Genomic DNA, 72,089 nt, shown 5'->3' with positions numbered 1-72,089 from the left:
CCCTAGTCTCGTTCAACCAGACTCTTATGACTGCGCATGTTACGCCACACAAAGAGTTGTGGCCAAAGTCTCCATATCGTTTTGCTAAGTTAGAACGAGGCGTACCAAAATTTTGGTAAAGCATTTGATTGGTCAATGATTCTCACACCCATTTCAAAATGGCCGCTTCCATTGATGAAATTCTCTCGTCATTTGACTTTTCCCCCCGTCGAAACCACTACAGAAGGAATACATGACACTACTATAAGATGAGTTAGATGTTTTTGGAATGTAGTACATATGGAATTTTCAGGGCTGTTACTAAATATTTGTTCCTGACTTAGCTGTTATAGATATGTGCATAATTTTAACTTAGATTTATATTGCAATATTTATTCTAGTTATAGAATTTTGTTTTGACACCACATGTTCATGTTTGTTTGTGTGGCAGAGTATTAATATTTGGAAATTTTCTTGATTTTCCCACAATATAGTACAGTGGTTACACTTAAATATAAATATCTTTCTTAAATGCAGGCCATGAGGTGTTTTTTTTCAGCTCACTGTAGGTTCAGCTTGAATATTTCTACAAGGTGAACACCAGATTTTTTTTTACAAAATTCTGAAATATTTTAATTTTGATTTTTCTTTTGTAGAATAAAGTGGGAAATTAATTGAGGTCTGAGGCCATGTTATTTTTAAATTTTTGGTTCCATTCATTTTTCATATATAAACTATGATGCAGTAAAAATAATATGTGAATTAAAGATGAAAATCATTTTTAAAAATTGAATAATAAAGGACGTCATTGTGGAACTATATTCAGTTTAGTTTCTGTACTTGACAATCTTTCTCGACAAATTGGTTTGATTGACCTGTATTTTATAATTTTTGTTTCGCTCAGTAATAGTCAGAATTTGTTCTCCGCCATTTTGTATGCATGAATTGGTATATATATATATGTGTATCTTGGAATCCTATATGCTATGTAGCATTTGGAAATAAATTGAATTGAATAAGTTTTCGCTGTTATTGTTGACTGATGTGTAAACAGCATTTTTGCAGATATTTCAACATTATGCGGTAAGGGTGTCATATAAAATATCTATACATATGCAGTTTACATAAACAATATTAAACAATATAATATTTGCTTTTCCAGTAGTTCCCTGATCATTAATGTTTTTAATAAACTGTTCTACCATACCTTGAATTCCAATTTGTCGCATATCGGTAATACGCAAGGCAATGCATACTCTTATCCTTTCCCACGTGTTTCGGAATGCTAATTTCATTCAATTTATCACAAAATGGTTTGTATGCGGTCTCCTTATTATACCATAGAGAAAACCTGTATAATTATTTCATATATATATAAGGCACGGTGTGAAGAAGTAAACAATGACTATTGTTGATTGTCTTAGAATAAGATTAACAGAATATATAATATTTGTTGAAAAGATCAATCAGGTTAAGGAAATGCTGTCAACATTTCCAGTCTGGAAAGCAATGAATTCCTTAGCGAAATAATCTGCGTAATAGTTAAGTTTTGATTTACAACATCTGAAAGTGAAGTTTATAGTTTTCCATTGACCTTTCCTTACCAATTAGCTACTACTGAAGTCGGCTTCAATTACACTTGACTGTTTATGGTCATTTAAGGCTTTCCGAATAATTCACAATGGAGATGATGTCTGTAGAAATTATGGTCGTTTAAGCAAATAAGGGTAAAATGAAAACCCAGCAGAAATGGTGAGAGTCGTCAATGTTAAGAAGAAACTCATCAATAAGAAATGTAGGTTCTGAAGAAGACATTATCACTGTTTAATTCTCTCTAATAATATGATTACAAAATATCAGTTAACTGCTTCCTGCAATAAACACCAAACATATTAGATAACTAATGACGTCATAATTTCTAATGACAAATGATGAGGTGCAGACAAAGTGACAAACATCGTTTGCTTCATGCTTCATTGGCGACGCTTGTCTTGTATATGACTTGAAATTGAACGTTTTTAGTAGTTAAACTCATAATCATTCGGAGACGTTCATGTAAGGGGACACTAATCAAAGAGTAGAGAATACAGAAAAACAAACAGACAGTGAACAGAGGGAAGACAGACCCCAGAGACTGCAATTACGGCAGCTGATCGACCAGCAGGGTTCTTCACTTTCAGTTACATGTATTGATTGTAGCGTTTGTTTGTTGCTGAAAGGCTTGAAAGCAATAGGTTTAGAAATTTGTTTGGCTTTATTTAAGGGTAAACGTTCAACCAACGCTGAACGCCGCTTACAGAAGGTTTCCCAGAGATGATCAACAGAATGGAAAGTACATAAGGATGAAAATAAACGACTACAGTGCCAGTGGGATGGCATGTCAAATTTGAATTAATAAATGTCCGCTTAACAGAAGACGTAAAGTTCAGTCACCGATTTTTCAAGACGTTCCACACTGGCCGTACCACATAAAAAGCTGCCGGATGATTTGCTATGGGGAACTGCTATGGCGGAAATATGAAAGTATTGCGTAGGACGGGTTATCAAGAATGTAGATACACCATTGAACATCATTCATTTTTGTAACCTCAGTTTTTAATTTAAAGAAAATGGCGGCAATTTCCTGGCCTCTGATTGGTCAAAATTTGAATATCGTCCGATTTTGATGAATTTGGTATATAGGTACACCATAGGACAACGGTCAATCCGTAACATCAGTTTCACATTGTAACAAAATGGCCATCATTTATTTAGGATGCAAGCACGTTTGTTGATATAGATAAACAAACACTTGTTATCTGCTAAAAAAAAACGATGATTTCTAATGTGATGGTGATCTTATTCAGTGACAATTCCTATTAATTACCCTTGACTATGTTAGAACACGAAAACGCGGTAATGATACCTACATCATTCCGTCGACTTGATATGACATATTTACACCTGTTTCATATTTGTTGACATTGCATTTCATAAACGGCATTTTACGGTCAAGCAAGTACATGTTCGTTATAAAAATGAAGTGCACGGAAGGAGAGTTCAAAGTAGACAATTTCTGGTTTGCATTCAAATTATAATGCTTCACTTCCTACGAAAATTTAAGAAACGTCCCCAAAAACCCACTTGTCGGTTTAATTTCCCTTTTTATTTGTTTTCTGTCATAGGTAATATTTAACACGGATCACATTTTTTTCGTAGACGCCTACTCATACCGGAAACGGACACGCTACCCTGTCTTGTCATAACCGAAGGCTAGAGCTGGTTGATAGGTGGCCGTGGCTATATACCACCGTCCTCATATTGAGACGAGTCTCTTCTGAACACTGAAGTTTGGGGCAACATGGCTGATATTCACGGGCAGCATAATTCAAATAAAATGCGTATTGAAATATACATTGTATATGTATATATATTGTTTTTTGTTGTTTTTTTCGATTGAAGGCGTCGTAATCAACTGGAAGGTAGTTGTTGTTTTAAGATAACCTGGGTTGTAGTTGTTAATTTAAGGTAACCTGGGTAATAGTTGTTGGTTTAAGGTTACCTGGATGGTAGTTGTTGTTTTAAGGTAGCCATGGTTGTATTTGTTATTTAAGGTAACCTGGGTTGTAGTTGTTGTTTTAAGGTTATCTGGGTTGTAATTGTTGTTTTAAGGTAACCTGGGTTGTAGTTGTTGATCTCAGGTTATCTTGGTTGTAGTTGTTTATTTAAGGTAACATGGGCTGTAATTGTTGTTTTAAGATTACATGGGTTGTATTTGTTGTTTTAGGTAACCTGGGTTGTAGTTGTTGTTTTAAGGTTACCTGGCTTGTAGTTGTTGTTTTAAGGTAACCTGGGTTGTAGTTGTTGTTTTAAGGTAACTTGGGTTGTAGTTGTTGATTTTAAGGTAACCTGGGTTGTAGTTGTTGTTTTAAGGTTACCTAGGTTGTAGTTGTTGATTTAAGGTAACCTGGGTTGTAGTTGTTGTTTTAAGGTAACCTTGGTTGTAGTTGTTGTTTTAAGGTACCTGGGTTGTAGTTGTTGATTTAAAGGTTAACCTAGGGTTGTAGTTTGTTGATTTTAAGGTAACCTATGTGTATGTAGTTGTTGATTTAAAGGTTACCTAGGTTGTAGTTGTTGTTTTAAGGTAACCTAGGTTTGTAGTTGTTGATTTTAAAGGTAACCTTGGTATGTAGTTGTTGTTTTAAGGTACCTTGGGTTGTAGTTGTTGATTTTAAGGTAACCTGGGTTGTAGTTGTTGTTTTAAGGTAACCTAGGTTGTAGTTGTTGTTTTAAGGTTACCTAGGTTGTAGTTGTTGTTTTAAGGTAACCTGGGTTGTAGTTGTTGTTTTAAGGTAACCTTGGGTTGTAGTTGTTGTTTTAAGGTAACCTTGGTTGTAGTTGTTGTTTTAAGGTTACCTGGCTTGTAGTTGTTGTTTTAAGGTTACCTGGGTTGTAGTTGTTGTTTTAAGGTTACCTGGGTTGTAGTTGTTGATTTAAGGTACCTTAGGTTGTAGTTGTTGTTTTAAGGTAACCTAGGTTGTAGTTGTTGATTTAAGGTAACCTGGGTTGTAGTTGTTGTTTTAAGGTAACCTGGGTTGTAGTTGTTGTTTTAAGGTTACCTAGGGTTGTAGTTGTTGTTTTAAGGTTACCTGGGTTGTAGATGTTGATTTAAGGTAACCTAGGTTGTAGTTGTTGTTTTAAGGTACCTTGGTTGTAGTTGTTGTTTTAAGGTAACCTGGGTTGTAGTTGTTGTTTTAAGGTAACCTAGGTTGTAGTTGTTGTTTTAAGGTAACCTGGGTTGTAGTTGTTGTTTTAAGGTAACCTGGGTTGTAGTTGTTGTTTTAAGGTAACCTAGGTTGTAGTTGTTGTTTTAAGGTAACCTGGGTTGTAGTTGTTGATTTAAGGTAACCTGGGTTGTAGTTGTTGTTTTAAGGTAACCTGGGTTGTAGTTGTTGATTTAAGGTAACCTAGGTTGTAGTTGTTAATTTAAGGTAACCTGGGTTGTAGTTGTTGATTTAAGGTACCTTGGTTGTAGTTGTTTATTTTAGTTTATGTTTGTGCTATCAAATACATTCGGGCTGATTATTATACTCCGGTTGATTTATAGACATAATGAAGCTATTTTAAGAAAATCAATTTCATTAAATCAACTTCAATGTTAGGAACTGTGCTTCTTTTGAAATAAATAACGTGATATTATGTTTGAACCTAATTGTAAACAATCGCATGTATCATTAATATGTTGTTAGATAATGAAAAAAACACTTTTTGGCGATATGAAATCTGTCAACTACACGCACAAATGTCAAGATTAGTTTTTAATTGCCCGCATGTTTCATAAATTGTGTTCATTTTTGTATGGGAGGGTGTTCAATCAACAGGAATCCTTCCTCAATAATTCACCTCTCTGCCTCGTCACGGAATCCCGTGTCGTCGCCTCATACAATATTAATAACTTTGGAGTATTTGATTATTAGATTCCAACCTGGACTTCATAAGTCATCAGTTTAAAAACGAGAGTTCAAACTGATAGTAGGGCATGATAACAATCGATTTTGTAGTTATTATTTATTCTTATTGTAAAGTGCGTTTTAATTTCCTCAATGTTAATTCGGTTCATAGTAAGTGATCGTTGGTACTCTGCGGTCTAGACGCTCACGGACATAGATCACGTGGACGAGTGGTACACTTTTCATAGTTTCCAGAAAAATATTTCTTATGGAATTTTGACCAATCAGAAGACCGCTTTCTTCAGTGTTTCGGTTCAACTATATACAATGACGACGGCCTCCATGAGGGATTATCTTGCGATAAGGGAACTGTTTCAAATGCATAAGTCTTAAGACTTACAAAAATCGGACATTCACATGGACATTCATGAATAAATAAGATGTGTATTTGTCTATTAAAAATGGCCATTGACTATTTGTAGTACACGTATTGCATGTTTTGGTGGCGGCTGCAATGATTCCTACGATATTTTTCACACAAAAGAGGTCCGAAGTTTAATATGTCTGGTGGTATTTGATTGGTTGCTATTTTTGCGCCGAAACGAGATCCTCTGCACCAATCGCCCCCACGGTCTCTGTCCGTGAGCCTCAGGACCATTGGTTAACAACGATGCTAAATGTATTAATCCCATTGTTAGCTGTAACAAAACACACCAGGGACGGAAGGTTTTTTGGTGGTAATTGCGTTACGTGTTAACCTTGGGATTAGGTGTCTTCAAGTCCAACCAATTTTGGGATTATTGGTAAAATAAAAGGAAAACACATATACTTGCTATAACAACACTGACAGCTCAAGCAGACACATGCAAACTAACTGTTTCATATGATAAGGGGCAGCTAGGAGACAACTATTGATTAAGCAATACAAGTTCTGTGTTTTTGCATATATATCAAAATGTACATATCGTATCAAATCATTATCTTATAAAAGAGATAATTTACATCTGCGCAGTGGACATTATGGTAGTGTAAACTGATAGTTTTGAAACCTAGAAAATGTAACTTATTCTGGAATTTACCTGGTGCCCAATCAGGTATGACAAAATCTGACATAGGTATGAAAATCGAAATGTTAGCTGAACTGGAATAGTGCTTGAACCTGGAATTCAAACTACTGATAGCTGATCCTATAATACAATGGTTCATTACGAAAGACCTTTTTGTGGATAAGGATATATATCGTCATATGACATAAATCGGCTTCATAAATGTAATCTAACTCAACCCTTCTTTGATAACTTGAAACATTTGCATGTAACGGGATAATTGATTATTTTCATTGACTTCTGGCATACACTGCAACCACTTGTGGGTATTTTTGTACAATTTTATAGTTCTAGGATAATTTTTCGTCCTGTTACAATACAATAAAATTTAAGGATTTGTACATTCTAAGCTCTTAATGTTAACATATCCGTCAAGTATATTTCATTGACTTTTTTTTTCATCTTCTCGTTCATTAACTAGTCAACAAATAGGAAAGGAAAATAAAGAGGAAGTGAATCAAGAATTTTATCTTGTAAACGTGACATGCCATACATAATATAAGTTATTGTCTGTCCGGGACATCTTTGGGTTTATCATATTCTTTAAGTTTAAGTTATATTTTATTATTAGTAAAAATTAGTGATATAATTTGTAACAGTTCAAACCAGAATGAAAATTGTCAATATTTCGAATTTAATCCGTGTTATCATTAATGTTGAACGAATATCGCGATTTCATAACTTAGTTAATAGCTTGTCGCTTTCTATGGCGAGAGATAAGACATGGAATGCTTGATAAAGTATTCGACCATAGGGACGCATAATGTTCATAACAGAACTTATATAATCAATGTAACAAAGAAAATTGTGTCAATAGCCCATCATATCGTTCTACATAACACGATGGTTTCCGTCAATTCGTCTCAATTGTTTTACGCCGCATCGCAGCACACAACGAAGTTTTTAACATGGACAGGTGGTATGATTTGATCTTACAGATTTTATCATACTGACCTCATTCAAATCATTGTAAGATAAGAAAGGGCTCAACCTGTGTGTTTGTGCTAGCAGAATAGCGCTATTTGAAGTAGCACAATGATGTTAATGGCATTCGTTCTCATTTCTGTGCTCACAACAGCATTCACATCCGATATTGCTCTCACACCAGAAATACAGGCTGCTATCGACAAATCTATATCTACAAAAATCAAGGATCTAGCGGAAGAAAGGGCGAGAGATGTCAAACAACTGATGGATCGTGTTAAGGAAGTAGAACAGTTGCATACCAAAGACGTGGAGATACTTGTCAAGCGTTTACAGGAAGTAGAAGATAAACGCGCTAATGATGCACGATTGTTCAACAACCGTATACAGGAAATGAACAAGCATCGTACAAAAGATATACAAGTATTGTCTCAAACACTTCAGGAAATGGCGGATAGGTGCACCAGCAGAGACAATGGGGTAACTTCAAAACGTGTAACACAAGATGTTGATAAATATGCTAAAGATATCGCGATCCTATCGAATCGGTTAACGGAAATGCTCTCCAAAGGCGACGCCGACATTATTACCAACCGCAAAGCAGAAGGTCGGTATAACACTGCAGAGGGATCACGGAAAATCGCAATATCTAATCACAGTTGGAAGCTTAAAAGTGAACACGATGGTATCACACTTGAAGAAATCTCGAAAAGACTGAAAAAAGAAGACAATGAATTCACTAATGATGTGCTTTATGATTCAGATAAAAGTCAAATAGCTATTGACGTCGGTGTCGGTCGACCAAAGCTTGCTTCTCCTGATAGACATCAACGTGTAGGTAAGAAAAGGCTTTCTTCCCAATGTCTGTAGTTTCAACTTTTTTTCAATTTCTGTCTGAACTAAATCCTAGATTGTCACAAACAATGAGGCAATTTCCACGCCTCGAGATGTTCCTTCTACAAATATCGTTGAACATATGTTAAGAAAATATGTTAGAAAATCCTACGTTGCTCAACATAAAAGCCAGCAAATGAATTCCATACACCAGTTCTATATTGTTTAAAGACGTTTTATGGAATTTGTCTTGTAAATGTGAGGATCATTTCTTTTATAATTATGAGTGATGACACGAAAATCGTGGTTACGTACTCTTTAATGATGTGCATGTTGATTGATGTCTCAAAAGCTGCATGATTAAAGAAAGAAGTTTATTTTAATTGGCATATATTCAGTAAAAAAATGTATATAGAAAAGACGGTCGTCTGTTTCAACACAGGAAATTCATGGGCTAATGTTTGGTGTTAAAATTCCTTTTTTTATTGAAAATGAAATGTTTTGAAGAGCATGATCAACTTGTTCAGCCCCTGGTGTCATTGACGTGTACTAAAAAGACGAAACAACTTACTGATGCAATCCAATGTCAGTTCAATCAAGGCTCTATTCTATCTTAATCTTACGAATTTGTATTAAATGGCGATAGTATATCTTTTGCACAATCCTTTAAATTAATTAAGGATAGTATATTTAATATACATATATGATATTTCTCATGATAATAATTATCATGTTTCTATAATGAATTGTCATCTTGTACAAGGTGGCCTTTCAATTCAATCATTGGTTTTAGCTTTATGTGGAGCATGCATAATATATATATTTGTGACATTGATTTCTTTACAGTTCCTCCAGAAAGTGGCGTTGCCTTCCATGCAATTTTAAACAAAGAAGTGGTCAATCCTACCCAGGGACATATCATACAATTCCAGGACATCAAAACAAACATCGGTAACAACTACCATCCTACAACCGGGGTGTTTACGTGTTCACGACCAGGGATTTACGTGTTTTCCTGGAGTTTAAGAGTCAACTACGGTCCTGCACATGGAATTAACTCAGAAATCGTCCGTAATGGAGTCGGATTCGGGAGAAGTTCAGTTGGAAGCGGGGGCAGTGACGATAAGTTTTCTCAGGGCTCATCCACTGCCGCGATTCAGCTAGATCAGGGGGATGAGGTATGGGTCAGAGTTCATTCCCTTTTTTCGGGAACAAACATAGAGCCTACCTACTCGATGTTCACCGGCTTTCTCGTACACGAAGCGAGTAACTAATAAATAAATGTTGTACATTGTGATGTAATAAAGATATTCCAATTAAAGTCCAAATATATCATACTTTGTTAATCCTTAATACCGAGAATAAATGTCTAGAGTACATGAAAAAGTAACATGTTTAAGTAGCATTCAATTAAGAATGAAGTTTAAAATGTCTCGTTAAGCATCAAAGAAGATGGTGTGAGATATTTCTTTTGTGATTTTTAAACCATGAATATAATGATAATGGTAATATTCTACAAAAATAACAAAATTAATAATTTTGAATTTCGAAAGGCGCCTGATCTGAAATTCAGAAATGACCATTTACCAATATACCCGAAAGAGATCATTATCGATGAAACTGGATAAAAACTTTTGTGTCATGCTTTTCATCCTTATTTTGAATTGATCGCTTTTTTGAGAACTGGCATATTTTTCTCCAACAAGTCTAGATATCAAGAAAATTAGCATGGAAAGGCAAAGTGAGTTTGGCAACCAAGCTAATGGTTGTGCAAAGATCACTTCTGTCAATTTTACTAACAATAGGTTCGTTTTGTCCTGTTTCCCATTATAGGAAAAAGGGTGTTTTTTGAAAAGGTCAATGTGTTTCAGTTTATCTCTTACCAAATCCACGGTTAAAAACGATATTTTCTGGACAAAACCGGTATCTCCCTCGGACTTGGTTTTAGGTATAATCATCCGACATGGAAAAATTTCGATGGATAGCCGACTGCGCTGTCTTTTAAGTACATCATACATGATATTCATCGCCATTTTCATTAATGATGGTTTAATGATGCCCCCAACCATCTTTAAATATCGGTGATTTAAGTAAGCTTTAATGAGCCGCTAATCATTGATTAGCGTTAATGAACGTTTGCGCAACGTCATAAATTTGCCAATGACGTCATGACATTTAATGAAGGTTTAATGAAGGTTTAATCCATCATTATCTTTTAATGAACGTTCGAACAACCGGCCCCAGGTAATTAGAAGGCTTAAAAGATCACTTATATTTCGCGTAGGATTTTTTGGCGTTTATACGTGAGGAGATTCAATCGCGAATTAAATTCGTTCGCGATCATTTGTACGTGAATAACACCTTATGATTGCGGCCAAGCTATAGGTTTTCGATATAGTAGTCTTGTCCATGACCCAAATAGCTCGTCATCCGCGAATTTAATGTAAATTTCGCGAATACGTCTGAAGAGGTAAGTTCTTGAAATTAAGTATTCGCGAAATCTATATGATTTGCAGTATCTTTTTATTTGACCAATGCAAATAATATGACAGATTGTGTTATCATGTTATTCATTTTAATGTTTCTATTATTTTTTTTATTATTCTAAGCCAGCTCATCCTTGGTGATATATATGGCTACCAATTATGAATAACATTCTAAGATGTCCGCATGCACATTTTTATGTTCACCTGTACTTGTGTACCATTGTACTCTTCAATATCTAAAATAGGAAATAAAGAAAAGAATTAATCGCCTTTCATTAAATACGAGGGTTATTCCAAAAAGTAAATGGTGACAGAACTACTTTTGTATCTTTGGATTTTCTATTACAATCTATATAAACGTATTACCCTTGGAAATGAAATACATATCCATGACACAGGCTCCGCGTTAGTTTGCATTCTGGGACCTGTTCTGAAGATTTCTTGTCATTTTTTAAACGTTTGATAATCGTTGTTTTCTCTACAGCAGCAGTTTATTGTTATGTCTAGAGCTAACGAAATATAATTGTTTTGCATTCTGGGTTAGGGGAAATAACTCGAACAGTTATGTTTAGTTCATTTCTTTAATTATCCCTGTCGTGTGATGTTTAAGCTGTTTTTTTATGAAAGAAGTTATCAAATATCTACAAAATGAATCAAAATACTGGTTGATACGTCATCCATGACAAAGCCACACACAACGTTTTATCATCTATAATAGTGTATCAGTTAATTAACTGGCTATTAACAACGATTAACAACTTAATTGTCTCCAGATTATTCTAATAAAAAAACGTCATTCTCATAAAGTGTACACCCCATATGTTTACAGCTTCTATACACTATACAGCAAAACACGTAGGATTTCATTGTATCCTACGGTCTTATTTATTTGACAGGAAAACGCATACAATGTAGCTCTAAAATCTGAAACCAACATTTCATAGAAATCGTCATCTGATTTTATATCAACGGAGGTAATAGTTAATATAGACGTTGTGTTTAATACAGGTACATTGTATTTGATACACGTACATTGTATTTGATACACAAACATTGTATTTGGTACAAAAACACTGTATTGCATACACATACATTGTATTTGATACACATACATTGTATTTGATACACAAACATTGTATTTCATACACATACATTGTATTTTCTACACAAGCATTTATTTTATACACCAACATTGTAGTTGGTACAAAGACATTGTATTTGATACACAAACATCGTATTTGATACACAAACATCGTATTTGATACACAAACACTGTAGTTGGTACAAAGACATTGTATTTCATACACAAACATTGTATTTGATACACAAACATTGTATTTCATACACATACATTGCATTTGATACACAAACATTGTATTTGATACACAAACATTGTATTTGATACACAAACATTGTATTTGAAACACAAACACTGTATTTGATACACAAACACTGTAGTTGGTACAAAGATATTGTATTTCATACACAAACATTGTATTTGGTACAAAGACATTGTATTTCATACACATACATTATATTTGATACACAAACATTGTATTTGATACACATACATTGTATTTGATACACATTGTGTTCGATATCGGAAAATAATACGTATATAATACGATCATACCTTTTAAAGGGAAATGATCGATGCAATTATGTGACAAGAGTCAAACCTTTTCATACACTATATTTAAACAAAACCGTTCTTTTGTGTATTTTTCCAACTCTGATATTATATGTAGGTCCTGTAAGACAATTGGTGTAGCTGTTCAGGAATTCATATTATTTTAAGTTGTATTTTTACACAAGCAGAGAATCGTTATGCAACATTCAAATAGTTAATCATTATTTAGTGTCAAATCATACAAGTTATATCAGAAATCTTGCCACACACACATTCAGATAAATCAATCAAAAGGACAAAAACGACAACGTCCATGTCTCTACAATGTAGCATTACACTCAAGAGATAGTTATTTCCAATACATCTTATCGTTGTTACTCCCAAGTAAAAACCTGCTACGTTATGGAATCCCCTTCGGGTTCCCCGCGATCCTCAAACAAAACTAAACTGTTGAAACAGACATCCGGTTCCCGTGTTCCTGAACTGAATAGAAGTTCACTTTCAATAGAACTATATGGATCATCATCCAAAACAGGAGAGCATACCAGATAATTTCTTTCAATATCATGTCCTCTCTCTGTATCAGCTGTTACCACAAATTGTTCACCTCCTATTACTAATATTTAAATCAGGTTCAGTTTGCTTTACAGACGTGTGATGAAATAAATAAACACTCCAGTCTTCCTTGTGATGCAAGTAACTGCAGGTAAACATGGTCCCATTTGAATCACTGTTGTAAGGGGAGATACCCTCTGGACTAGACATTTCTTTGACGGTACGGAAGTTATGAGGTGGACTGCTGAGTATACTGGGAAAGCACATACTCTGTACAACGTGTTCATGGTTTCTGAGTTGATATAGTGATTTGCCATGTATCCCTTCAGTCTCGGTGTCCATGTGTACACTTCTTCCTCGAAATCGGTCATCATCTGTTATTTGTTCCAACAGAATACTTCTTTCATCAAAGCTCTGTCCATTCCATTTCCCAGATAAACAGTTTTGGTATACGTAGCTTTCGAGACCGCCATAGTCCTCGGTACTGTTTCTATCGTCCCTAAAATCAAAAGGAAGTTCATGAAAGATATCGTTGGCAAGATATGGCTGAACCTCTGTGTCAGAGCCAAGGTGCTGGTGCATATTCAGTGTTCGATCATTTGCGTAATATCGAGGAGGACACATACTCCAATTCCTCCGAAAAGCTTTTGATGAAAGTAAGTTCTTTAAACTTCCCGGCAAATGCAAGCTCCTGTGCAGTAATAATATTTGATTTGGCTTCAGAAATGTTCCCCATCAGGGCGTTCAATCTTGACATAGCCACCCAATAGAACATCTCTCGTCTTGTCTCTATCCCTTTCCAAATCCCTTCCCATTTCAGTTTCTCTAATAATTGCAATGCCTGCATCATGTCTTCGCGACTTGGAATGAAACCTTGAAGAATGTTGGCACGGTTTCCTATACCAAGTAAACAGAATATCATTCTAAGGAGGAACATCCTTGTCCACAATATTCTAATCGTATCGTCTTCCTCTTGTAAACTTGCTATGCCTTTCGCTGCCATTTCCAGAAGAGAGTACTTCAATTGTTGAGAGCGGGAAACTTCAAACTCCCATAGCAGAACATAAACTTGTATATAGTACATGTTTGCTACCTCCAAGCAGGATGTGAAGTTTGATGCCGAACATTGTGCTTTCACAAGCATGTTCCTTCCTTCAGAAAAACGACCACCAATTGCATTAGCATTGGCAAGTCTGCCGTAATAACTCAAGTCGGTCATCATAGTGTTACTGCTAGCAGGCGCGAGAGCCTGGAGCTCGTTAAACAGCTCATGGCGTGAAAGATTGTCATCGAATGTGATCGCGTGCGCGTCTATTTCAACTCCCAAAATGGCGACTAACTTGTCAGCTAAGTAGTGTCTTCTGGACGCATTACTTTCACATCTGAATTGTTTGTGATACCTTTCTGCCAAAGAGCGTAGGGCTTCTCTTGGGTTTTTCAATGTTGCGTCATGCACCTGTGATTTCAAATTCTTGAAAAATATTCGGATCGATTTTTGCTTGTCTGTTTGTATCCTGCAAACGCGTGCGATTCCGTGTCCACAACTTCTCCCTTTCACAAGATCTAACAGTATCTGTGCCAATCCAGCTTGTCCTGTCTGCATTAGTACGTCTATCAGGGTTAGAAATGAACAGTATTTTTGAAGATGTTCAAAGAGTGAATACCATAGCATGGTGTCCCCATTTGCACAAGCTGCGTCTGAAGAAACGCTGCATATTGTTCAATGTCAATAATATCCCGATCTAGCAATTCCTTTAAAATGGGGAATGGGTCAAGCTTAGCGCTCGTCTGCACCTTTATCACTTCAAGTGCGTGTTTTTCTCTTCCATCCATATTTCCTGAGTATTCTCTTTAAGGGGACATTGTTACACGTTCATCAGAGTCCACATGATTCTACCAATGAAGTGGTTTCCATTTTGTTCAGTTTATCACTGACTGGAATTCTGTAGGCGACACTGAAACATTTAAATTAACAGTTTTGATATTTTAGTACATTGAAAATATATCTTTCAAAAAAACATTTTCACGTTATAGCATTGAATTAGATATAAATTATTTGATTAGTTCATGTATCCTACTTCCCATGGGCTTGACATGAGTTTCCAAATGATGTTCCATATATATATGTGTGTATTATAGTGTCTCATACATATATATAGACCATCATTTGGTAAATTGTGCCAAGCCCCTGTGTCCTACTTCTATATAAAATCATCCCGATGGTAATCTACGTTCTAATCTGTTGAAATTTTATATGGCGCTAAATCCGAATACGTATGACAAAATAAATGAATTAACAGTACCTGGACAAACCGTGGCAGTTTTAGCTATTGACATACAACAATATCTTCTATTGGAGAGTAATTGTAGATAATATCGTTACAAGATCGTAAAAGGCCACTAAATTAATTTGGGGTCAGTTTTGTTTGTTTGTTTGTTTGTTTTTGTTTCTTAACAACGTTCTTCTTCCTAATGTCTCCTTTGACATTGTCTCACTTTTTGGGCCTTTAGTTCAGCGTTCTCCCCTTTGAGGAAGGTTTTGGATTGTGTACCCTGGCGTACCAGGGGCGTACCCCACTGAGACATACCAGACTATAAAAATGGTAGCTTCAAATCCTACATCCTACATCTGCTTTTACGTCACGGTCTCAAACACTTAAATAGCAAGGGCATATCCGGGAGAGGGCTGGATCCGCCTATCCTACTTAATTACAACGGTACTCGGGCGTAATTCATACTGTTTGCCTATTAGATAATCTATAGAACAGTTACCGGATCCACCTAGATTAAAGCTGTAGCATTCGTTGTATATTTTCTATTGATCTGTTAATTACTACTTTTAAGATATTGGGTCGAATGACGTGTCCCGCTCCGGATAAAATAACTTTTTTTATCGGGATGAAGCCTTACATATGCTATACGTCACTATCTACGACGGTAGAATCTCGTTTTGAATTCTCTGATTACAGTCATATTACCACTTAACTACATGGCAGCCGAAAATAGACGCACATGCATGTAAAGTGTTTGTTTATTGTTGTTGTTTTTTTGGTTTTTTTTATATTTATTTATTTATTTATCTATTTATATTTATCTATTTATATTTATCTATTCATTTATATATTTTTGTTTCTTGGTAAACATGTACATATATTACCCGATAAACGCACTCGGGAGGATAAAAAAGACAGCCACAGCCATGTTTATATACTAACATGATTCTAGAACCATAATTATACTTATAGTTAACAAGCTGTGCTTTGGTCGGTTAGTCCATTTCCCCTGCTCTATTGAAGTAATTATTGTATTTCAATTCGCTGTTGAAGTCATTTATTTTTCAGATTTATCTATATTTCCCTCTATAAAGAATATAAGCCTTCAGCTAACTTTTATTACATAGTAAGTAGGTCTTCTCTGGTTCGTTATCATAACACTAAACTGTAGACTCTCGTCAGCATCATTATCATGAGATAACTAGTAGAAATACATAACATGCTTTTCAACTGAAGCTGGGTAATTATTAAGGAAATATCGGTCTTCGGTGTCGCTGAATGGTTGTTATCTCTATATATATGCTGGCTCTTTATAGTTATGACTTGTCGTGTTACTGCATGTAGGGTGTGTGCATTGTATCTGCTGTCCCCATTGTATTAACGACCGTCAACAATTTAAGTCCGTCAACATGTCCGTCTAAATGCCTTGTGGACTTCACAATGTGTAAAAAGGCGATTCAAACCGATACTAACGTATTAAAGACTGTCGACAGATTCGTCAAAATGCGGTGGTAGCATTTTTTTGTTATTTTTTTAATGATCTTTTTTTCAGTTTTTACTTCATTGTGATTTATTTTTAGACTATGACACATTTTATTCAACTCTGGTGTTGACACTTTGAATCTGTCACTGCGTTCTCAAATCCATTCGATACACTCGTTTATCACTGATACGTGTACAGATTTGTAAATAACAACCAACTGTATCTAGACGCTGTAACCTAGTTTACTACCTGCCTCAGTTCAAGATTCCTTCTCTATAGAAATACAGTGGAACTTCGTTAACTCGAACTCGGATAACTCGATTACCCCGCTTAACTCGAAGTACCTCGCCGGTCCCGGCCGAATTCTCTCTTTATCTTAGTAAAAAAAACTCGGAAAATTCGAATTCGGATAACTCGAAAAACTCGGATAATACGAAGTAAAAATTTGGTCCCAACAATAAAAATCCTACTTGAAATGTTCGAATAACTCGAAGTATAATTTTCGTCGATCGGTGGCAAACGCCGACATTTTTTAAGAGCTAAATTCCGTTTGTAATACTGAACATATCGGCACTACTAACCTACATGCTATTATAAGTGTTTCATAAATTCATAAAAGAAATTGTCGGTTGAATCTTATAACAACAAGTCTTGGTGATAAAAAGTACTGCTTTACTTACATCAGGTAATTTCCCAAGGCGGTCGCCGATATCAGTACACACAATAGTCAACAACTCATCTACCCGTTCGCTCAAGCGGAACTAATCTCTGACACACCGGTAGATCTACCCGGCTGATGTTTTTACAGGTGTAGAAATGACACGGTCACCGGCGCCTATTAAATCTTTAAACTGCTGAAACAATAGCGTAATTACTGCCGTGGTGTTCAGAGTACAACTTTAACGGTCAGTGCTGTCTATTAAATCGGATAAAACGCCAACTCAGTTACAGTAACATTTTATACGCACATGCGCAGCCCAACTTCCGGTGCTAATACACATGGAAATGGCGTGGTTATCAATAAAAAGTAAGTAGGCCGATCAAACAGTATTTTATATATGTCCAATAAGAGGTAATGGTTCTGTTACGTTTTGTATGCAATCTGTGTTAAACTTAAACGGTTATTTGTTTTGACATTAATAACTTGTTATTTTGTCGAATTCCGTTTTATCGTTTACCTTTTGCAAACATGACTTGCACATCAGATCGTTATTGAAGTGACTAAGTGAAAGAAACTTTATCGTGACTGTATATCGGCAAAACTACACCAAATTACAAGTGACATAACGAAACATTACATATATATTTACATGTATTGACCAGTCTTCACACTAAACTGATGAGCGACAGAGCGAAGTTATAATGATTATATAATGTTGACAAATATTGACCAAACTTTTCACCAAAACCGATAACTCGCTTAATTCGAACACTCGGATAACTCGAAGTTTTTTCGTGGTCCCGTCGACTTCGAGTTAACGAAGTTCCACTGTACATGTACATACGTATATATCTATATACTTAGCAACTGGCAGTCTACTATCATATACACTAATGTCGAGAGTGTGTAGTATATGTTTTAAATTTGTAACTAGAGTCATTGCATTAATAAACATCAGCTTGGTTAATACATACCAACTGATCCACTTCATTGTCGATTTTCGGAGACTGGTGTAAACAATGATATGTTTTAAATCCACAGCACTATGTTATGCACCACGTTTAAATGGCGCAATCCAAACCGAAAGAAGATTTTTTATTGTTCCGGTTGAGCGAGTGTGCCATTACTAGTCTGCAACAATAGCGTAATCAATATCCAGAACTTGGTTTGGATTTCCAGGTTATATATAGAGACACCTTTCCTGTTTAAATACATACTATATGTTTTGTGTTTGTTCCTTGATGAAGTAACATTGATACAATGTACGTTTGATACATTTCACCGATTTACCAACCCATACTTCCGGTATGCATAAGGGTATACCAGTAATGAGGATGCATGTACAACAATCTATGACGGACTCCTTCATTTTATTTTATTTTACTTTTTATTATTTTTCTTTTTTTTTTATGTTTGGTAAAATACAAATGATGCAATATGATAGATGACCTGCTGGGCTCCATGTATTTCTCTTGGTTTTATGTATTTCTCTCGGTTTTATGTATTTCTCTTGGTTTGATATTTTTGTGGGTTTTATGTACATCACTTAGTTGAAAGTATAGCTCTGGGTTTTGTGTATTCCTCTGGGCTTGATGTATTTCTCTATGCTTTATGTATTCCTCTAGGCTTTATGTATTCCTCTATGCTTTATGTATTCCTCTATGCTTTATGTATTCATCTAGATTTTATGTATTCCTCTATGCTTTATGTATTTCTCTAGACTTTTTGTATTCCTCTGGATTTTATGTATATCTCTATGCTTTATGTATTTCTCTATGCTTTATGTATTCCTCTATGCGTTATGTATTCCTCTATGCGTTATGTATTTCTCTATGCTTTATGTATTTCTCTATGATTTATGTATTTCTCTGGGCTTGATGTATTTCTCTATGCTTGATGTATTTCTCTGGGCTTTATGTATTCCTCTATGATTTATGTATTTCTCTGGGCTTGATGTATTTCTCTGGGCTTGATGTATTTCTCTATGCTTTATGTATTCCTCTGGGCTTTATGTATTCCTCTATGATTTATGTATTTCTCTGGGCTTGATGTATTTCTCTGGGCTTGATGTATTTCTCTATGCTTTATGTATTCCTCTGGGCTTTATGTATTCCTCTGGGCTTTATGTATTTTTCTCGGCTTTATGTATTCTTCTATGCTTGATATTTTTCTCTTGACTTTATGTATTCCATTCGGTTTTGTGTATTTCTCTGGACTTTATGTATTTCTCTATGTTTTATATATTTCTCTATGCTTTATGTATTCCTTTAGGCTCTATGTATTCCTCTATGCTTTATGAATTTCTCTGGGCTTTGTCTTTCTTTATGCTTTATATATTCCTCTATGCTTTCTGTATTCCTCTATGCTTTATGTGTTCCTCTATGCTTTCTGTATTCCTCTATGCTTTATGTGTTCCTCTAGACTTTCTGTATTCCTCTATGCTTTATGTATTCCTCTATGCTTTATGTATTCCTCTATGCTTTCTGTATTCCTCTATGCTTTCTGTATTCATCTATGCTTTATGTGTTCCTCTAGACTTTATGTATTCCTCTATGCTCTCTGTATTCCTCTATGTTTTCCTCTGGGATTTATGTATTTTTCTGGGCTTTATGTACATTTGTGTATTCCTCTTTGCTTTATGTATTCCTCTATGCTTTATGTATTCCTCTATGCTCTATGTATTCCTCTATGCTTTATGTATTCCTTTAGGCTCTATGTATTCCTCTATGCTTTATGATTTTATCTGGGCTTTGTCTTTCTTTATGCTTTATGTATTCCTCTATGCTTTATATATTCCTCTATGCTTTATGTATTTCTCTGTGCTTTATGTATTCCTCTATGCTTTATGTATTCCTCTATGCTTTATGTATTTTTCTGTGCTTTATGTATTCCTCTAGACTTTATGTATTCCTCTGTGCTTTGTGTATTCCTCTATGCTTTATGTAATCCTCTCAGTTTTACGTATTTCTCTGGACTTTATGTATTCCTCTATGCTTTATATTTTTCTCTGGACTTTATGTATCCCATTCGGTTTTGTTTATTTCTCTGGACTTTATGTATTCCTCTCAGTTTTATGTATTTCTCTGGACTTTATGTATTCCTCTATGCTTTATGCATTCCTCTATGCTTGGTGTATTTCTCTGGGCTTTATTTACTATTCCTGTAGGTAATATAGATTTCTCTATGTTTTTATTTCTCTGGGTTGATGTATTTCTCAAGGTTCGATTTATTACTCTGGATTTTATTATTTCTCTATTTTGATATTTTGTTTCAATTTAATTTAAGAACTATCGGACGTCTACTGAGACAAACAAAATATCTGTGACTATAAGATGTATTTATTTCAATTTCCAAATTCTCGTTTTGAATTTTATTACATAACCGTCCTGTCATCCAGAGGATTCGCCCTCGTAATATTTTTGCATGTCACTAGAGTATGTTTTTCCCTTTGGCTGTGCCAGTCAAAAATCAATCATGATTATGTGGACAATGATGTGACGTCATGAGTTGTGAATGACGCAACAAAATGGTTGACTCCGTTTGATTAAAACCTGTCAAAATGGAAGCTTTCTAATTTGTTTTGATAAGACCCGCTTTATCAAATCTCATGTAAAATGATAATTAATTTAAGATCCTACATATAAAGCCTTCATTGAATTTTGATATCATTTAACATTATTATTATTATAAATAATAATCATGTAAATGAGTCACAATTAATAGTTGTGACACCCGCCAACAAAAACTCTCCATTAGATGTTGTACGTGCCTAAACTGGTGGAAGGGAGATAACTTCAACTGAAACTGTACCGGTGGTCACAACATAGCATGTGTTCTAGAGTTAAGTTAAAAGTTGGAATTATAACGATTATCATTATACTCAGATAGGGGTTGATTGACGAGGATTAATGTCCTTGCTCCGGTTATAGCCGAGCATAGGACACTCTCTCAGATAGGTTGTTTTTTTTAAGTTTCATCAAATTTTATTCAATATTTACAGATAAAAACGTCATTCAATAATTGGAAAGTAATATGGAATCAACATTGTAATTATTATCAATACATAACTCCTTTAAAAAAAAACACTCTCTCAGATAGGGGTCAGAGTTCAGAAGACCACACTTGGTCTCGTTTGGAGACGTTAATACCACTATTTAGCAGCCTTAATTGATATATAAGGCAAAACATTCGTGACAGCGTTGGCGTACAAACCTAATGATTTAAAAATACGTTAATTTACTAATTTCATTGAAGATCAGACAAAGGGTACATATATAATATCAAAATCTGTTCATTTAAAAATTAGATTTCCGTGTCTATCTGCGTTCAGAAAGCTGTGTTTCATTATATTCAATAACAGTCCTAAGCATATAACGTTCACCTAACGTTTGAAAGCAAACGATTTCCTTAAAAGTATTGATTCATTTCTGCATCTTACCAACTGTCATGTAGTTAGGAAAATTCTAATAGTGAATTTTGTAATCTATGCGCATATATAACTCCGGACCTGTTCTTTTGGTTAATGTTTTATAATTCATTTTAAGATTAACAGTAACAAATATGTAAATAAGACTTCACCCTGGTTTCCGGTTGTAAGTAGTCCTTTATAGGAATGGCACCAAAGGGAGGATGGTGGGCTAGATCAGACCCCAGAAACAAATTAAATGTTACTATGCCCAAATTTTAAATCGTATTCAAATGATCAATTTAAATATGTAAATGAGATATTATCTTGAATTTTCATTATTCGCTCATTCACTACATGTACGTTTAACAATAGATGATATAGGCGCTTATTTTACTTTTCTTAATCGAGAAAGTATCAGATTATTTTTTCTACAAGTTTCATGCAATTTGTGCCGAAATACAAACACACATATTTGGAAAAAAAAGTTTTTCTCGTTGTGTATAATTGTTATACTGGAATGAGTTAAATTATAATTCTATGTTGTATTGTGTTTCGGTATATTATCGTGATAACATATCTTATATAAGATAATACATTTTAAGGGATAGGAGATCTAACAATGCTATATAGTTTACATTCAGCACGTATCTGAATATAGCTGTTAAATTGTCCGACATGTGTAAAAGAACTTTCAGATACCCGTTTTCCTCGTGGAATCAATTGAAATATACTTTTACCTGAAATGGTTTTACATGTAAAAAAGCAAATACGTGTACTTGAGACATATTTTAAAATATAATCTGTTTAGTATAAAAAAGATTACCTGAATTGTATAAAATAAATATGTATTGTAAAAGGGAATGGTGGGAGAGATAAACAGAAGAAAATTAGGAGAATTTAGAAAACAATTTGCTCTATTTTGAAGGTACAATACCAAATAGACCGATTGATCAAGACAAAAGAGGTGGAGGACGTCAAACCGGAATCAAGTTAATAATCATTTAGTAGAGTAGTCTAATTAAAGTTACAAAAAAATATTATTGAATTATTCTATTATTTTCTTTTAATTTAAGTTTCCTATGTTAAGAAAATAATAGAATAATTGAATACTATTTTTTTTAACTTTACTCTACCAAATGATTATTAACTTGATTCCGGTTTGGCGCCCTCCACCTCTTTTGTTAACGTTTTTGTATCAAAGCTCATTTTAAACTTATCGAAACACTTTTAAGTCTATATTAAGTTTTTAAGTCTATATTAGTATATATTTCTGGCATCTTTTTTATTTGACAACTAATTTTGAAATAATTTGGATTTATCTTCATTTTTCCCATATTTTGTGTAAACCGTTGGATATCAAAACTAAGTTTTGTGTGCTATTTAGAATTTGCTTCAACCTCTCATATATACATTTTAACTTGTTTCTGATGCTGGTGTGCGTTTGTTGGATGTGGATATGATATTGCATTTGTCGGGGTGAAAGGTCATTAGCCAATCGTGTTCCCATTTGCCTGCTGCGTATATGTCTTGTTGTAGTTTGGTTCCCCTTTGCATTGCACAACTACTAGGAATAAATAGTAAATGAATTAAAGTTAAACAGTTTCATTAAATGTCCCTTTGTATATATTGAAAAACAAAGTAATTAACTAACAAAAACAATTTGGGGAAAAATCACAGTTGAGTGCGTACGCGTACACACACACATAAGATAATGTCATGAAATCTGCAAATCAGCATTCAGGAGCTGTCCATATCAAACAAGTTGTTGTTAAAGAAAAATAGGGTCCCTAGTCCTGGAACGGGAATTTGGTCCGGATCTGGAATGGGGTACGGTACACAAATTCACGACCTTTCTCTGTCAGACTCCAATATCGACTAGTGTACAATCCAGTAATAATTTCCGCTTCGTAGTGTGATCCTTCTATTATCCGAACTTGGGTCTCAATAGTTACCGACAAGAGCCGACAAGAGCCGACAAGAAACTAGATTTACCGACAAGAGCCGACAAGAAGTTAGAATTACCGACAAGAAGCCGACAAGAAAGGAAATGAGAGATAAAATAGTTTTTATTTATAAATACAATGTAAGATTTGTTGATTTTTTTATTTAGGAATATTTTGTGGTATGAAATAATGGTTGTGACAGGTAATATATTGAGCCGACAAGAAGAATAGATATACCGACAAGAGGCTTGAATTAACGACAAGAAGCCGATAAGATAGAAAATGAAATACAAAATAGTTGCTTTTTTAATTTATTTATTAATACAATGTTTGATATGCTTTTATTCCCCTTTTTTTTCTCTCTTTCTTTTCTTTTTTTGATTGTTTTGTGGTGTCCGATACAATGGTGGTGACAGGGAAAATTGAGCCGACAAGAAAAATAGATCTACCGATAAGAGGATGGAATTAACGACAAGAAAGATAATAAAAGATAAAACGCATTTTATTTACCAATTCTATGTTTGATTTGGATATTTATTAGTTATTTATTATCTATTTTGATTGTTTTGTGGTCTAATGTAATCTAATGTTGGCGACAGGTAATTGAGCCGACAAGAAAAACTGATTTACCGACAAGAGGCTGGAATTACCGACAAGAAGCCGATAGGAAAGAAAATGAAATACAAAATAGTTGCTTTTTAATTTATTTATTATCACAATGTTTGATTTGTTTATATTTTTATTTTGGATTGTTTTGTGGTCTAATGCAATGTTGGCAACAGGTGATATTGAGTCAACAAGAAAAATAGATCTACCGACAAAAGGCTGGAATTACCGACAAGATGACGATAAGAGACAAAGTATGTATATATTATTCTTTATTTCTTAGTTGTTTTTTGTTTTTGTTTTCATGTATTTGTTTTGCATTCGAAGTTAAACATATTCTGTTGGTGAATGTTTTTGGTCTCAACAGTTAAATATTCCACCACTGACGGTCCCACCAGACTCACTGAAGTTTTATTTTTTTAAGCGATAGAGTTTTTGCATTTATTGTGCGTTTTCTTTGCCCAGGTTTACGTGCCAAAGATTGAGTTTGTGGGATTGTGAGACTACCATCCGTTGACTTAGGAATCTTTGCAGTGTGATTTAGAACATTGGAGGCTGCTTACTGGTGGACTTAACTCGAAGTCCCCATGGCCGTATAATGCACCATGTATTAAACTTTCTTGTACATACAGACGAAAAACATGTATATAAACATTTTGTCATGTCTAATATTTTGTCGCGGTTCTTCAAAGATATTCAGTTCGGGTGCTGGTATTATGTGTTTTCACTGCATAGGAAGCCAGCCAGTTAAGTGTATGTTGTCATTGTGTAAGATTTCGCTGGTCATTATTACTCTTGGCAGAAATTTGTGTATACAAGTTACCCGTGGACGCGTGTGTCCCCTAAGGTCAATCGGCACGTGGCTCATAGGTTCAAGTTCAAGTTCTTTATTTCCTTGAGCCTTACGGCTCATCGGTTCAACAAATATATACATGTACAGAAATGATACAATACAAAAACCACACACTCGCATACACACACTCACACACAACCGGACTAACACATACATTGTACAACAGGTAGAGTGTAGAAGGACATTTTTTTTTTATACTAATAAAAAATCTGTTCTTTGTTTATTACTGTATTTAATATATTTTGCTAAATTTGAAAGATCTTTTTTGTTTACTGTTTCTAGAAGTTGAATAAATTTGTACATACTAGGTTTATTATAATAATATTTCTTAATAAAACGTTTTCTTAGGTCTAAATGAAATACACATTTAATAATAAAATGAAATTCATCTTCAATGTCTCCACTGTTACAATAGGAACAAATTCTTTGATTTCTTTCTAAGTTATTAAATCTACCAATTTCAATATTTAATTTATGTGATGACAATCTAATTCTAGTTATTTCTTTTAAATTAGAAGTACCTATAGGTGAAGGTATGATAGTATAATTTCTAAATATGGGCCCGCCCACATCGCCAATTACTATTTTTCATTATCTGGTAGTTGGTGTCAGAATTAATTCATTGCAACAATTTCTAATATGACCAATCTACACGAACTTATATAAAATAAAAATAAATTGTGATTTACCTTTTTAAAATTAGTACGAAATTTGGAATATATCATGGGTAGTTTTCTAATCAATGCAAAATTAACATTGAAGTTAATTCATTATCATATCATTTAATAAATTTTCTTTTAAATATATACATATTATTAAATTGTTAATTGTTCAATATATTCCAGTACATATAATTAAATTAGTATGTACGAAGAAATAACCTTTCTATTCTTTCTTGTCGGCTTCTTGTCCGTAATTCTAACTTCTTGTCGGTTCCCGTTCAATGCAGTGAAATTATTAGAAACGAAGATACAGAAACAATTGTATCAATCATTTTCTGGTAATGCAATCATTGTCGATATATACATGTATTACTACATTGTACGTGTAATTAAATTAGTATAAATCAAGAAATAAAAAAGATCGTATTGTTCATTTTCTTGTCGGCTTGTCGGTAGACTAATTATAACCTCTTGTCGGTAAATCATATTTTTTCTTGTCGGCTCAATTAACTGTCGCCAACATTACATTAGACAACAAAACAATCCAAATAGATAATAAATAACTAATAAATGAACAAATCAAACATAGTTTTGATAAATAAAATGTGTTTTATCTTTTATTTTCTTTCTTGTCGGTAATTGCAGCCTCTTGTCGGTAGATCTATTTTTCTTGTCGGCTCAATATTAACTGTCGCCAACATTACATTAGACAACAAAACAATCCAAATAGATAATAAATAACTAATAAATGAACAAATCAAACATAGTTTTGATAAATAAAATGTGTTTTATCTTTTATTTTCTTTCTTGTCGGTGATTCAAGCCTCTTGTCGGTAACGTCACACGACCCCATTTGGTACAAAATTTGATAAAATGGCTCCCAAATCCACGCATGTCCATTCCATGACCTAAGATTTTATGGCGTCATAATGTAAATATAAACGGTCATTTCAACGTCAATTTTGAGGTATGCAGCGATCCAGCTTGCTTAATACAAGATATTGAAATGGGTAAGTTATAGGAAAACATCCGTTTTGTGCATAGTTTTGCCTTTCGACGACAGTGTTATATCAACTTTTGAAATGTTTTCCGGCACATTTATCACTCCAAATGATTTCTTATAGTCCTAAAAGTCTTCGTTGGTCGTATTACACAGGTACTTGCCTTATAAAGTGAACATACACTCATTTTCAGTGTGCTGTACCTGCAATTCGAACTTCCCCCGCTTCGCCATTGCAGTAAAACTATTTGTGCGCATGTCGGAAGTTGATCTCTAATACACTCTCACAGGTGCTTGATCAACGATAAGTCCGGATTTTTTAAGGCCTTTATTAAGAGTTATTTCCCTTTTACTATGAATACTTAACATAAAGGGGCATTCACTGAACACTGAAGGAAATAATTCAATAAATAATTTAATTTATAATAATCCTTCTAATACTTTTAACATGCATAAATGGGAAATATCCTCTGTACATTGATGAACAAGTAATTCACCATTTCCTTTCAATGATACAAATTATCATTATCAATATTATCATGAAGAAAAAATAAATACAATTAATATAATATTTATGACATGAATATATTTTTTTTTTTACATTCACCCCTTCCCACCAAGCTGATTATTAACACCTAAAACACTCTTGGACTCACAAATTTGTTTCTCCATTCAAATTATTCTCATGGACCCATTCTTTTTTTTTTCTGAAAAAGACCCCATTTATAAAATGCCAAGCCCACCCTTTTGTTCCAGTCTGTATGTCCTTACTTATGGCATGACTGTAACACATGCATGAACATGCCGGCTAAGTGATAAAATTGATCAACATATTATATTGAACAAGATCTTGCCGGAGTATGCAACATATTCTAACATGTTATTTATTATTAGTTTTAATGAATGAAAACCCAATGTACAAGCGAACCTGTGTATAAAGGACACCTAAGGGACAAGTGTCCTTTATAGAGAGGTGTCCTTCATATAGATGTTCAACAAGTTATGTCCCTTATAAACAAAGAAACAAACCAAATCTGATTACTGTACACTACCATATATATCTCCTGATTTATTATATTTAAACAATAAAACAAATGAATAAAAGACAAATGCCTAATTAATTTTCAATTATTTATCTGACACAAACACTGAACTTCAGAATTTGATAGTTTTAATAATTTATAGTAAGCCAATAGTATAAAAAAATCTTCACAATATCATCCTATAATGAATGTCTATTCAGACAAATACTCAACATAGAAAGTAAAGGTAATTCTTATTAAAACAATTTTCATTAATCATCAATATTTTGGAAAAAAAAAAGGTTTGAAATATCTTTTCTATTACAACATTAACCCTTTAAAATTAAATTTCTCTGATAATTTTAATCCTAAGCGTTTATTTTGAGATATGTTTTCTGAAATCCATGTTGGGATTTAGTTTAATAAATACTCATTTCTGGTTCAGTCAATAACTATAGTGTATACAAAGACACTCGGAACTCTCCTGCTGTTCTGTCAGATTTTTTTTCGGTTGTTTTTGGAAGTAAACCAATTATGACTGACACAACTATTGCTTTATCCTCTTTTGTTGGTCTTAATAATGATTTAATTACTACCTGACCATTCTTGTTGTCTAGGCCATGGTTGAATGGCTAGCTGTCACCAGTGGGGTTGAGGAAACAAACACCTCTGCAGATGGCGATCGGTCACTCTCTTGTAATTACTTTTGATTGTTACAGGTAACAGGACAATTAGGGACTGATATAGTGGCTTCCTAAGTTAGCATTGCTGCCAGGGGAGTTGAGCAGTTAAGGCTCTGTTTTGTTAGTTAGAACCTTTTTACACACAAATAACAACACGGCTATGGTTTAACTCATAATTTAATCTTTCATCTACAGAACAAACGCAATGAACTTGCAGAAGAAATATTTATACATGCAAAATTTGCAACATCAGGGATCGATGTAATGATGAGGAGGAAGATATCCTTTGGGTTAGATACGCTGGTACATAATGTGGCTGCTGGTTTCACCAGGACTGCCTCAATCATGAAGAGCATGAATGTTGATGTTGAGCCATTCTCATTGAGCTCTTAGTCAGGACACCAGTTACAGTACTCGTGTTCAGTCAGATATTGAGCTACATTGTATTTCCAACACTTGACAAGGCTCTTGACCAGGATGGTACAACCCCAGAGGGGCACGGCATGCTTATATGTCAAGTATCATCAATTTGTTTCTCCGATAGAAGAAGAAAAAAATTGGGTGACATGCTACTTCTGTAAAAAGTCCTTTCATGCATATTGTTTGCCACCCAGAGTGTACCGCACATTTGAAATGAGGAAGGCATCAGATTCATCCTGGTGTTGCCAAATGTGCCCTGCAAGTTGAGAAACAATATGGTTAACTTTTAATTTCACTTCTGTTGATTGAATGTTCTAAACTCACACTATATTAGTGTTTTAGCATATAATCTATATATACATTTACATTACAATAGTATTATAACTATTTCTTTAGTCACACCTGTGAGAATTACTAGTACATTTATTCAACAATTCAATATCTTTCATTTTATCCTAACTTCCTCTATGATGTAAGTGATCAATCTAATTATATTCAAATTAATTTGTTGACATTTTTACATGAACTGTGATATCTTGTTAAATCTTACTCGTGTTATGTTGCGAGAATAGCACTTGTGCTAATGTGATCATATTTTAAATATTCAATTTTAAATAATGTTTCTTGACTTTCCATCAAGAGTGTTTTAATTGATTGATTGATTAAAATAAATTTATTGTCATTTTAAAGGTTTTTCTTGTAATATTATTTCATTTCAATAATTACCCTGGGGAAAAAAATAAACAAAAGAAAGCAAAATTAATAAATGATACTGCCAGTAATAGTCACCAACATGAAACAAACTGTGTGTTTTTGTTATTTTATATTATAACTGTTCAATCACAGGTACAATGATCCTCAATGTAACATGTTTATAACTTTAAACTGATCAGATATGACCCCTATACATTTTATGCATACTTTTAATATTATATTGTAACGTCCCCGTGGTTCAATATGTATCCTGTAGACATACATCTGAGCTGCCCGACGGCTAGTAGGAATGTCCTCACTGGATATATATAGCAGCAGGACCATTCTACATACCTCCTGACAGCGACAAGTACCCCTTGCTTCAATATTCTAATTTAGTAATCTATTATTTATATATATTTTTTTATGAAATTTTCATCATCCTAAAAGAAGTATAATGTATTGCCACTTATAAAAAGTTGTGAAACCACTGTACATACATGTGCATTTATGATATTTGTCACAAAACATCGTTCAATGAAACCACGTGGACTCGAGCTCAATGGAAAAAAAATACGGGAAATACGGGCCGGGATATTTGTATTTCCAGCTATGGTATTTATACACAAATGACTGATATTTTGGAAAAATACTGATGTAATAAGTAATACTATATGTATTACCATCGCAATCGCTCACATTATTGATGATATTTTTGGAAATAATTGAAAAAATCGATGTCTCACCACTTTGTACCAAATGGGGTCCTCTCTGCAGGCTCCGGACCGGAAGTTACGTAACACAAAAAAACGCGGATCTATAAATAGCTATCACGTACTATTTATTTTTTTATCATACAGTTGGAAGTACTAAAGGTTGTCTTAGTAAAATATCAACATTAATTTGAAATTCTCACGTGAGTATTTTCTTTATTAGAATAAATGTGTAAAAATTGTACCAAATGGGGTCCTGTGACGTTAGATCTATTTTTCTTGTCGGCTCAATATTACCTGTCACAACCATCTATATCAGGCCACAAAATATTCCTAAATAAAAAAAATCAACAAATCATAGATTGTTTTAATAAATAAAAACTATTTTATCTCTCATTTTCTTTCTTGTCGGCTTCTTGTCGGTAATTCTAACTTCTTGTCGGCTCTTGTCGGTAAATCTAGTTCTTGTCGGCTCTTGTCGGTAACTAGTGAGACCGCCGAACTTTAGCCTTACCCACAGAAGCTCCCGGATGTTGTGTTCTCGCGCGAAGGAGCGAAAATTTGACGTAATGGCGGCAGTAAGAAGAAAACGGCCTATAGATGCTGTACATGCTGAAGTCAGCATCAGAAGGGAACAAAAATCAATGAAGATGAATTCAGAATATGTAGAAGGTTCAATTGTTCGCATAAAATTGGAAAATATTTTGTAAGTGCATCACTAGTCTAGTTATAAAAAACAGGAAGAGCTCTCTTGATTCATTTTCTGGCTTTCCCAGTTTCGGAATGTAATGTTATTATACCTAGTTTTAATCACTTATATGTCTATTTCCAATAAACATCGAGTACATTTTATCTGCGCTGACAATGTTATGCTAACCATCGATATGTGTTTGTACCGTTAGGCATGACATTTCAAATGACCATCAAAATGATATGCCTGCGAAACGTCAAAAATTTAGTTTGAAACTTCATTTAGATTGAAAAAAAGACAACAGTCTGAATTCAGTAATAAGTTGTATTTAATGAAATTGGTGAATAATTTCTATAACTATTTTTATAACAATCTCACCCCTGTGACAGTAAACTAATAAACAGGCACCTGCATCCGTTTAGTAGAACTAGGACTAAATGTTTACAAAAATATCCCACTCTTCTATGAGTTTGGATGATATTTTTTTCTAAATATTCAAGTTGGGGAAAACAAGCAACCTTCGTATGATATGCAAACTTACCTATCATACACCAATTGGGGAATTTTGGTTACTAAAAATAGCCAAAATTACTTTTGAATCTTTAAATAAAGATAAATTAATGTCCAAGTAACGTTTATTTCTAAAACGTGATACAAATGTAAAAATAGAATATACAGTGCATTCCGCTTAATTGGGTTGCCTATTTGCGGGGACTTTTTACCCAATTAACTGACTTGTGCAATAAGCCGAAATGCACGTCGCCATCTTAGATTTGGTTCGAAATGGTTGTCAAGACTTGGGTCGATTTTGGATGAAAATATTTGCATTACAATATTATTGTTAATAAACGGTGTTTTTGTTTGTGCTTTTACTGATATCAAATTGTCAGATTACTGTTACTAATTGTATAAAAATACATACATTAAAATAATAAAACCTTAAAGATTGTTTCTTATTCGCGACACAGTACAATCGTAGCACCTCAAATCGGGGGGTCATACATCCCTGTTTCATCCACGTGTTCCTAATTTGACATACAATCTAAGGACTCGCCGACAATTACAGCTAAAATCATCTATGATTATCATAGTGACATTCTTATGTTCGCTATGAAGTTTGAAATATTCCATATTATTTTCAATTGCCAAAGCACAGAGATCGGAGAAACCGAGTTTATTTAGGTCGTTTCCTGTGGTATAAATTTATTCGAACTTGAAACTGGCAGTCACTGATAAAACAACACGAAATCCAATGTAATGTTTTTAATTAACCAGTTCTAATCCTTACCTGAATAGGAATTATAAGCTAACATCGGGCGTCTGTCCTTTTACTGCTCCCTACTGTTTTTAGCTCACCTGGACCGAAGGTCCGGTGAGCTTATGCCATGGTGCGGCGTCCATCGTCCGTCCGTCAACATTTGCTTCAAATCACTACTAGTCTTAAAGTTCTTATTGGATTTTGACCAAATTTGGTCAGAAACATCCTTGGCGGAAGGGGATCAGATTTTGCATAAATGGTGACTCTGACCCCCAAGGGGCCTGAGGGGCGGGGCCCAATAGGGGAAATTGAGGCAATTCCTTAAAATCGCTACTAGTCATAAAGTTAGGAATGGATTTGAATCAAATTTAGTCAGAAACATCCTTTGGGGAAGGTGAACAGATTTTGCATAAACTGTGACTCTGACCCCTAAGTGGCCAAAGGGGCGTGGCCTAATAGGGAAATAGAGGTAATTCCTTCAAATCGCTACTTGTCATAAAGTTATGAATGGATTTGAACCCAATTAAGTCAGAAACATCCTTTGGGGAAGGGGAACAGATTTTGCATAAATGATGACTCTGACCCCCAATGGGCCAAATGGGCGGGGCCCAATAGGGGAAATAGAGGTTATTCCTTTAAATCGCTACTAGTCATAAAGTTATGAAAGGATTTGAACCCAATTAAGTCAGAAACATCCTTTAGGGAAGGGGAACAGATTTTGCATAAATGGTGACTCTGACCCCCAAGGGGCCAAAGGGGCGGGGCCTAATAGGGAAATAGAGGTAATTCCTTCAAATCACTTCTAGTCATAAAGTTATGAATGGATTTGAACCCAATTTGGTCAGAAACATTCTTGGAGGAAGGGGATCAGATTTTGCATAAATGGTGATTCTGACCCCTAAGGGGCCAAAGAGGCGGGGCCCAATAGGGGAAATGGAGGTAATTCCTTTAAATTGCTACTAGTCATAAAGTTATGAATGGATTTGAACCCAATTTGATCAAAAATATCATTACGGTAAGGGGAACAGATTTTGCATAAATGGTGACTCTGACCCGAGGGGCCAAAGAGGCGGGGCCCAATACGGGAAATAGAGGTAATTTCCTTTAAATCGCTACTAGTCATAAAGTTATGAAGGGATTTGAACCCAATTTAGTGAGAAACATCATTGGGGGAAGGGGAACAGATTTTGCATAAATGGTGACTCTGACCCCCGAGGGGACAAAGGCATGGGGCCCCATAGGGGAAATAGAGGTAATTCCTTTAAATCGCTACTAGTCATAAAGTTATGAATGGATTTGAACCCAATTTGGTCAGAAACATCATTAGGGGAAGGGGAACAGATTGTGCATAAATGGTGACTCTGACCCCTGAGGGGCCAAAGGGGCGGGCCCCATAGGGAAAATAATGGTAATTCCTTCAAATCGCTACTAGTCATAAAGTTATGAAAGGATTTGAACCCAATTTAGTGAGAAACATCATTGGGGAAAGGGGAACTGATTTTGCACAAATGATGACTAACCCCTGAGGGGACAAATGGGCGGGGCCCCATAGGGGAAATAGAGGTAATTCCTTTAAATCGCTACTTGTCAAAAAGTTATGAATGGATTTGAACCCAATTTGGTCAAAAACATCCTTGGGGGAAGGGGAACAGATTTTGCATAAATTGTGACTCTGACCCCTGAGGGGCCAAAGGGACGGGGCCCCATAGAGTAAATAGAGGTAATTCCTTTAAATCGCTACTAGTCATTTAAGCATTGAACGGCTTTCAGTTGGCATTCATAGTCAATATGAATGCCAACTGGACAGAGGCAAATTCCGTGAAGCGCTAGTGCGCTTCATGTTGAATTTGCCTCTGTCCAGTTGGAATTCATATTGACTATGAATGCCAACTGAAAGCCGTTCAATTCTTATATTTACCATCTGCGATTTTTTATTTGTCATGCGATTTTTGTTTTGAAATTTTCAAATTCAAATTTCCCGCGCTTACCAGTAGCAGAGATCACTTCCTGTTGGCAGTTCATAGGCTGGTGAACACGCAACTGAATTGGTAGGGTTATATAGTGGCAGTGCCATTCAATGGTAAATATAAAGTTATGAATGGATGTTCTAAAAACAATTCTTGAGGTCTTTCAGACCCATAGAGAGTCTAGACTTCGTTATGTCTTTAATGCAGTTGGGATCTCCACACAATAACCATATATAGCATTGTTTGAGATTGACAAATAAAACGAATTGAACATGAACATTATTTTGACATTTGGTCTAATCCAACCAGGTTAGCGATACAGGCCCCATGGGCCTCTTGTTTTAATAACTCGCCTGTGTACCGGTGTCGTCACATTTCCCCGTGGCGAACCCCTCACTTTGGATTCGCCACATACAGTAAGCGGTGATATCAATCAATCAGTAGCAATGTCAGACCCAGGTCAAAACCTATTGTTTTGGTTTCTGCTTCGAAGATTTTACATCCCAAAAGTAAACAGTTTAATTGTCTAGTAGCTTAATAATGCTTTTAAACCCCCATTACGTTGGCCTGCTGCTGACTCTACAAATAACATTTAACTTTACCCACAATTCTTAATCGACTTCCTGTTGGGGAAAAATCCCACGAAGCAGAATTAACAACAACACAGTTCTGAACATGACAAAACCCCGACATAACATTAGCGTTTAAGGTAATATTTTACCGTTTTTTGACATTTTAACCATCTAAATTACCCTATTTGTTGATAAATGTCTAAAACTTAAAGAAATACGTGATGACTTTCGTGAAAATCTGAGCATTTCTATTTTTTTGGTCCGATTGTTCTATTTGAATAACTGAAAAATACGACTTTTCCAACCCAATTAAACGAATTTTTTTAACATGATTTAAGAGAAAATCGTTTTGGTTTTTGAAATTTTACCCAATTAAAAGAAATACCTGATTAAGCATTACCCAATTAACTGGAATGTACTGTATTTGGTTCCGGGTCGTTTCGCTCTAAATCTTGTTCGCCCTATGTGTTTCGCCCTAAAACTAAAAGTTTAGGGCGAAAAATTGTTTGGTATTTTCTTTTATCTTAAGAACCATTAAGTTGTAAATAACTTTCATTAAAATCAATGTAATGTACATGTGTTACCATGCATGTTTTCTTTTCTTGATACCTGTGATACATTGTACCCACTTTAAAGTTTTTGGGATAAGTTTTTGGAAAGCTTGCAAGTCCAAAAGTATACACCTCATGCCCTTATAATTTGGTTTATACATTCATTAGAGGTCTAGGAGTGATGTTATGGCAAAATCATGCAGAAAAAATTGTGTTTTTTTCTCATTTTACCATTTTGTGGACTTAACTTTTTTGGCACCAAAACTCACTTTAAAGTTTTGGGGGTAAGTCCAAAAGTATACACCTATCACCTTTCTTATTTGGTTTATACATTCATTAGAGATCCAGGAATGATTTTTGACACAAAAACCCACTTTAAAGATTTTGGGGGTTAGTTTTGGAAAGCTTGTAAATCCACACCCTTCTTATTTGGTTTATACATCCATTAGAGGTCTAGGAGCAATATTATGTGACATACAATTTCAAAATGACATGCTTATACATACATAAAAAATGAATGCATAGTGACTGTTAATAAATAGTGTGATTGCTGCTGCCAGTGAGCTTTCGCAATTATTGATTGCACTTGTTCATTATGCGACACTCGACAGGGTCATGTAGACTTTAAATTTCATAGCAGCCTAACATTATGTAGCATTCATGTTCCCTATGAAAGATTCAAAGTCCTGAAATTCTTTTTATAAACAGCTTTTCTTTGAATAGTTTAGCTCTTTGCCTATTTTTACTGATGTTTTAGCATCTTCAATAACTTGTTTGGAAGGTGTAAAAATATTCTTCCTTTTCTTTATGTAACCGTAAAAGACAAAGTGGTCTCACAAGGTGGAAACTGTCTCAACTTTTTAAGGGAATTCCAACCTGTGAATTGCAGAGTCTGCAAAAGTACAGGTAAAATTAAACATCTCTAAGAAACTTATGTCTTTCAACTCAATGTGCATATGAAATTATATTGCAGACCCAAAAGCATTTTGTAGGTGGTCATGTTGATTTTCTCTTAATGTAAATCTTATGTTTTAACTATAATTGTTGTTTTGTTTCAGAACATATGATTCTGTTGAGTTTCTTACTGGGCCCTATCTCAATGTGATCATAGGACCCAATGGGACAGGAAAATCCACCATAGTTTGTGCAATATGTCTGGGTCTTGGTGGGAAAATTGGACTTTTAGGAAGAGCACAGCAGGCAGCAGAATTCATCAAATATGGCAAGCAAAAAGGAAAAATTGAGTTGGAATTGTAAGTCATTTAATAATTATATAACAGGGCCTGTTTTTCAAAATTTGGGATGGGGCCTTTTTGCCTCATTTTGGAAAGGAAATAAGTGAAGTCGAAAGAAAACTTTCTGTAGTAAACTGAATTTTTTGGGAATTTGGTCGTAATATGAGAATGGAGTAAATTATCGGCCTATCAGAAAAGACCTGCCATCATGGTATGTTACAATTGATTTGATTGAGGAAAAATTCAAACTAAAAAACAGTTGTTTTGGAGTTACTTTAATAATTTCTGTGTTTATAATAATAATATGTTAAATTATTAGTTTAACATATAAACTCAGAAACTAATAAAATTACATGAAATGATGGAAAATGCTTTGAAGCTTGTGAACTGATATGAGTTGCATGCAAGTGTAACTTTTTTTGATCGTTGATGTTCCAGGTTCAACACAGATGGAGACAATTATGTGATTGTGCGGGAAATACACAGAAACAATCAATCCCAGTGGAGTGTCAATGGACGGGGTGCTCCCTTGAAAGCTGTGAGATGTTTTCTTTTAACAAGCTATTCATTGCTCATATCCTCAGAATGAAAATTGTTAAATCTTGTTTTGTTTCCCAAACTCAAATCAAATCAAATAAGTGATTGCACGTCCCACCTTACACAACTCTTGGAATGTGCCACCTCATAGTTTTCCACACCAAAGTTACTTCTGTTTTCATTGGCCATTTCTGCATTTAAAGTAAATGATTGATAGAGCTTCCTTGACAAATCGTTTACCGGTACATAAAATATGTTTTCTAACTGATAGTCAAAATCACTGTTACTGACTTAAAATACATAGAGTAAATTTACAAGATAGATTTTTTACACAGTAATTCTAGTTCTCAATGAAAGTAAAAACTCAAAAAACTCTTTATGGAAATCCAAAATCATATCGTGATAATACACAGATTTAACAGTGAAAAGGAATTTGTACCGTCAACATTTCCATTTTGTGATATATATATAATTTCAGTATGTTTAAGGCCAAAAAAATTTTACTTTGATCTCAAGTCCACACGCATCTCACTTAAGCCAAATTAAGGTTGCCGCATTGACGAAAATGTCATAAAAATGATCAAAATAATTTCATAATTTCAATAAAAATCTAGAAAATTGGCCCATATGTCTGTTTTACTGGCTAGTCACCTGAGTCTTGAAAATGTTTGAATAGAGAACATAATTATTTGGACAGAAGACACCAAAATAATTGGTTATGCTTAGTTAACAAGATATTCTTATTATTTAAACAGAATATTAAAATCTTTCGTGAAAAAAAGTGATGTACATTGACAACAATAGAAAAAAATTCCTCCGGAGTCTTATTTCAAATTTGCCATGTAGAATGGCGGAAAAAATGGCCCGAGGAACAAATGATAATTTCTTTTAGCCTAATTGTTTATTTATACTTAATATATATGTGACAATATTTTTTTGTTTAATAGGTGGAAGAACTAGTCACAAGTAAGAATATCCAGGTTGGAAATCTATGTCAATTTCTACCTCAGGAGAAGGTTGCAGACTTTGCAAAAATGACACAAGAGGAATTATTGGAAAATACAGAGAAGGCTGTAAGGATTTTTAAATTTATATAATGTGAAACTGAAGTATATTACATTATAAGTAAATCCTGATCACACAAGATATGAAACAAAAGTCAAATCAGCCTGTGTCTAATCATGGATTTTGTAAGAGACTACACACAGCAGTCAGAATGGATTGCAATGATTTTTTGGTTATTAGGTGTTTTTTTTCTTTTTTTTTCAATATGATATAAAGAATACTGTAATCAGCTTACTTAATTAAATTAAATTTAATGATTTAAATTTTGTTCAAAGGTGGGGCCCCCAGACATGTATGAAAACCATGCAAAATTGAAGGAGGCTAGGAATGAAAGTCGAAGTCTACAACAAGGGTTTGATAATCTTGAAGAACGATTAGCACAAAACATTAACAAAAATAGCAGATTAGAACAAGATGTGAAGAATTTCCAGGAACGTGAACGGCACTTGGAAAAAGTTGCAGTGCTGAATAAGAAGAGGCCATGGATAGTAAGATGCTAAATTGTGATATTACACATCAGTGTTTTAAATAAACCATTAACACATCATAAGACAAGCTTAATTCTGGTGCAGGAGAAAAATCTATTTCATAGTATAGGCTTAATTGAAATGGTCATAACATTATCTGTATTGGTCAAACAACAATGGCATGCTTAAAATAATCTCACTATCTAAAGTGGTCAATAATCACAACATTATCTATAGTGGTCAAACAACAATGGCATGCTTAAAATAATCCAAACATTATCTATAGTCATAAAACAAAAACACATGTTTAAAATAATCACATTATAGTGGTCAATAATCACAACATTATTTATAGTGGTCAAACAACAATAACATGTTAAAAATTATCATAGCATTAAAAAAATCTATAGTGGTCAATAATCACAACATTATCTATAGTGGTCAAACAACAATAGAATATGCTTAATAAAACATTATCGATAGTGGTCATATAACAAAACCACATGTTTAAAATAATCACAACATAATCTATAATGGTCAATAATTACAACACAATTTATAGTGGTCAAACGACAATAACATGTGGCAGAATAATCTACTACACAGTGGTCAAATAACTACAGTCAAACCTGTAATAGCGGACACCCTTATATTGCAGACATAGGTCCATAACGGACAAAGCCAGTAAAAATCTCAATTATTAGGAATCATTTCTAAAATGGTTAATACTTTCAAATACCAAAACTATAAATCTTAATTTTTTTGTAAGAGGAATCTTGGAAAATCAATTAATAATTCATCTTTAATGATTTGTTTTTTATCAATTTGTTAGCGTTTAAATATAATAAATCAGCTGGGTATGTGTAGTGTGTTTTAATCAAACTTTATTCAAGTTTGGTTCTCCCTTGATAAGGGACATACCTCGCTGAACAAAGAAATTCTCTAAAGGACGCCTCTCCATAAGGAACATTTTTGCCTTGTCCCTTTGGTGGCCTTTATACACAGGTTTGACTGTATATATTAAAATTGTTCACAACATTATCTATAGTGTTCAAGTAACAATTACACTGCGGAGTACCTGCTTAGAACAAAAATACATTTACATTGTAGGAATACGATGAAAAGAGAAAAGCATATGATGTGGTAAAACAGGAACGGGACACTAAAGTGGAAGCTCTAAAACAAGCAAGAGTGCAGTTTGAACCTTTACAGAAGAGGCTTGATAATATTGCATCAAAGAAGGAATGGGCTGATGTAGAAATGAAGAAAAAGGTAATTTCTATGATCACCCAATTGGTATTGTTACATGGTAATTTGTGTATGTTGGGAAATATATATATGCAAGATTTTGTGATAAGATTGTTTGTGAATTGACAAAAAAAAATATAAATGAAAGAGAGGGAGTGTATGATCATCCATATAATGAAAGAAAATAAATGTTTATTCACATGAAAATATTTGATTTATTCCATGAATATTTATTGAATTAATGTGAAGTTTTCATGAAATATATAACAATATTGATGAAATGTGTTTTGAGATTTGTAATTATAGCTAAATGGTTAAAAGTTAGGATTTATCACAGATATTTTGCTCTCTGGACAAATTTGTAGTAATATTATGTCCCAATTTACTTTAAATATGGGTTATATTTCAGACAAATAGCCTGAGAGATTTTGCGACAAAAGCCCAGGCGAATAGCAAGGAGATAGAAGCTGCTACTGACAAGGTAATAATGACACTATCACTTAAAGTGTATTAGTAGGTATGGGCCTTTTATCACTATTTTGAAAATTCTTATGGGCCATTTTCTTTTTATCTATGCAAGACTTTCAAATTCTTTGGGCCATTAAGAATGTATGTACCTGTCCTTCCAAACCATTGTTCCTAACAAATAAGCATGATTGAATTCGGCCATTATAACAGAACCTCTTGTTGGAGTTTATGATAATCTTAAGTACAAAGTTTAATTGTTATACAATGTATTAATTCTATTTTGGAAGCCTTGTTCTTTTCTTCACGTTGTTGTGTTTTTCTCTCAGACATGCTTCCTTAAGCTACACATTTAGACAGTAATTATATAAGGGTGCTTATTTCAAATTTGTGACATGCTGAGTAATTTGCAACTCATGTCAAAACACTGGATATTTGAAATAGACATCGTGTATGGCTCCATTTCTGTCAATGAGGAATATTAATCAAGGAAATTTACTGGATATTTGTATTAACCCTCCATCATTAGATTGTGGGCTGTTCAAATCACCCGTGGTCAATTGTCAATCCACCATAACCATACATTTGTTATTGTTATTTCTCAGAAAGTGCTTGATGAATCTTTCTGAAGTTTCCATTTGTCCCTATAGTAGTTGTGTATGTTCCATTTTGAAACAAGATGACAAACTATCAGAAAATTAGATATTGGTTTTACTGTGAAAAGTGAGATTTATAGCATGCTAGATAGACATTCTTAAGGTGATGTAAGTCTTATGTTGATACAAGATAGTATATAACCATATATATATATATGGCATTCAACAGGCGTATATTGTTGCACCCTGCATAACTCTTGTTAGTAATTTAATTTCTCTTGTCATTTTAGAATAATGAAATTTTGGATGAATTGAACCTCAAAAAGACAGAAGAAAATGGAAGGCGAAAGAGGTACTGATATATAAAAATTGATTTTGTGTAAAGTAATGGTATGGACCCATAGGAATCTTTTGTGTCAAGTTAAGGTGTGAACCCCTAGAAAATTAATGTCCTGACAATCAATAGGTTGTTTTTAATTTATTGTGACTGAGTAAAAGCTACAAAAGATAACAATAACAACATTGTCACACTACTAACAGAGTCACAGAGTCTGGCCTGCAATACGTGATAGTTGTGATGACACATCAGCTACATTACTGTGTAGCATGTAGAGTTGAAATATCAAAAATAGGTGCAATTTTAAGTGTACAACTCAAAACCAAAATCTACTCAAACAAACCTACAATATTTCAAAGTTTCTCACAGATATTGGTGCTACACATCCATCTGCCTTGACATGTTTTACTGTAAAGTTATAGCCTCCCTTTAGCCTGTTGAAGGCTTGCATGACTGATTGGAGCTTCATATTTTTTTTATGTTCAGGCTATGAGTATGATATTTCAATAAAATGTCATTTAAGAAATGTGCGTTGAATGGCTACATTTTCTATCAAAGGAAATAAAAACTACATATAATCTTTGGTTAATGTAATACTATATTCTGAAAAATAAAATGCAGGGATCACCACAATTTCAAAATGATGGGTGGAGGAAATATTTTTGACAATTTTTTCTGAACATGTACTTTTGTGGATGTAATGCAGCAACGCGGTGCGACGTTTCGAGAAACATCATAAATTATGACATTAAGAATAGAGATTTAATTATGTGGTTTTATTTATTTCTAATTAGATATGCATTTTAATCATTTGCTCACTCTCTGCCATATATATCTTTTAAATTAAAACAAAATAACAGCTTATACCATTACTTGAAAAAACTACAAACATACATTCCTCATTTTGACAATCATCAATTTATTTTCACAAAACCATTTCAACCTCAACTCCAACTTGCTGTTCTTCAGTATAACAACATTGAATAAAATAAACTCAAATAGCATCTTTTACTGTTATAAATATGATAAACATTCACATCAAGATCATAATGCATTGTCAAGTATTATAAGTTAAAACATTTCAATTATAAATTTAATAAATTGCACTATAATATTATCAGTGAGCATATTAATAGCAACTATTATATCTATGATACAGCATCTACAAAATTTAATCAAACTAAATAGCAACTTTTACTGGACATAATATCAGAATGTACAAGAATATCTAAAGTATTTAAAGCAATGCACAAGCCACAATATAATTTCAATTAAGTCACTATAATTTTCTCCTGAAAATAGTCTTCATTATGAACAATGGAAGCCAAACACACTTTGTCTCTCCAAATGACATGGAAATTCTGCTGTTGCACAGTCCCTTCCAGAGAGAAGCAGCTTTCTTGTAGGGAACTCCCTGGGTAAACACCATCATCAGAGAGTTCAAAATCCTCTGAGAGAGCCTGTTCCTGCTGGTGGTAATGAATAAATAGATAAATATTTTTGAAAAGATCTTATTGTGGTCATTACCATATTATATATATAAAAAAAAAAACAATTTATTATATTTGAACAAATATTTGTATAATCAAATTAGTACATATTAATTGCACATGTGTACATGTTACATTGTATACTTGAGGTGCTAATTAACTTATCTTTATTTAATAATAAATAAAGAAAATAAAATACCTAGATAACACTTATCAAATAATAAATACAGAGATTTAGGAATGATTCTGAGATTATTTATATTATTGGACGTTTTGAGATCGTTTTTGGAAGGGAGATCACTCTAATAGTACTTTCTAAAAATAGCACGTGACAAGAAAACCAATGCACGAGATATTCATTAGATTATTATCATTATCTATCAAATCAAACAAGGGTCGATTTTAAGCTCACCTTCGTCATCTTCATACACAATCCGTGCGCATTTCTGTAGCCGTGGCTTGCGCGATGTATGAAAGATTTAGGTCTGTTGGCTGCACAGGTACTTGTGGACATGATTATGATATTTCTAATTCAAATGTTTCATTATAGACGAGTAAATTATTGTATTACAATTGATGCTCCTCTCTTCATAGTGACATTGCCGTGAAGTTTTCAAAAATGAATTCATGCTTCTGAAACATCGGCTTAGGTATTGATATTATCAGTCTGTTTATCCCAGCTCAATATTAATTCATGTGAAAAAGAAAAAAAATCTTGTCGGACCATCGTTTTTTTCGATGTCGATGATGGTAACATTTTCTATGGTGTCCCGATCGACTGAAACCATACAATCACATCTGTTCCCATGGTCAGAACAGTACACCTTCTACTATTGATTAATTATTACCATCGATAGGTGTGATCAAGAGATCAGTCGACCGTATCAAAACATAACGGTGAGGCACCTTACCGAGATCGCAATTCGTCAATTAGGCCTAGTTCACCTGTAAAAACAGGGGCCATAGGTATTGAGTATCGGACGCTATAGTAACGGGTCAGTTTTCTGCTTGAAATCGCTACAAAATAGGGGTGTTAGGTAACAATTACATGCGTGGCGGATCGAGTGAATTTGGTTGTGTAAGCGTGGCGGTACCCAGCTAAGGGTGGCGGGCCGCCACGTTAAAACAGACAATGGTGATCACTGAAATGTTTTTCTACTTCAGGATACAAGATTTACAGCGACAATTGGATGCTCTACAGTCTGAATATCAAAACACAGATGAACAGGAAAATCTGCAGGTTTGATTGTTAAGAGTGTATAGTACATTTATGTAAAAGAAAATACTTCAAATTAAAACAATAAAAGTTTAAGTTTAAATAACTAACAGTTAACTGTTGTGACATTACTCACTAAATATTAAAAAAAAGTTTTAAAAAAATGTTTTTCTTTAGCATTTATGGTTATGACTGAAGCTTATTTTGATATACAGCCACTACTAGAAAAGACAACCAATGAAATGCGAGTGGTCAACAGAAAAATGACGCAAATACATGAAGAGGGTGATGGGATCCGACGTGGTATAGCAGATTTAAAGAGGCAAATAGACGGTGAGTCTAGAAAGTTGAGATATGATATTGAGATTCTGTTTTATTTACATACAGCTTAAAAACAAATACATAGCTAACCGGTTTCGATCATGCCATACATGTATTGATTATAATCATTTCTGATAGGATATCAACAGGAGCTGAAGAAGATGCAGAATGTGGAGAACAAACGAATGGAGATTTTGCGGGGAAAAGACAAGGACACTTACAATGCTGTAATCTGGTATAAAGAGAACAAAGATCAGTTCAGAGGCAATGTCCATCTCCCAATGATGTTATCTGTAAGTAACCATAATATTCGGTGTGCTAACACTGTAATTATATTCAGACAAAACAAAAAATTCTTTTGTATTGAAACAACAATATCATTGTGATAAGTAGTATGAAAAATGTTGTTTTGTACATGTATGTGTAGATGTTTTAATAACTATAAGCCTTGTATTACTTCAAAGTTTTTCATATGTTACAATACATAACAGTCTCTAATGAGAGTGATGACATTTTGCATGAGTCAAAGCACAATGGGCCAAACTACATACACTAACAAAATTTCTTTTTTTTTAAATCCCTCGGCTGTCTACTTAAAACAAACAGAACATAATTAGTACTTGTGAATGAAATTGAAAGCAATGAGAATTACTTAATTATTTAAATCAAGTTTGCAAAAAATATCTGGTAATTTGTTAATCAGATGCATTAATTTGGCATTGAGAATTTATATCTATAATAAGTTGCTGAAATTTTAGTATGAACATTTTGGGTTGGCTGCAGCCTGTGAACTTTGCAATCATTGATCACACTAGTTCAAATGACCGGGGTACTAAAACCCCTAATCCAAAGATTTGGGGTTTCTGTTTACAAAACCCCCAAATAGGAAATATATTAGAAAAATAATATATAAAACAAAATCCTGTTTTATTAGTATCTGGTATATTTAATTTGCAATATCAAGCTCTCTATTTTGACAGATAAATCCAAAGGATGCCTCTTATGCCAAGTACATAGAGATGCACATTAGTGCTAAAGACTTTCAGGCCTTTGTGTTTGAGGACAGTCAAGATTACACCAACTTCATGAATGTTATTCGTGATGAACAGAAGTTGAAGGTCAATGCTGTCAAGGTTCCACAAGCTCCTCTCGAGTCCTTTAGACCAAGATACAGCATTGATCATTACAGGCAAGAAGTATTCTATTTAAATCAGCTATTAATCAGATATTAAATTGGCTGAATTATCACAAATGAGCCAGATGATATTTGTATGTCATTTATTGCAATAATATATGCCATAGCACTGCGAATTAATGCTTAATTAAACATATTGTTTATGTGGTACTTGAATTCTGACAACATGGATATTTTAAAAGAAGAAATAACCTTGAGAAGATTTCTTTTTAAATTTTATTGTGTTTTTTGTGTTCAGGCAAGTACAAATGAATGCTACCCAACATTGGCAAGACAAATATTTGAAGAAAAATAACTTTGTTGTGTAATTGTATGTGGCTGATAACTTGTGGACAATCTAGATGCCTAATTGAGAAAACTAGATTCATATATAAGCATTATAGTTTAGAGTGTGTGGACTATGGAACACGGTTGGATACAATGTATTATAATAGCTTGTTTACATAATTACCATGGTTTTGGAAAAATAGATATTGGAATGAAAATCTGAAATGAGCAGTAGTCTAAATAGAAGTCTGTGCTGTAGTAATTGAATGACTGTTTACTTGTGTGTAGGAAGTATGGGTTCCAGGGCTACCTGATGGACTACATGAACTGTCCTGATGGTGTGATGAGATACCTTTGTGCCCAGTACAATGTACATACCATCCCAGTCGGCAACAGGCAAACCAAAGACTGCATCGCAGACATAAAGAGAGATCACCCAGAGCTACGCACTTTTTTTACTGATGATTATCAGGTAAATATTACATCTAAGTTTTGGTCAGTCCTAACAATATTTATGAATGTTAGGCAAACCTTGACTTGATTTGATGGATATTGGAGGCTGAAAAAATCTTTGAATGCTGGAGTCTTCAGTTTCTGCACATAATCTCTTGTTCTATTTCTTGGAGGCTTAAAAAGGAAATTTTTGAAAACTGAAGTCTTCACTTTCTGCACATAATCCGTTGTTCTGTTTCTTCTATTCCAGTATAACTTTAGGGTGTCCAGATACGATGGGACAATTTCTTCAAGGAGTTCAAAAATTAGGTAGGTAACATCCCTAATTTGTAAACCTGAAAATACAATTTACCAAGATGATCAAACTTCATATATTTTTATATGCAAATCATATTTTCAATTGGTTACTTCTTTTCCATGTTCAAATAAATGCTGGTAGGGGGCCTACGTTGACCGAGTGGTTAAGGTGTCCCGACACTTGATCACTAGCCCTCCACCTCTGAGTTGCGAGTTTGAAACCCATGCGGGGCAGTTGCCAGGTACTGACCGTACTGTCCAGGGATACCATATTTAAATGCCCATTTTGGGAGGAGGGGATATAGTCTTGTCTATATCGGTCACATCCTGTTACAAACTTAAGGACCCCTATACAGATTTGGTTCTTATTTACACCCTAGTGTTTATCATACTGTAAATATCAAGTACGTAACACGTGATCACATCCTGGTTGACATAAGTAAAAGAGTCCATTGAGGACTTGACAGGAAGCATTGTTTAATAGGAGCAGGAACATTCTTGCCTTGTAGACATTTTCCAGTTGATAACTTGCATGGATGTCGTCTGCATTATTTCAAACCACAGATAAAAGTCTGATATAACCCTGTTTAGTCATCTATGGTGAAACCAGGGGGACTATATAGCTATAGGTTTCCTATCTGTCCGTCTTGTATGCATGTTGGTACATACATAACACCAGAATTTGTCAGATCTCTATACTAGCAGCTTCATACCTGGAAGTATTTTGATCAAATTTCACACAATGATAAAGAATCATAATATATCTGTGACATGTTCGAGTTTCAGGGTTTTGGGGTCAAGGTCAAAGTCACTTTATTTTTACCGGGGAACGGAAAGGGACTTGTATTGCTTTCGCAATATCCAGTATGCTTCTTTTTCCCTGTAAAAAATGTATAATCTATTTTCAGGTACCCATCATGGTTGACTGCATCTGCTGACACAACAAGGGAAAAAGAATTAGACTCACAAATCAGAGTAAGGATCAGTGTATTTTCTCACCATAGTCTCATCGGTAAATTGGTACATATTTCTGTGTATGAACGGATTTAGACATGGTAGGTTCTGTATGATTAATTCATTGTTAATGAATAGTGTATACAGGGTAAGCAAACGTGGTAATCGTGTTAATGTTTAGAAATGTAATAATCATAATAAGTTTAATAATCATAATAATCTTAAGAAAGTTAACAAACCTAATAATCATGATAAATTAATAGAGGTATTAGATAATCAACATAAAAATTACTTCAGCTATTAATAATTTCACTAATATAGGGTTATAGGTTTATTACGGAAATGGTGGAAGGCTATTTATTATGATTTTGTTCAACAATAGGAACAACAAGATGAATTAAAGAAACAAGAAGAGACATACCGAGATCTTCAGAAGCAGTCAAAAGACTTCGAAGTTAGGATGAACCGATTGAGAGAAGAAAAGGTTTGTTACATTTTATTCCACAATAGACAAATCAATCAGAAAATTATTCTGATGTTTTAAAAGCTTTTCCTAAAACTTCCAAATTGACAGTGCATTTTAAAGTAATATTTGCAGTTTTCAGAATGCTTTTGAGATAATCATGTCTGTTAGGAATTTTAGACATATTTGTTTGTAATTTGTTTGAAAACGATGACTACAACTTATTTCTAATGTTTAATATGAAACACGAAAACTGAAGTGGCATTGTTGACATTTCACTTGGGCTAAGATCTGTTGCTCAAAAAGTCTTAAGTATAACCAATCATGGAATATATAAGATCACATCGTGGACATCTCGACACACCCACTGTTGGCAAAATATCTTATAGCATTTATTGTCCAGTGAATCTGGAAACTTGTCTTTAGGTTTTGTGTTTAGCTTCTCAGAAAGCTTACTCCAACCAAACCTTGAATATAGTTTAATTTTGTATGGACATCTCATCCACCCTTATTGATTATGAATTTGATGTAGGATCTTTATTTCTTCTGTTATTGACTTAGAAATTAGTTTATAACTTTGTAGTGAAATATAGGAATTTTAGTGAATTTCAGAGTTTGTTAAAAACTGAACATACTGACAAAGTGGGATATCATAGCTATGGCATATTTACATCAGTGTTGCCATTTGTCCATCTGTAACAGTTTTGGGTAAGAAATTTTGAAATTACTGAAGAAATATAAGATTGACTGTTAGAAATTCATAGGAAGAAATGAACTTACTTAAATATATTACAGAACCAACTGAGTCGGAATCTATAGAATAAAAAGAAAAAAATAATTTTTCAGAAACAATTAACTCAGAAGAAGGACCAGAAAAAGAAGTTGTTATCTCAGATTCAAAATAAACAACAAAGGTAATGATTATATACTTCATGTTATTATACACAGCGAAAAGATTCAAAATAAACAACAAAGGTAATAATTATATACTTCATGTTATTATACACAGCGAAAAGATTCAAAATAAACAACAAAGGTAATAATTATATACTTCATGTTATTATACACAGCGAAAATATTCAAAATAATCAACAAAGGTAATAATTATATACTTCATGCTATTATACACAGCGAAAAGATTCAAAATAAACAACAAAGGTAATGATTATATACTTCATGCTATTATACACAGCGAAAAGATTGTAAATAAACAACAAAGGTAATGATTATATACTTCATGTTATTATACACAGCGAAAATATTGTCTTCAAATTTTCTCCAACATTTGAAGTTTTGCACTAGTCCAGCCGTGCATATTTCTGCGAGAGTTATGCCCCTTCTACTAATTAGTACACTAGAATTTTCTAAAATTGTGTCCAAAGTATAATGTTCTCATGCTTCACATCATCTTCTCATGTTATGTAAATTGCGATTGACTTTCTGTAGTGATTAAAGAAATATCTTAACCCAGGTTACTAGTTTGTGAATTAAATTTCTAGCTCTGGCCAATTTGTCTACCAAATTAGCAATCTTATATTGGTTTCTATTTGGCTTCTCAATTTTTGTCTCATCAAGTTTTAACAAAATATTTTATTTTCTGATTTTAGAATTAAAACAGAAGAGGCAGAGGCAATCAATTTGCAAGCTGAGAAAGAAAAGACCATGAAAAAGACCAGGGGTATTAACATCAAAAAGTGTCAATCTCTGCAATCCATGAAAGAAAACACACAGGTAAAGTCCTTTACCTCTAGAAAAATAAGAAAAGTATAGATTGTATATAAGTGGAACCTTGTTAGTTCAACCACCTCTAGTGACAACTTAATTCTCAACAACAGAAACTTTCTCAACAAAAGAAATATTCTCAACAAAAGAATCGTTCTAATAAAAGCTGAAGACAGTTGTGTGACAATCAGCCTAATATGGTCGAGTATCTATACCAAGACTTTGTATCAAAATGAAGTAAACGTGAAGATGAAGGTGTGTGTACATATTCATAACTTTGCTTTACCTATATTGAGGGCTTTTCCAGTAAAACATTTACCCCATCCCAGGACTCCAGATGTGGTGAAGTTGGTACCACCCAAAGAATTTATTTTATGAATTACATAGAAGTAATAGGGAGGTAATACAACCATGTATAGAAGTGATTTAATGTGGAGTCCTGGGGTCAGGTAGATATTTTACTGGAGTTGTCCTGAGTGAAATTGTTATATTTAGTGAATTTTTTTTGTAGAAATGCCTGGAATTGATAAAGGGAAAAGTACGACTAAGTCTGCAGCATGCTTCCATTGTCAAAGACCAGGAGATAGTGGAGGAAGAATTGAGAGATCAGTCGCAGCATTTGGTGAACCTTGAGGTCTGTATTGGTGAAGAGGACTTTTATAATGGCTTAATCTCATGTCCAGTATATCTATGTCTGTATATTGGTGTGGTTTTATCCCCCTCACAACAGTATTGGCAGTGCTTATTGATAGGTGTGGTCCATCCATCTTCATATGGGTTAGACGTTTTCTGTATATCTTGGTTACCGCTAATGCTATTTGGATTGATTTATTAAGTGTGTTGCATAGTTGAAATTTATCTTTTTTTGGTATTGAACAAAATCCTATTTTTTAACACCCATGTGATTGGATCCTTTTAATAATTTTGTGTGTACAGAATAATTTATTGAAGAATTCTCTTTTTTTTTTTCTTTTTTTTGCAATGTTATTAAAAGATCAATTTTGAGAAAATGAATTTATTAAAGGAAAAACAAAAAGCGTTTACTAAGTTAAGTAAAAGCTAAAGTCATAAATCTGAAAACTGAACAAATTCATAAAATTCTTAATTTTATATTGAGTACTCCATCTCTTTGTTTCATTTTTGCAGAGATCAGTGGAAGAGGCAAAGTTAGTGGTACGACAGACTAAAGATTCAGCTAAACACTTATTGGAGGTCGCCAAACGTGCTACTGGAACGGCTGCTAATGCTGAACTGTCAAATAGTCATCGTGAGGTAAAAACGATTAAATGATTTCAGTTTCATTCCTAAAACATTATTACATAAAAGAGTAATCACTGCTAACACATGGTCTAGAGATTCTCCATTATTGCTGGTAATTTTATTGCTATTATTCATTATTTTAAGTATTGAAATACTGTTAAAATGTAGATGAATGTAATAAATCAAAAGCTCATTTCACCATACCCTGTAACACAAAAGTCCGGTTGTGTTACTCATATAATTAAATGTGGCAAATGTGCATCTTGAATTGCCAGATATAGAAATTCTTCAAGTTAAAAATATTTTTTAGCTCTTCATATTTTTCACAGAGCAATTCTTTATATGACGCATATCTAATGAAATTTTTTTTATCCCAATTTTTTTCAAGATTTCAAGAAATAATTGCATTAAAAACAAAAGATAAAACTTGTGTACATGGAGAAATAAAGACTATTTATTTTGGCCTACTGCGAGCATCTACTATATGGGCTATGACTTTACTAGTATAGAAAGGAAATCACTTTGGCTATATGTAATGCACATGTGTAGAGAAAAAAAGGAGTTATGATGTGCATGCATGTCTAGTAGACTTTTGCGCTACCACCAACTTCCTTTGGCCGAACTACAGCAACTAAACTTTGTGTGTCACCATTTGGAAGCACAGCCGTGATTGGTTGTTTATACACGTCACTACATTAGACGGAACAGCCCGACTATAGTAAATAGTTGACGCTCGTATTGAAGTAGAACATTGTTTTGTGACTTGTAACTAAACTATGAAATAATTGATTTTCAGAGGTTTGAACAATACCCTGCCACACTAGAGGGGATCGACTCTATGATTCATGAGGAAAAAGCGAGAGCTGCATCACTCTTCCAGGCAGATGAGAGTGTAAGAATTTTAAATTGAAGATTGATCATTAGGAATTTTTTTCTGAAAAGCCTAACTATGTTTTTAACTATATTTAAAGTATTTTGTATTTTGCCCAGAAATTTTTCATTTAAGTCTTGTACAGAATTCAGTATTTGCATTGACAGATCATAAAGGAGTATGAAGTTCGTAAAAAAGAGATTACCAGTCTTGAGGCAGAGTTGGAAAAGCGACGACGTGTCATGGCAGGCCATCATGAGGAAGTTGTGCGGGCCAAACAGCAGTGGCTTGAACCACTTAAGGCTCTAATTGAAAAAATCAACAACAATTTCAGTTATTTCTTCTCCTGCATGAACTGTGCTGGCGAGATTGAGCTCAGCCAACCCGACAACCCGGTATAAATTTTAAGAATATATAGTTTGCAATGTTATTTTTTGCTTCAGAAGCATATTATAGCTAAAGGTGGTTGTCACCGAGGCAAATGACTATTTCCTCTTGAAATTGAACTTGAAAAGCTTGCCTATATCCATAATTAAATTCAAATAATGCTGGGTTTCGAAAAATGTGTATAGTTAAAGACAGAAATCCATATTCAATCTAAATCGACAGCAGTCGAGATAACATCTAATGATCATGAGGTTCCCATATAAGCTTCCATATCCCATAATGCAGTTCAAAACATTGTCCTGATTTAAACAACATAACTGAATGACCACTGTTTAAAACATTACGTTATTTAAAAAGATAAAACAGTTTGGAAAAGACAGCATTTGCATAATCTCTCGGAAAGAGTTAGATCACATGTTTGGGTACAATTGTGCGCTGTGCCTAACCCCAGACTGGATTCTGATGAATACTATTTTTTCTTGTCTTGCCAGCAACAAAGTCACGAAGATAGACTATGGAGTTACTCTTCAAATTTCGTCAGCATATTTCACTTTTAAAGTATTGCATTCAGATCCTTTGCTCAAACTTGGTATATAGTTAGTTCATACAGCTGACATCTCAACACAGCCCTTATTTATGGAATATAATCTAGAACTTATGGTCCAGCAACACTGAAATATAGGGATGCTGCAAATCTTTACTTCAACTTTTGTTTAGCTCAATATCTCAAAAAGTATCAATGTTATTTCAACCAAACCAAGAATATAGTTGCATTGCATTATGGACATCTCTTGCTGTTTTTTAGAGAGGGGGAGGGGGGGGGGGGTTAAAAACCTTGGATTTTGAGAAATTTACATAAAATCTTTATTGCATCTCCAATTGATTTTCAAATTAGTTTAATGACAAATTCGAAAATTCTATAATAAATCAGATAGGTAGATAGGATGTAGGTACTTTTACAGTATGTTAATTGCTGGTTTGCAGGAGGACTATGAGAAGTATGGAGTTAAGATAAAGGTGAAATTCCGTGATAATGAAGTTCTGAGGGAGCTGACCCCTCACCACCAGTCTGGTGGGGAGAGGAGTGTAGCCACAGTCCTCTACATGATGGCTCTTCAGGAACTCGCAAAGTGTCCCTTCAGATGTGTCGATGAAATCAACCAGGTAATGCTCTGTAAAACAGTGTTGTTTCATACTGGTTGATGTCTGTGCATTAGTGTCTCCAATAAAGACAGCATATCTCCTCGACTATATATATACATATCTCCTTGTCTATATATTTACATATCTCCTCGTCTATATATATACATATCCCCTTGTCTATATATATACATATCTCCTTGTCTATATATATACATATCCCCTTGACTATATATATACATATCTCCTCGTCTATATATATACATATCTCCTCGACTATATATATACATATCTCCTTGTCTATATATATACATATCCCCTTGACTATATATATACATATCTCCTTGTCTATATATATACATATCTCCTTGTCTATATATATACATATCCCCTTGACTATATATATACATATCCCCTTGACTATATATATACATATCCCCTCGACTATATATTTACATATCCCCTCGACTATATATATACATATCCCCTCGACTATATATATACATATCCCCTCGACTATATATATACATATCTCCTCGACTATATATATACATATCCCCTCGACTATATATATACATATCTCCTCGACTATATATATACATATCCCCTCGACTATATATATACATATCCCCTTGACTATATATATACATATCCCCTCGACTATATATATACATATCCCCTTGACTATATATATACATATCCCCTCGACTATATATATACATATCTCCTCGACTATATATATACATATCTCCTCGACTATATATATACATATCTCCTCGTCTATATATATACATATCCCCTCGACTATATATATACATATCCCCTCGACTATATATATACATATCCCCTCGACTATATATATACATATCCCCTCGACTATATATATACATATCCCCTCGACTATATATATACATATCCCCTCGACTATATATATACATAATCCTGTCTATATTATATAGCATAGTCCCCTCGACTATATAATCACATATCTCCTCGTCTATATATATACAATATCTCCCTCGTCTATATATATACATATCTCCTCGGCTATATATATACATATCTCCTCGTACTATATATATACATATCTCCCTCGTCTATATATATACATATCTCCCTCGTCTATATATATACATATCTCCTCGTCTATATATATACATATCTCCTCGTCTATATATATACATATCTCCTCGTCTATATATATACATATCTCCTCGTCTATATATATACATATCTCCTCGTCTATATATATACATATCCCCTCGACTATCTGTCATCAGTTGGTTAATCTACTCGGGCAACAAAATAGTGTAAACTTAATTTGTGCAGTTCTTGTTCTTAACATTTCAAAGGTTAATTTCAATCCTATTTAAGATAGTCTTTAACAAACACTAATTTGGAAAAAAAAAATTTGATATGTTACAGTAACTGAATAATATAAGCCAGCAGTAATAACATAAATCTTGTTTCGGCATACTATTTGAGTGAAGCCTATATGCTGTTTTCTGTCAAGAATAAGAAGAAAGATACCACCTTGTAGCTGATAAATGTTTGAAATATTTACATGTAAAACTTAATCTTGGTGTGTGTTTAGGGAATGGATCCTATCAACGAGAGGAAAGTGTTCGAGCTTGTGGTACAAACTGTTTGTAAAAAATCCTCATCACAGTATTTCCTGTTAACCCCAAAGGTAATTCATTTATATATGAACTTGTTTTTTATTGCATTTTCTGCAAATGTTGTGTATTGTGATTATGATCACCATAATGATTCACTGCCAGCCAAAAGTTCCTAACGCTTGGCAGACAATATTATGAAATTCAGTAAATATGATTATGATATTGTGTATTGTAATTATTTTGTCGAATAGCTTCTTATCATAATGCTTTTAAAGTCTATCAATAGTCAGTCAATAGAGTTATTTGTGATCTACAAATCTTCAAAATGCGACATTTTTTTTAATATTGGGTCTTTTTAGAAATTTTGTTAAATTAAGAGCATACTTTCAGAGATAAACATAATAATTTCAATGGACAATTCACAGAGAGTAATGTTATCGTGGCACATCTTTAAAAAAAGGTGGGTTTTTGGAATGTCTTGGAAAATAGGTCTTTCCCCTGACCTTTTCATCTAGGTGGATTAATTTTATAAAGATATTGCCATTGTTACTGATGAATTAATAATCTTCATTCAAGAAATTGCAAAGTCAAAGTTTTTAATGCATTGATAATTAAATTTTTGACAAGTCAAAAGTGTATCATCTTGTTCATGGATAGCGGTGTGTTTTGAGATATCCCAAGGTTTTGCAATTACATTTTAGTTTCAGCTATATATGAAAGATTCTTTTTCATAGATAGCAGTGTGTTTTGAGATATCGCACTGTTTTGCAATTGCATTTTATTTTCAGCTATATGTGAAAGTTAGAATTTAATCCATTGGTGCCGTATTGTTTTGGTGTGTCTAATTAGTTCTGCAAATCAACTGAAAAATCATGTGTATTATTGCTTGCTTCAGCTGCTGCCTGACCTTTTGTATGCAGACAATATGACAGTTCTTTGTGTGTACAATGGTCCGTCAATGCTGAACCACACTGAGTGGAATCTGAAGAAATTTTTGAGGAGGCGACGGAAAATTGAAGATTGAATTCAGAGGACTGGATGACTTAGCGATATTAAACCTGTATGTGATATGGTGGTGAGAGAACGAGAGAGAGAAATGAAAATGATATGTAGAAGTTGTATGAGATGATTATCCAGTTGGTGCCAAACTGTTTTTATGTTGTTGTATATTTTACTTGAACCAAATAAAATTAAACCTTGTTTCATGGACACTTCTTTTTTACACATTGTTTTCGAGAACAGGGCATTGAAAACAAAATATTTGCAATGAGCAATATCTGAGCCCCACTCGATTTGCACTCTTCTCCTTCTAGACTATATCTTCCGGTCACTCGATTTGTAGCTCTTCTGCTTCTAGAAGATCTTCTAACTCTTCTGTCTCGAAGCTGGAAGATTTATCTTCCAAGATGGCGGCGACCATGATTTAAGTGTGCGAGTGATGAGCTTCACTAGAGAAGGATATATGACACATACATGCATGTGTTTGTGTCATAGTGCTTGAGAAAACTTAAAAACTCGTTTATTTTGGGTTATATTCTCCCGGTTTACTCGATTTACATATAACAGAATGCGATCTTCTTAGAAGGCTTCTCTTCTGAGAAGAGTGCAAATCGGGTAGGGCTCTGTACTCGCTGCCTTGTCAGTTCATCAGTACTTGTAAATTTTGTAACCTAAAGTACTGGGCTGTTATGCGTTTTATTTAGAGTAAAAGTCCAAGGTTTAAAAAGTTCATCAGAAGTATATATTTCCACCATTGTGTCTCCAGGCATGAAAGGAGCATAGGAGATGTATATCCACCTTGGAAAATTGTGTTCAGCTAAATTTCTCATGAAAGATTTCGCATTTCAGCTGCCAAACTTATGATGTACCTGTAGTTTGATCGAGAGTCATCAATAATTAACAATTAGACTTGTGATTTTTGTACACATTACAAACACCAAAATGAACAAGTTACACAAAGTTTTTTAAGCTCATAAAATGATTGGATTGGAATTTTGTGGTGTGGGACATTGTTTTCAACTAAACAGTGATTAGCTCAGTAATGATAACTTAACAGTAAACCTTGATGTATCGTTAGATCATAGGTAGTACAATTCAAATAATGATGAACATAAGAGTTTAGAAAATACTTTGATCCAATTTTAGGGTATAACAATCTTGAAGTGACAGGATAGAATGTTAATTATGAGCCAAGAATCCCTGTTTAATATTTATGATACGAAAGTCTGCAAATTTTGAAATTCTTTGATGAGTTTAAAAATTGCAAGTTTTGATAGAATTGAAAAACAAACTTTTTTTGTCAAAGTTAAATTAGAGAAAAATCTCTTCCAATATTTGATACTCTCCTGAAGTTTTCATATTCCTTGATATCTCTGGTGTACTGAAGAAGTTGTTGCTGTCAAGAAAACATTCTGAAGTTTTGTTACCTAAAAACATTCCATTGTTTGTTTGTTTGTTTTTATTGAAAAACTCATCATTGCAACAATTATCATTCTTTAAAGTATGATTAACATAAAAGACACTGAAATTGGTAGTGCACTATACCTTCTCTAAATTGGTTTGTGGGTATCATTGTAACTTCAATATTTGTCCAGTTTTCAGAGAATTTCAGGTATAGGGGGTTTTTACAAGTAGGTCCAAGAATTTGAAGAAAAGAGAAAGAAAAAACAAGCATCAGTTTCCCCAGCATATGGGGGGGGTTGATACCAGAAACAAGCATCAAAGCTACAATAGAGAGTGAACTGGTCTAGTTTGGGTTAGGTTTACCCAGGTTATGCTTCACATCTTGTTTGGGATAATTTAGCACAAAGTTTGAATTTCCGTTTGGCAATTGGGCAAGTCTGTCCCACCAGACGACTAACAAAACTAGTAATAATGGTAAGGCTTTGAATTTTTTTGTACCTGGCAACTGCGTTAACTACAGCACTTTTTTTATTTTGCATACTTTAGCTATAGTATCGAGGTACAATTATTTTCTGAAGTGAAATATTTCTGTTAAAATATCTTTCTTTCCAGCATAGCTATGCGACATAGCTAAAGTTATTGTTTTTATTTGTTAGATCATGTGTTTTATGAATGTGTGTCCTGTTTTTAGTTGAGTTTTTTCCTGATTAGTTACAAGATTAGTGCTCTGTAGAATTTGGTTGATTTTGAGATTAGACATGTTGTTTATTTGTTATTTTTGATACGGCAAAAATATGAGACAATCTATAGATTTTGTAATCCCCCTACTCAAGTATTACCAGCGGGGATTAGCATCGTACACCGTCCACGTACAAGGCACATCTTGCATGTTTATCCTATTCATTATGTATTATATACCACTGCCTAATCTTGTAGGACATTGAAAATGCAAAACCAGGAACCAAAATATCTCGGTGAAATGAGGTCTTGTTTCAGCCGAGGCCTTTCTTAAATCATGCATATTAATTTGTCATGTCATTCACTGTATTACCTACAATATTTTACATGCATGTTTTATTTAGGATCTCATATTTTTCAGTACAGAAATCAGACATCTCATCCGAGAAACAGATTTATGAAAATATGACCTCTTGGTTTGTTTTGTGATACCCAATTTTGAATTTTGGACTGAACTTATTGACATTTGATGACACCATGTTTTGGACTGGTGTTATTGGCTTATGATACCAATTTCTGGACTGGCATTGTTGGCCTATGATACCAAGTTTTATGCTGGAGTTAAATACTGGTCTAAATGCTTCTTGTACTTTTTTAACAATAAATGAAACAATTGAGCAAAGAAAATAACTGTAAGCGGAATTTAGTAGTCATAGCAAAGAAAAGAACTATGGAAGCGGAAAGTAGTCATAACTTTGCTACATATGTATGTATGTATCACTGATTTTTTGAAAATTCATAAATAGTACAATGGGTAGAGAAAATTGTCACTGGGTTTGAATTAAAACTGTTTTGTGTTGTCTTCTTCGGAATTAATTGAATTTCTTTATGAAGCACAGCGTAACGTAAATTATATGTCAAATCTTGCACAATGACATTTGATATTTAATTTAATATCAATGTAGGGGGCTTGATGTACTTGCCCCTTTTCCCTCTGTCCTTTTGTCTGTAAAGCATATAATTATACATGATTTACAATATAAGAAATTTTGCCAGGTACATGTACCAGAGGTTCGATTTTATTATTGTTTATTAAAAAGCTGGGCTTTATTTGGTTTATCAAAGAGATGATTTAGAAATGAAGTGATGTGCCTGTACATTGGTATGATAAATTTATGGTGCAATATTTTTTCACCTATGTGCCTGTACTGTTAATGTAATGTTAAATTGCATGTTCATTTACTGATACATTCTTTGGTCAAATAATGTTATAATTTAGTGCTTTGATAAAAATATACTACATCAAGTCCAAAATGAAGAGAATCCAGGCCGAATTGACAAATGATCTATAATTGTAGGGTACAGTAATGTTGGCCTTTGCTTGTTGTTTAGATCCGAAAGTGTTGGGCAATTTTATGTATCTCAATACTAAAATGTAGGCCTATCTGTCTACTTGGTTTTGTTGTCGTTTTTTTTTGTAAAACTCCATATAAAATTAGTAGGTAAGATGTTATTTGACCATACAAATTTGGAGAGAAAATTAATGTTCGTCGTCTGCAAGGTGCCCGTTTCATTAAAAAATTGTTTGACATCACCTGTTATACAAACATTATCAGAAGTGTTTAAAATCCATGTCTAATACCATTTTAAAGTATGAAGATTTTATTTGTCAATTCATTAGCACATTACATAAATTCATAGTGATCATTATCAAAATTTTATATGGGTTAATACTTTTAAATATTTTTTCAATTAAAAAGGGACAATTTAACATGTGTTCGAGTTTTTCTGTTATGCTTGCTGTTCAGGAACTTGTTCCCGCCAGTACATCCGAGAATCCAGTTCCTATCTACCACGTAGTCTTCACAGTCTGTTGATATTTTGAACCTGCACGTAAATCGTTTATAATGATAAGAATGAATACATGAAATTTTTTTGCTGGAGTTATGTCCCTTCGCAAATTCGATTGATTGACCGTTTTCCTGAATCCCACCCCACCCAACAACCGCTTACTACATCAATTTGTAACTCAGTATGTGACTTTATACGAGATAACAGGTTGAGTTAGAATCGCATGAAAAACTCCATTTCTCGCTGGAGTTATGGCCCTTTACGCACAGTTACACATGTAAGCGTCACAATCGAGTTTCTCAGCTTTTTTTCGCTGCTGCTAACCTCAACAAATTGAAACTTCGTGTCTATCTTATTCTTAATGGATCACAGATCATGTTTGGACCCTGTACTAATATTCTTTATTTTTCTAGAGTTATGGCCGTTTGCACGTAGGAAAATTCTCATAATTAATCCTTCAACTTAAATTGTCACAATATGTAACTTGATGAATAACGTATTATTCATGAATGAGGGATTACAGTCCGAATTCAATTCTTGTGCCAAATTCTATCTATTATGCCACACGCAGTAGTATTATGCGAGATACCATCCACATATTTATAACATTAGGTCACCCAACCAACCGGCGACATAACGCATGTATGGAGCATTTCATATGGTGATCATAATTTTTTTTAAATGGCACCATTTCCATTCGGTAGGCCCAGCCGATACATCCACTTTTGTGGAATTCTCGCTTTATTATACCTATTGTAAGGTTAATAAAAAATCCTAGATTGACTCCAATAACGTCTTTTCCAGCGGAGTCTGGTGGCCTAGTGGGAATTCACATGTCTGGGTTCATTCATCAACAGCCGGGCTACAATGTAATTTCCTTCTATGGCGGCGATATCGGCACGGCTACCTGTACATTTCCCAGTGGTTAAACAAGTACTCTTCACACGGAAGAGGTATGCTATTTACACGGAAGTGTTTGAAGTCTATTTCTCCTTATGCACATCTGACATGTCAGACACGTACAGTATGCCTGAAGGAGGAAATGTCGACTATAAGTCGTTCATTCGATCCGTGGCTAACTATCGCTATCATATATATATAGTACATGTAGCTCTATCACTTGTCTGACGTTGATCAATGGTTGACCATGCATCATTGCATCACTATCTGCTGCCATGTGGACTCGCACGTTCGGGCAAGATACCTGTGAACATTCTAGTTTAAGATCATACCACCCTTGCCAGTTTGTTTAATTATTGCTTTATTTACATGTATTTATTCATTTATTTGTAATTTTTTTTTTTTTTTTTTTTTTCAAAGTTCAAACAAAAACATACGTTTGCACATTATGATCAGTATAGAAAAAGACTAACATCTTTCGGGCTATATTTCTATTTAAGATTTAGCTTCAGTTCACACGGGGCCATGGGTAATATTAAAAGTTTGAAATGGATATTTCAATATTTCAATAGTTTTACTGTCAAAATTGTCTTGATAAATGTCATACTTTTAGATGACTACCTGCCCAGCACGATATGGGTGTATAGTTCAGGACCTGTTGTCAGGGATGATGCTTTACTTAGGAGTTCGATCTCGTCAAGTTTCCCTTTCATTGTTTGTGATTCATTGCCGACATTTTGCATTAAGCTGTGAAGTGCTGTCTAGTTTCTGATCCTTTTTTTAGTTGCATGTTTACGTCTATTTAAAATTGATTAAATCGAACCCTGTTTCCTCGTAGTGTACACATGTCTGTAAGTATTTTTGCTTTAATTACTGCACCTTTGACATCAAAGGTATGGACGATTCCACGTTAGATCGTGCGCACTTTAGGTGTTAAAGTTGACGTTTTCAGAGAGGTTTTTATTTCAGTCTCATTCTTATATATTTCTGCCTGGTGCTATTGTTGATGGCCATGTTGACGGACATTCTTCCATTACAAGAGTTGTCCTGAAGCAGGTAGTGTGTACATCCGGGAATCCATACAGTTCGGGTACTCCTCAAACGTTTGATAGGAAGCTGCAGTAGTTGAAATACTTTACTACAAATTAATGATGGGTTACTATGAGAGATTATACTGTAAGGCGGGCTCGGGATGTTCATGTGGATTACAGTTTCAACTGTAGTATCTCCAGTTTCAATCTGATTTAAATCAGCCGTTGATGTCTTATACTACGCCTTAAATTCAGGCATAACAGCCATGAACCACAAGCACCTGTGCATGAACAGATAATTTTTAGTCGATGGTTATATGTGATAGAGACTTTCGCTGGAAGACCTCAATCAGGTCACCATTTACATCTATTGCTGAAGGATTCAGCTCCTCCAGGCCGTGAACCAGAAGAATTCATCTTAAATGTATTGTGTCATTCCTCGATTGCTACGGAACCCAACACCTAGCGAGTAAAGGCGATCATTATCCCTAACTGAGCTTTCAATTGAATCTTGGCCTTGTGTTTTGTTGTTCCTAATGGCTCCTATGTAAAATTTCCTCTACGACTTCTATTTTCTCGTCACACAACTTCAAGACGGAGTTGGTATTGGACTGGTTACCTTACTCTTGAATGGGATGATGTGTATGTATATTGCCCACCGTGTATAGGTATCTCATCTCATCAATACAAGTCATGTCGGATGTGGTACCGAGATTGTTCCTATGGATGCACAGGGGAGATTTTGCAAGGTAGGGACCATACCTCCCTGTCGGACTTCCTGTAGTAAGGGAAAAGTGTCCGAGACTGATCCCTGCCATTTTACTTTCGATGTTACATAGAGTTCCTTGACGATGCAGCAGTCTCCTACCTGGATACCGTCCAAGAACAGTTGACGAGAAGCACTTGATGATGAACCACGTCGAAGACTTTCTCGGCAGACATCGAAGATATGGCTTCTGAGATGCATTCTGTAACGAGAAAACATTTTCCCACGTAAATCCGACTTCCAGGCGGGATTGAGTAGGTCCGAGCTTGTAACATGTCTATAGTTGAATATATGTTCGATAATCTTGAAGAGTACCGTGATGAACATTCCTCTGTCATTACAGTGATTTTGGCGATCACATTTCTTGAAGACTGGGGAAATCCCTCCTTCAATCAAAGAGGTATGCCTCTTCAACCGCTTTGTTGTTGTTTGGCCTCCGGTCGGCCCTTATCACTTCCTCCCTATTTGTCGGGTGAGCTCGGTCGCCCTCATGCGCTAGACGTTCCATTTGTAACGCAAATCGTGACTCACAGATTCTCTTAAGAGTCGTCGTCATATCTTGGGTTGTTGGTTGCTGTTGACCATTAGAGATGTCCTCACAGTGCCGTGGGGTCTACCACAGAACGTTAGTGCGAGCACTTCTCAGTTACCGTTGTTTATTTATCAGGCAGCAGAAAGTTTTTCTTTACTTTTTTTGTCCATGATCTTCTGGAGAGTATCCTGTCTTGTTTGGGACATGTCGCTGTAGTTTCCTCCGTTCGCCTTTGCTCGGGTTTTCTCTTGTGCAGTTCTGATTCTTAGGATCTGAGGGTTTATCACCACGCTTCCAACACCGAAATTATTTTCTTTTTTCTTCCGTGTTGTATTTAAGAATGTCTCACTTCATACCTTTCCTTTATGAAATGCAAACACTGATTTTCTGGTAGTCAAAGACACTCGCTGATGTTGTCTTTTCCCTGACGTTTGACAGGCTTGACAACGTCGTTAGCGTATTCTTAATGGAACTGTATAACCGAGGTTTGGCTTGTCACGTGGTAATAGGCAATATGGGTTAGGGATATATTCTCCACGTAACGTGTATGTCCTACAGAAATAAAATCTTGGGTATAACTTTAGTATCTATATCGGGTAGGATCGCTAAACGAACGTACCACACACGCTATAGTACGTGGAAATCATAATGGTTACAATGTACATCACCATGACGAATTTATGGCTAATTACAACAATGTCAAAGAGCAGAATCACCCATGGTGTCGCACATATCACACATTTATTCCTGGACAGCGTACTGGAAACCATCTAACGAGCAGCAGACAGCCTGCTCAATTGTCTTCAACAGATGGATGAGATGCCCTTCCCCCTCCTCTTGGAAATCTGGTATTCCGGAAAGTTAAGCGTATACTGCTTTCATCGACAAACACTCGTAATGCAAATCTATTTATTAGTAGTTATATGTTTAAAATGAGAACTAGGGTATATGGTGATAATAGAACCACTCGGCATATCAAAAGTCGTAGATCTAGTCTAACTTTGTGTCTTACAGGGAAATATTTCCAAATTAGATCTTTCCAGCATCTCTCAAAACCTTGTTTTGTAAGTATTGCCGTCAACGATAGTAGACATCTGTCAGTGGTATTACATGTAGGTCGTTTAAATTTACATTTTTCACATTTTTTCTCAATTTTTACAAATTACAACACCTAATTATCTTATTTTCTGAATCAGTTATATGTTTGTTTAAAGAAGTTTGAAGTATATACATTTGTACTTTTCTTTTAATGAGTATGTTTATACATGGAAGCATTTGGATCATATAGCGATATCTCATTCGGTTAGAGCGCCGGCCACGTAACCTTAGGTTTCTGTTTCAGTTTCTTTTATTAGCTTAAGTTTTAATTCACTGGTAACAATCATACATGAAATAGACCCTAGTAGCCTCCATGAAGGAGGGAAATGTCGACTATAAGTCGTTCATTCGATCCGTGGCTAACTATCGCTATCATATATATATAGTACATGTAGCTCTATCACTTGTCTGACGTTGATCAATGGTTGACCATGCATCATTGCATCACTATCTGCTGCAGTGTGGACTCGCACGTTCGGGCAAGATACCTGTGAACATTCCATTCTAGTTTAAGATCATACCACCCTTGCCAGTTTGTTTAATTATTGCTTTATTTACATGTATTTATTCATTTATTTGTATTTTTTTTTTTTTTTTTTTTTTTCAAAGTTCAAACAAAAACATACGTTTGCACATTATGATCAGTATAGAAAAAGACTAACATCTTTCGGGCTATATTTCTATTTAAGATTTAGCTTCAGTTCACACGGGGCCATGGGTAATATTAAAAGTTTGAAATGGATATTTCAATATTTCAATAGTTTTACTGTCAAAATTGTCTTGATAAATGTCATACTTTTAGATGACTACCTGCCCAGCACGATATGGGTGTATAGTTCAGGACCTGTTGTCGGGGATGGTGCTTTACTTAGGAGTTCGATCTCGTCAAGTTTCCCTTTCATTGTTTGTCATTCATTGCCGACATTTTGCATTAAGCTGTGAAGTGCTGTCTAGTTTCTGATCCTTTTTTTATTTGCATGTTTACGTCTATTTAAAATTGATTAAATCGAACCCTGTTTCCTCGTAGTGTACACATGTCTGTAAGTATTTTTGCTTTAATTACTGCACCTTTGACATCAAAGGTATGGACGATTCCACGTTAGATCGTCAGCACTTTAAGTGTTAAAGTTGACGTTTTCAGAGAGGTTTTTGTTTCAGTCTCATTCTTATATATTTCTGCCTGGTGCTATTGTTGATGGCCATGTTGACGGTCTTCTTCCATTTCAAGAGTTGTCCTGAAGCAGGTAGTGTGTACATCCGGGAATCCATACAGTTCGGGTACTCCTCGAACGTTTGATAGGAAGCTGCAGTAGTTGAAATACTTTACTACAAATTAATGATGGGTTACTATGAGAGATTATACTGTAAGGCGGGCTCGGGATGTTCATGTGGATTACAGTTTCAACTGTAGTATCTCCAGTTTCAATCTGATTTAAATCAGCCGTTGATGTCTTATACTACGCCTTAAATATTCAGGCATAACAGCCATGAACCACAAGCACCTGTGCATGAACAGATAATTTTTACTCGATGGTTATATGTGATAGAGACTTTCGCTGGAAGACCTCAATCAGGTCACCATTTACATCTATTGCTGAAGGATTCAGCTCCTCCAGGCCGTGAACCAGAAGAATTCAGCTTAAATGTATTGTACCATTCCTCGATTGCTACGGAACCCAACACCTAGCGAGTAAAGGCTATCATTATCCCTAACTGAGCTTTCAATTGAATCTTGGCCTTGTGTTTTGTTGTTCCTAATGACTCCTGTGTAAATTTCCTCTACGGCTTCTATTTTCTCGTCACACAACTTCAAGACGGAGTTGGTATTGGACTGGTTACCTTACTCTTGAATGGGATGATGTGTATGTATATTGCCCACCGTGTATAATTATAGGTATCTCATCTCATCAATACAAGTCATGTCGGAAGTGGTACCGAGATTGTTCCTATGGATGCACGGGGGAGATTGTGCAAGGTAGAGACTACACCTCCCTGTCGAACTTCCTGCAGTAAGGGAAAAGTGTCCGAGACTGATCCCTGCCATTTTACTTTCGGTGTTGCATAGAGTTCCTTGACGATGCAGCAGTCTCCTACCTGGATACCATTCATGAACAGTTGACGAGGAGCACTTGATGATGAACCACGTCGAAGACTTTCTCGGCAGACATCGAAGATATGGCTTCTGAGATGCATTCTGTAACGAGAAAACATTTTCCCACGTAAATCCGACTTCCAGGCGGGATTGAGTAGGTCCGAGCTTGTAACATGTCTATAGTTGAATATAAGTTCGATAATCTTGAAGAGTACCGTGATGAACATTCCTCTATCATTACAGTGATTTTGGCGATCACATTTCTTGAAGACTGGGGAAATCTCTCCTTCAATCAGAGAGGTATGCCTCTTCAACCGCTTTGTTGTTGTTTAGCCTCCGGTCGGCCCTTATCACTTCCTCCATATTTGTCGGGTGAGCTCGGTCGCCCTCATGCGCTAGACGTTCCATTTGTAACGCAAATCGTGACTCACAGATTCTCTTAAGAGTCGTCGTCATATCTTGGGTTGTTGGTTGCTGTTGACCATTAGAGATATCCTCACAGTGCCGTGGGGTCTACCACAGAACGTTAGTGCGAATACTTCTCAGTTACCGTTGTTTATTTATCAGGCAGCAGAAAGTTTTTCTTTACTTTTTTTGTCCATGATCTTCTGGAGAGTATCCTGTATTTTTGGGACATGTCGCTGTAGTTTCCTCCATTCGCCTTTGCTCGGGTTTTCTCTTGTGTAGTTCTGATTCTTAGGATCTGAGGGTTTATCACCACGCTTCCAACACCGAAATTATTTTCTTTTTTCTTCCGTGTTGTATTTAAGAATGTCTCACTTCATACCTTTCCTTTATGAAATGCAAACACTGATTTTCTGGTAGTCAAAGACACTCGCTGATGTTGTCTTTTCCCTGACGTTTGACAGGCCTTGCAAACGTCGTTAGCGTATTCTTAATGAAACTATATAACCGAGGTTTGGCTTGTCACGTGGTAATAGGCAATCTGGGTTAGGGATACATTCTCCACGTAACGTGTATGTCCTACAGAAATAAAATCTTGGGTATAACTTTAGTATCTATATCGGGTAGGATCGCTAAACGAACGTACCACACACGCTATAGTACGTGGAAATCATAATGGTTACAATGTACATCACCATGTCGAATTTATGGCTAATTACAACAATGTAAAAAAGCAGAATCACCCATGGTGTCGCACATATCATGCATTTATTCCTGGACAGCCTACTGGAAACCATCTAACGAGCAGCAGACAGCCTGCTCAAATGTCTACAACAGATGGATGAGATGCCCTTCCCCCTCCTCTTGGAAATCTGGTATTCCGGAAAGTTAAGCGTATGCTGCTTTCATCGACAAACACTCGTAATGCAAATCTATTTATTAGTAGTTATATGTTTGAAATGAGAACTAGGGTATATGGTGATAATAGAACCACTCGGCATATCAACAGTCGTATAACTAGTCTGACTTTGTGTCTTACAGGGAAATATTTCCAAATGAGATCTTTCCAGCATCTCTCAAAACCTTGTGTTGTAAGTATTTCCGTCAACAATAGTAGACATCTGTCAGTGGTATTACATGAAGGTCGTTGTAAATTTACATTTTTCACATTTTTTCTCGATTTTTACAAATTGCAACACCTAATTATCTTATTTTCTGAATCAGTTATATGTTTGTTTAAAGAAGTTTGAAGTATTTTCATTTGTACTTTTCTTTTAATGAGTATGTTTATACGTGGAAGCATTTTGATCATATAGCGATATCTCATTGGGTTAGAGCGCTGGCCACGTAACCTCAGGTTTCTGTTTCAGTTTCTTTTATTAGCTTAAGTTTTACAACTTATCACTAAAATGTAACAACCATACATGTATATAATAAGCACCCTAGCGGCTAGCACACCCTCACCCACTCACACCCACACGCTCTCCCTCTCTCAACCACCTACCCACAAAACATTAAAAATACAAAGACAGCATTATTTTAAGCATTTCATGTGTACATACATTCCATGTATTACAATACAACCTAATATTAATCGTAATTGATTTATATACACACAGGAAATTAACATAAACATATAATTTTCCATATATAAAACATACAGGAGAGTGTCGAATGACATATAAATATATACTAGATATATATATATATATATTATATTTTTCTAAATTCCTATTCGTTCTTTTCTCCTTTTAGATGCTGACACTAAATATTTACCTAGATTATTTAGATCTTTGATTTTTCCAACATTTAGAAACTTAATAAACTTGAACATACTGGGATTATTGATAAAAATTGGCTTAAAGTATTTTGAACGAATGTCCGCATATAACGGACACTTAACTACAAAATGAAACTCATCTTCTATGTCATTACTATCACATAACCTCCACTCTTGGAAGCATTTGGATCATATAGCGATATCTCATTCGGTTAGAGCGCTGGCCACGTAACCTTAGATGAAGATCCGAGGTGCGCGGTTCGACTCTCCCTACCTGTTTCTGTTTCTGGAGAAGCTGAGAAATGGGTTGGTCTGTGCTGTCATGGTTGTGTCTATCGGCAAGAAACTGAACACTAATTGCTCTGGGTGACTTGCGACGGGTTATCCGCATGTCTTCACCAACTATATATATATACTACAAGGAGACCCCGACTCAAAATGACCCTGGCTGTTCACGGGACGATAAACACAATAAATAAAATCTTGGATCAATATTGGAACAATGCAATCAAAAGGCATGATTTGGAGTGACAATTTGTTTAACTTTTACTGCTAATACCTTATATCGAATACAGTTATCAAACATTGGACATCCGCATCTATCACTACACGGAAGTTTATCGACAGATCAATTCTATAAAATTGTATCATATTTAAAAATGATATTGAACTGCTCTGAATGTTATAGTCATACTTAGAGACATTGATTGACACTATAGTCTTGAGAGGTGATAGTAATTATTATTGTAAACAATCACGATAAAGACTTTTACTAATTGCCTGGTCCTGATCAATGGTACTTCTAATGGTATGTATTAAAGTCTGAGAATAATAAAACTAATTAGACCAGTTATCGTGCCTGACAAAGTTCAGTTTTAGCAAAATCAAGTACCAGGAACCCGTTATATAGGTCTTTCATCTCTATACACCTACGTAAAATGTACTATAGTAAGTGTATCCGGGCGATCTTCGTTTGGGATAAAGAAATCCTGTCATATCGAGTTTTATATCAATGTTATAGATATATCTGACATGTACTGCGTCATTCCAAGTAATACACGATTCGTATACCTCCACATCTGAGTCGCGAGTTCGAAACCTGCGTGGGGCAGTTGCCAGGTACTGAGCGTAGGCCGGTGGTTTTTTCTCCGTGTACTGCGGCTTTCCTCCAACTTTAAAACATGGCACGTCCTTAAATGACCCTAGCTGTTAATAGGACGTTAAACAAAATAAACAAATTATTAAGATAAATATGAAACAGTGGTACTCATGTACTGATGACGAAATACGAACGGCATGATGTGAATCACTTAGTACATGATCGACACTAAACCATTTTACAGTGGTTTTATTTCTTCATCAAAAGGAGAAAAACAGGATTTCGAAATGGTCTATCAGCTTGTATCCTGCTTTGCGTCTACAAAGGAACTATCTAAATAAGAATGGTGATAGATTATAATCGATGAGAATAAGCGGATTCTGCCTTTCAAGCAAAATAGAAATTGTATGAGTACTGCTACCCGATGATAGGATGAGCGTCGGTGTTGATTGGATGCGAGGCTCGAAACGGGGTGGATCTTCAATAGAGAGTGGTTTCCGGTGTTCATTTTGTAAATGTTCAGATAATTCGATAAAATTTAAGAGGGCCAGTTAGAGTTAGCGACGGGAACCAGCTGGCATGGCAGAAATATCGACCGACGAATTAGTTGATATGTTTTAGACGTACTAAGTCAAACTATTTAAAGTTTTATAAACTAATAATGGTTTTGGGTTGGTCAAATGTGTTATTCCAATCCACATATGATGGTCCTATTGACGATAAATTATATCACTTTTAACACCTAGGATAGATAGGTATGCAGCACCCCGGTCGTCACAAGAGCTACCCCGTCTCACCGCGCTTAGAACCTCACTCGGGCTACTGCGAAGTGTTATGTTCCCTAATTAAGTGCATCCGCCGAGATCTCAGACCAAAGGACATCTCCAATTAATGAAACATTCAGCACTGGTTCCCTGGATTGTGATTAAAACAATACACGCAATTTCCAAAGACCGTACAGCCCAGATTCAAGGATTTTATCAAACTTTCCATCTCTTTTAGCCCGCGTTGTTTATGTAGAAATCGATCTTTTACGATGTCGGCTTGCCTTTGTACGTTATAAATCTCCGCTTGCTACGAAGGAAATGCGGATTTCTTTTACTGGTGCGACCGCGTTTACCGTTGCAGGGGGTCAGGAAATCGCAAGGGGATCTTCAAGGCATTAAGAAACGTATTTTTCTTGACGTATTGTTGAATAGCGCTCATATTGCAATCGGACACATCCAATATTTATGAAGCTCCACATATCTGAGAAACGGACACCTAGATGTTGGACAAGGCGAGAAAGCTTAAACATGCTCTTTTAATAATTAAAACACACACACAAAGCAAATCTAGGAATGGGATATTTATATTGTCATACCTGTATCATTCATTAAAATGTCCACTGTGGAATGAGATAATCGTGTCCATTGTGTAATTGGATACTCTTGTCTACTGTGAAATGAAGTAAACTTGTCCATTGTGGAATCCACTGTGGGATGTCTTATGAGGTAATCTTGCCCACTGTGGGATGATGTAGCCTTGTCCACCGTGGAATAAAATTAATAGAATCTTTTACCCCATTGGGGAGCGGGAAGGATATCTAAACCCGAGGGGAATTTTAAGATGCTAAACATTCGAATTCGACAGCTTTGTGTTCAGCAGCTTAATAATGTTACCCCCGAGTGTCGAGACCCCTATCTCCCTCCCAAGTGTCCGTCCAATATAGAATGAGAAAATATCCCTCAATTTTGGTTGGAATGAGACAATTTCCTCGTCATTTTTGGTGGAAAGTGAAAGCAAATCCCAAAACCGAGCAGATATTTTAAATTGGCCTGCCTTTTATTACTGGTATAGACTCGCGCGTTTTACGTGGAAATGTCAATATTTGATATGGTGAATTACTAGAATACGATTTATAATGTTACAAAATCCTTGATATATGATCATCATTACTAGTATTATGATATGAAGATATGATATAGAAATTCTGTGTAGTTTTCATCGTTTGCATTACGGGTGGTGAATTATATATAACCATCCTTGCTCACCCTGTCGGAACATAACACATTTTTTATGTCTGATGCTAACGATAATGTCCTTCTATTACGTTAGAATTTAATCTCCAGGCCGACTTTAATTTCCCTTTGTTTATTCGCCGGGCTTATGACAGTTGTTCTTTTTTATTTTTCCATCATTACAACGTTTTCTTTTTATCTTGGAATATTTCCTTTGAAATATCTTGATATGTTTTTATGATCGATATTACCAGCCGTGATTAACTACCTGTAACAATGACCCCACACGACGTGAAATGTACCACCAGATTGAAACAACGAAACTGACATTGAATTCTAATGAAGAAGTGCTGAGTATACCCGATGCTAACCCGTACAACAACCCTGTCGTGTTGGCCAGTTGACTTATTCATTTATATAAACTGTTGAATGACTTTCTATAAATAA

General features: G+C 34.7%; 2 protein-coding genes and 1 long non-coding RNA gene across 3 annotated transcripts; 2 read left to right on the top strand and 1 right to left on the bottom strand.

Moving 5' to 3' along the window:
- The first annotated feature begins 7,504 nt into the window (after nt 1–7,504).
- Nucleotides 7,505–9,607, top strand: LOC117334764. Its single transcript, XM_033894565.1, has 2 exons — nt 7,505–8,276; nt 9,119–9,607. The coding sequence occupies exons 1-2, from the start codon at nt 7,550–7,552 to the stop codon at nt 9,544–9,546; spliced, it is 1,155 nt and encodes a 384-aa protein (XP_033750456.1). The 5' UTR covers nt 7,505–7,549; the 3' UTR covers nt 9,547–9,607.
- A 19,089-nt stretch (nt 9,608–28,696) lies between these two features.
- LOC117335248 lies at nt 28,697–30,612 on the bottom strand. Its single transcript, XR_004534318.1, has 2 exons — nt 30,397–30,612; nt 28,697–29,213 (listed from the first exon to the last, which is right to left on the bottom strand). It is a non-coding gene; the product is annotated as an uncharacterized LOC117335248 (long non-coding RNA).
- A 279-nt stretch (nt 30,613–30,891) lies between these two features.
- LOC117334387 (structural maintenance of chromosomes protein 5-like) lies at nt 30,892–56,216 on the top strand. The gene is made up of 25 exons (XM_033893980.1): nt 30,892–31,069; nt 36,461–36,655; nt 37,076–37,175; nt 38,122–38,247; nt 38,515–38,727; nt 39,817–39,978; nt 40,364–40,435; nt 41,306–41,367; nt 44,007–44,082; nt 44,274–44,391; nt 44,518–44,672; nt 45,360–45,568; nt 46,130–46,313; nt 46,545–46,603; nt 47,500–47,566; nt 47,928–48,029; nt 48,855–48,922; nt 49,616–49,739; nt 50,242–50,364; nt 50,877–51,002; nt 51,787–51,882; nt 52,029–52,256; nt 53,233–53,412; nt 54,983–55,078; nt 55,903–56,216. Exons 1-25 carry the CDS (start codon nt 30,894–30,896, stop codon nt 56,029–56,031), a joined length of 3,246 nt encoding a protein of 1,081 aa, XP_033749871.1. The 5' UTR covers nt 30,892–30,893; the 3' UTR covers nt 56,032–56,216.
- Nucleotides 56,217–72,089: the final 15,873 nt, after the last annotated feature.

This window comes from Pecten maximus, chromosome 9 (assembly GCF_902652985.1).
Source record: "Pecten maximus chromosome 9, xPecMax1.1, whole genome shotgun sequence".
NCBI classification, from domain to species: Eukaryota; Metazoa; Mollusca; class Bivalvia; order Pectinida; family Pectinidae; genus Pecten; species Pecten maximus.
This window is presented reverse-complemented; position numbering and strand designations above follow the sequence as displayed.

What these genes read in the sequence shown, in the direction of transcription:
- LOC117334764 (XM_033894565.1), top strand. Translation starts at nt 7,550, where the DNA reads ATGATGTTAATGGCATTCGTTCTCATTTCTGTGCTCACAACAGCATTC. An exon ending in TGATAGACATCAACGTGTAG is followed by an intron (nt 8,277 to 9,118) that starts GTAAGAAAAGGC and finishes ATTTCTTTACAG; the next exon opens with TTCCTCCAGAAAGTGGCGTT.
- LOC117334387 (XM_033893980.1), top strand. Translation starts at nt 30,894, where the DNA reads ATGTTGTGTTCTCGCGCGAAGGAGCGAAAATTTGACGTAATGGCGGCA. An exon ending in GGAAAAATTGAGTTGGAATT is followed by an intron (nt 36,656 to 37,075) that starts GTAAGTCATTTA and finishes TTGATGTTCCAG; the next exon opens with GTTCAACACAGATGGAGACA. An exon ending in TGGAAAATACAGAGAAGGCT is followed by an intron (nt 38,248 to 38,514) that starts GTAAGGATTTTT and finishes TTTTGTTCAAAG; the next exon opens with GTGGGGCCCCCAGACATGTA.